General features: G+C 34.3%; 4 protein-coding genes across 4 annotated transcripts in view; 2 read left to right on the forward strand and 2 right to left on the reverse strand.

Moving 5' to 3' along the window:
* Window positions 1–5,956: 5,956 nt before the first annotated feature.
* Window positions 5,957–9,019, reverse strand: LOC132561204 (sodium-dependent glucose transporter 1A-like). The gene is made up of 3 exons (XM_060225935.1): window positions 8,834–9,019; window positions 7,890–8,175; window positions 5,957–7,059 (listed from the first exon to the last, which is right to left on the reverse strand). Exons 1-3 carry the CDS (start codon window positions 9,017–9,019, stop codon window positions 5,957–5,959), a joined length of 1,575 nt encoding a protein of 524 aa, XP_060081918.1.
* Window positions 9,020–14,531: 5,512 nt separating this feature from the next.
* LOC132561205 (microfibril-associated glycoprotein 4-like) lies at window positions 14,532–26,004 on the forward strand. Its single transcript, XM_060225936.1, has 6 exons — window positions 14,532–14,565; window positions 19,159–19,410; window positions 20,672–20,793; window positions 24,853–24,949; window positions 25,090–25,251; window positions 25,757–26,004. Exons 1-6 carry the CDS (start codon window positions 14,532–14,534, stop codon window positions 26,002–26,004), a joined length of 915 nt encoding a protein of 304 aa, XP_060081919.1.
* A 9,418-nt stretch (window positions 26,005–35,422) lies between these two features.
* Window positions 35,423–36,452, reverse strand: LOC132561206 (uncharacterized). Its single transcript, XM_060225937.1, has 2 exons — window positions 36,392–36,452; window positions 35,423–36,006 (listed from the first exon to the last, which is right to left on the reverse strand). The coding sequence occupies exons 1-2, from the start codon at window positions 36,450–36,452 to the stop codon at window positions 35,423–35,425; spliced, it is 645 nt and encodes a 214-aa protein (XP_060081920.1).
* Window positions 36,453–67,125: 30,673 nt separating this feature from the next.
* Window positions 67,126–72,089, forward strand: part of LOC132561212 (ABC transporter G family member 20-like) — a 31,185-nt gene continuing 26,221 nt past the window's right edge. The window contains exons 1-5 of the mRNA XM_060225942.1: window positions 67,126–67,201; window positions 68,974–69,104; window positions 69,870–70,029; window positions 70,511–70,665; window positions 71,703–71,810. Of these exons, the coding sequence (XP_060081925.1) occupies window positions 67,193–67,201; window positions 68,974–69,104; window positions 69,870–70,029; window positions 70,511–70,665; window positions 71,703–71,810 (563 nt within the window). The 5' untranslated portion in view covers window positions 67,126–67,192. The remainder of the gene's footprint in view (window positions 67,202–68,973; window positions 69,105–69,869; window positions 70,030–70,510; window positions 70,666–71,702; window positions 71,811–72,089) is intronic.

A 72,089-nucleotide genomic window follows, 5' to 3' on the forward strand; every position in this document is an offset into this window, starting at 1 on the left:
GTCAACATATTGAGCCCACTTGACAAACTCGTTTTTTCATTATTGAAAATAAGTCATTTACTAAGCTACCTGCTGCTCTCTGATTAAAACTTGCTGAAAGAAAAATTAATGATGCGAATCATCTGTTAGATCATGTTCAAGTTTCATAAACAATACAACAAAAATTTAAAACGAAGTTAATTACTATGATGTTGACAGTGATATAGCCATGTGCTATTGAAAACCGGATGGTTGTTCTCTAAACTTGGTTTGGAACAATTCACAGTGATCTTATCTAATTCTTCAGTCAAATGTGATTGTTGGAAATCATGAAAATAAGGTATGCGTCCTATGGTTTATTATCAAGTCTTTGTATGGATCATTTACAACGTACCAGTTCTGACTAGAAGGAATAATGGTTGTATAATAAGAAAAAGGGGTATTATAAAAACACAAATATTTAGGTCATCTTAACAAAGGATCAGTGTCTATAACCATTATGTTTAGTCTGTCGCTTTGCGTTGTCAGCACCGTGCTGTCCACCTTCCGAACACTTTTTTACGTTCTATACTTGTGAAGTCTCATCACTGGCATTCAGCTTAAATTTGTTTGGTACGATCATGTGTTTGTTCTTACCAAGTGCTGTTTTTTCGTTTGGTCTGAAATAATCCAATACAACATGGTCGGTATGATCGCCATCTTAAAAAAAACAATTAACTTCTCTGATTCCAACGGTGCAATTAAAGTGGAAAGTATCGATAATAAGGAAAACTATCACACATTGTTGCTGTATTTTTGCACCCTCGCTAAAGCTATGATATGTCTAACAAGAAGGTCATTTTGAAATATCATTGCGCAATTATGATTTTCCTTAAAAACACATAGTTCACAAAATAGGATCCAGTGCAACATTTCTAGAAATAACATTGAAATGATTCTGACCAGGAACTGTTACAAATTCTCAGATAACCGACATGACAACCATTATGAAACATTCATGTCTCCGGTTTCACTGGTGATATTTTGCTAAAACTGAGAATGTTAAGAAACTGAAACGAAAAGTTTGCTGTTGTTTGCTACAATACTCAGAATTTGCTAATTGCTTGATATTGCGTCTACTATCAGTACTATTAATTAACTTTATTTATCGATCTTCATAGCCAGATTAACGTTACTTTGTACACGCTGGTAAAATATTAATTGATATAGACACAGAAGTGCGATATTTGAACTAAATGAAAAACGGCGATAAATTATTTTGCAAATTTTTCTTATGTTTACATCTCGTCAGACTATTTTCGACCTTAGTGTACAGAGATTTATAGTACAGCCTAAAACGTTGATCGATTCCGTAATGTCTCGTACACTACGTGCGTCTGTGCTGCAGCCAGTCTTCTACTGACGATAAAAATCTGTTCAGTTTATAATTTATTAGTTGAACTTTTTAATGAAGCAATTTGGGTCATTTTAAAACAATGTAAGTGTTGTAACTACGGTATGTTTGGTAGCTTATTTGATTCATATTAAACAACAAGAAATTACCAACATGAGAACATGAATTAGTCCAAACTCACATTCAATTAATCTGTGGCAAAATATGAGCAATGATGTATGTCTGATGTAAATTTCATGGCCCCAGGGTCTCACAATTCCCCCTGGAGAGGGGTAAAGTTAACAATATTTTATATTGGAAAATCACACTTTTAACATTATTTGCGTTTTTCTTATAACTGGAAGTAGGTCAAATCTGGTTAGAAACATTATCTTAACCTTATCAATATAATGAGATGCACACATTGACCTCGACTGACCCCAACGGGCTGTTGGACGGGATAAAAATGGGTCAAATTCACTGAAATCCAAAAAATCTTCTTAATACCCTGATGATGTAGAACCAAATACTCTTCAGGATGTTAGTGTCTTGTGATATTCTATAAAAACAGAGAAATGGACAAGGGGGGTTGGGGGGGTTGGGGGGGGGGGGGAATGATGGTATAAATATAGTGAATTCGGGAGTTTTCATCGATGAGTTTTGGACAATTGATGATAGCGTGTTTACCCGCGTGTTTACCCATGATTATTATTAAACGAGGAAGGGCAAAATACATTATAGTAAAGGGAAGGTTAAAAGGCTTAGATTTTTGGCATGAAATAGGGCCTTGTGATTTTATTACGGCTACATGATTTAATGGATATAAACTTCCCTTTCCTTCACAACCAGAACCAGATAGATTATTTCTGAACAACAATAGGTCAGTTTTGAAAGAGGAGGAGTTTGTGGTTCAAACTATTAAGATTTTTAGACAGGGGTTTAATGGGAAAATATGATAATGTATTAATGGTTGTAAATCCATTAACTGTTTACGTACAAAAAGAAGAGATTGGTATTAGATTTGAGATTGGTTAATGGGAACAACCTGTGAAATTTGAGGTTGGCTTTGATGTATTTAGAATAGGGATATTTATGTTCGACATGCATTCAGCAAATCATTGTGTGAACATTTATTTATTTTGAGTCAATTAATTATTTCAAATTTAGATTTTTACCCTTTGGTTTATCAAGAGCTCCGTACACTTTTACGAAAATAACAACGCCACTGGTAAATGGAGAGGTGAGGGCTGAGTGTTTTGTGACGGTGGATTTAGGTGTGGTTCTCCTGTCTCTCTCACTCAATTAGCAGCAGATGAGATCAAGGAAAATTGGTTAAAATTTGGTTCTATACCCAAAGTAGAAAACATCGTTGGTTATTAACACAGGAATTGGATGTTTATGTTGATATATATTGCAGTCCGTAGAGTTGAGGAGGCTTTGGTTACAGTAGAAATAACGAGTACAGGTGGTGAAAGTTGCTTGTTTCTTAGAACAGATCATTTCTATGAAGGTAGTAATAGGGAATCTGTCGCAGAATATGATTACATATCTTTCCATGGATGTACAGACAACTTACATTTGGAATTCTTATATCAAATTGTCCAATGAGAGTATCGTGCAATTTCAATTTTGGAAAAAGACTTTAAGTAAACTAGATTTCAGACAATCACGTGACCGTGGTTTATTCCAAGATTGCCTATAGCGATGCTAGCGTTACGAGTTTTGTTGGCTATAAAGGTAATACAGTTGATAGTGTAGCTCGTGGGATGTTGTCTATTAAGGAAAGTTAAAAAAATCGTCTACTTGGAGAGTGTTGGTAGCTGTATTGAGGGTTTTACTTTCGTTCAGGTTGAAATCGTTTTCTGCAACGCTGGAGTGTGCAGTATAGTTTAAGAATGTTCTATAATTAAAGGCGAGTTGTAGGATGTTTATCTAGAAATTTATCTAGTAAGTATTTTTAAAATCAGTTTCAATAGAACTGGAATGGTTACAGAAATCTGAATGACTGAGCTTACTATATATCTCGTATTGTAGACAGATATGATAGGAGTATATCATTCAGTGTGCTATATCTGATTGAAGCCAGATAGATTTGAAGTAGATTGGTTTGTTTTAGTCATAACAATAAGAAAGCTGTGTTTTATCCAAGATAAAGAGAAGAGTGAATTTATAGTTAATTGGGCTGGGAAATTTGGACTGCTCTTTCCGCCCATTTTCTTGATATCTAGAGTGTTAAGACAGATGGTGTGTACGCATGTGTCAGGTGTACTTGTGAAAATGCAACTCGTATGTAATAATTGTACTGTTTAAATACAAAAAAAGTCAATATGTTAAATTGTGGTTTCCTTTATATACTAACACGAAAAAGAAACGCCGGGTACACTAAATATACTACAAATGATTTATTGCTTGGCCTAGAATAATGACACTCGGTCACGTTGAAGTGTTGTTCACGGTCACTAGGTACACGTGTTTAAAATCACACAATACCTGACCTCCGCGCTCCATGCGAGGCACGTGCTAAAATAAAATAAAATAAAAAAGCGTGGCATTCAGCGAAGACATTCATATGGTATCAAATATACATCAGATGATTTCACTCCTGTTTGGAATTCGATTGCTCACATTTCATATGGTGAAGCACACACATTTGTTTAAAAAAAGTCCATGCCGAAATTGCTATTTGAATATTTATGTTGTACAGCTTATTCAGTTCACTAGATCTACCTCCTAATCGTTGAGAACGTGTGTATTGGTGACCTACTTAAAAAGCCCATTTCTTTGCATTATCTGAACATGCGGTAGATTATTGTATACTCACCGATCATGTTCGATTTAAGCCTGAACGGTGATAAAGCGGAAAGTTTTATTGTGAGATTTTCACTGACTGTCTACTGAATAGGTTCATTTCTACAGATATAGTGTTTGACAGAGAAAATACTTGTGTAGAGTAACATGATGTCAATGTTAATGAAACCAGGGATAATATTTTACGTACTGACCAGTATTGATAAGCAGTCGAGTTTTCTAAGTGAGACAAAGACTTGCACATTGTATACAGATAATTAGTTACCTAATTGCCTTATCTATTTTAATATAAAGGTACATCGAACCCTAAATTTAGTCATTGTTAAACCATATACAGAGGTAAGCCTTTTCCTACATTAGCTAATATTTTACTGTTTCTAATTTGCATTATTTGTGTCGGCTATTTGAAAATCCTCTTACGTGATTTTCAAACTTTGAATTCTTACAGACAGTGACGAGTCACAAGCACGGTAAGAAAAGAGTGGAAAATAAAACACAGAAAGAAAGGACAGAAAAAGAGAAACGAAATTACCGAAAAATCACATTCCACACATTAATGTTTAAACAAACAATATTCCACACCTTAATATTTAAACAAACAATATTCCACACCTTAATATTTAAACAAACAATATTCCACACATTAATATTTAAACAAACAATATTCAATACATTTATATTTAAACAAACAATATTCACCACATTAATATTTAAACAAACAATATTCACCACATTAATATTTAAACAAACAATATTCAATACATTTATATTTAAACAAACAATACTCACAACATTAATATTTAAATAAACAATATTCACCACATTAATATTTAAACAAACAATATTCCACACATTAATATTTAAACAAACAATATTCAATACATTTATATTTAAACAAACAATATTCACCACATTAATATTTAAACAAACAATATTCACCACATTAATATTTAAACAAACAATATTCAATACATTTATATTTAAACAAACAATACTCACAACATTAATATTTAAATAAACAATATTCCACACCTTAATATTTAAACAAACAATATTCCACACATTAATATTTAAACAAACAATATTCAATACATTTATATTTAAACAAACAGTATTCACCACATTAATATTTAAACAAACAATATTCAATACATTTATATTTAAACAAACAATATTCACAACATTAATATTTAAATAAACAATATTCAATACATTAATATTTAAACAAACAATATTCACCACATTAATATTTAAACAAACAATAGTCAATACATTAATATTTAAACAAACAATATTCCACACATTAATGTTTAAACGGACATCATTCCGCACATTAATGTTTAAACAAACAATATTCCACACATTAATGTTTTTAAAGCAGACATTATTCAACCTGATTGGTAAGTTTGATTGGATGACACGGTTAACGTTCACCGGAACGACGCTTCACGCTCTCTTCTTTCATTTGTAATAGCATATCAAATTTCCATTTATTTTTTTAACTTCCTGTCACATTTAGCCCAGAACTGCACCGAAAACAATGTATTCTTCAATACAAGAACTTTTTGATTGTTGTAAAAATGTAAAATAAACTAGTGCTGGTTGTATTTAGTAAGTTTCATCTTCGCCAGGTATTATCAAAGAAGATAAAATCGATAAAGCTCGCGTTTGTCTGTTACTTTCAATAAATTACTTGCTAGAATCTAAGAAATATATGAAAAAACATTGGTTGTGTAACGTGTGTTTCCATACTGATATATAATGCAGTTCCTTTCGGCATGTATTTTGTTTGTTGTGTTAAACATTATGATTCACCATTTCTGTTGTGTTTATTTGTGCATTTCCCTCAGAGTTATCTTTTTTACCGTATGTATAGCCGTGTCGTGCTACAATAAACTTTGATATTAACGCGGCCGCAGTGTAAAAAATCACCAACAGCACACTCTCTCCCAGGAGCAGCAACACGTACCAGATATCTCTCAAGTTTTCCATCATACTGCCTAGTATTACGGGATTTATTGCTACTAAAGAGGTTATCACGAAGTAAACGAGCGCAGAAATTTTCCCAGTGACAGGTGTAACAATTTCATCAATCCAGGACAACACACTCGCCAGTATTGCCGACCTTCCGTATCCGAATCCAATAGCACAAATATATATTCCGACAGTTGATGTATGCAGTGTGCTTACGTATAATCCCACGAAGGACAGCATTGTTATTAAAGCATGGACGCCAGTGAGTGTCATAGGGTTGATAAACTGTATTATAACTACAGAAAATAACCGTCCGAACACTACTGAGAAACCGCACACTGATGTCAATACAGCCCCTCGGGATTTCGTCCATTTTAGATAAATCACACAAAATGTGGTCAGAAATCCTACGAACGCTTCCTCGATACTGGAAATCAATGCTGCAATGCAAATCATCATTCCTAATGCTGAAAACTTCAATGCTATCGGAAGTTGTCTGGTTTCGTATTTCTTGGAAATGACACTTAATCCATGTGAAACATTTTGAATTTTCCTCTCAAAGCTTATGTAGAAGGCCATAAAAGCTAAAGAGGTCAAGACACTGAAGATTGTTATAAACATAAAAGATAGGTAAAGTTGGGTATTTCCACGTGTGTGATAGTAAGTCGATTCTGGAATATCCTTGGATATGTTATACTGTTCACTGTCAAAGCAGTCCAATGTCGATGAAGTTGTGTCATTCAATTTACCGACACACAAATGCATATCTGATTGGTTTCCTATGAATTTAGAAGATACCGGATAGGAAAGGAAACCAGCTGCAATAAGTGGACCTACAGCGGAACCTACCGCATACATGAGCATCATTCCCTGCATGTAAGGTCGGCCATCTTTCCCCCACATGCCTTGCAGGTCCCCAACGGTAACTGAAACATCACAATTATTCCATACCAATTTTATTCAATACCTTTTGAATCGTGATCCAACACATATCATTAGCAAAACAAACAGTTTACCAAGAATTCACAAAACACAGGATTTCATCTGCATAAAGACTTACATCTACATAGATGTTCCTGTGATTATAGATAGAATAAGCTTTACGGATCTATTGGGATCTATTTAACCTGAGAATAAATCAGATTTACCAAAGTGTTAATACTACACTATCAGTTACCACAGGACACATGCTTGGTCGTTTCCTAATACCATAACTTTACAAGTGAGTAATACATATATAAATAAATAGACAACAATAAATAAAGGTTCGAACGCATTCGTTTGATGCCAAATGTTGACCAGAGTGATCTTAGCGCCAACATTGTTTGGCCTTTGTTTGCTCTTTGCAAGTAGGACCTATTCTCTCATTTCTATTCTCTTTTTTTTTCATCTTAGTGATAAGAAATTTGAGCATTCAAAATTAAGAAATAGCGATAACAAACTTGCAAAGTCAAAATCAAAGATGGCCACTTGTCGGCCTGTTTGTTCTTAGTTTTTTAATCAGAACAAAATCGAATGGGCACAACTAGAGCAATGGTAATCTACATATGGAATTTAAGAAAGATCCATCCAGAAATTGTAATCGTCTCATTCGACATACTATCCTCTGATAAAGAATAGGAAAAGTGTCGCTCACCATTTTAATGATAAGATATGAATACACACAATTGGGCTTCAATCACAAAATGTCGTCATTGTAATAGCAAAAAGTAGGGATATGAGAAGAAAAAAGAAATAAATATAGGAAAAAAATTACCCGAGTTTGCTACTCCAAGGCTGAACCCAAAAATGGAAAAGACGAATAGCATCAGCCAATAGAACGAACACCAAGGTATTGCTAAGGTTGTGATGGTCAGCAAGACATTCCCTCCTATTACTGTAAAAGTCCTTCTTGCTTTGTAGTAAATGATCCCTCCGACACAGATTCCAACCATGTATCCTGTGAACACTGCCGTTATGAATGCGGAACCCTCCTCTAGACCCACTCTGCTGATTATCTGGAGGTCTATCAGTGAGGGTCCTAATTGGCTTTTGGCAAACCCCTGAAAAAATATCTGTCGGTTTGAATTCAGGCAAAAATACACAATGAATATGTTTGTAATGTGCGAGTTTAAATTTAAAGTGGAAAAATAATGACCTGGCCTGCTTTTACCGTTTCAGTTATGATGTCATGTTTTCATGCATGGGCGAATCCTTGCTTTTATATTAGGATGTTATAAATCAATGTCATTAAAACACAATCCTTAACACTTATTTCGCCATAAAATGTAACATACCTCTGTAATGGACACCTTTCTTTTATAATTTCATACACCGCCACGTTGGCCAATCAAGAGTGATATTACAAAAAAGACGTCTATGTTTAACGTTATGGGATGATACATGCATGTAACATAGAACATGACCAATGAAAAGGCTTGTTTCATAGAGGATTTAATTACATCAAATGGTCAGCGTTGCATCTTTATATGCAAAGCTTGGTCCATCAAAAAAATTAACTAGTTTTATATGTGCAAAATAGCACAAAAATCAAGGCATCGAGTTTCAAAATGGACTTGATGCTTTTCATTGAAAAAACAGTCATGTAAAACCGTTTTAAATAACGTCACATGTGTCACGTCGGTATTAATGACGTCAGTACACAGAATAAAACCATGTGATGCGATAAAAAGTAATAACTCCAGGAGGATTTGTACTTACCATAGTGAACATGGCCAAGTACAAACAAGCAGTTCTAATGATTTTTTCGCGGTATACTTTGTCCTTTTTATATCTGATGACGGGATTTGTAAATGATCCGAAGTGACAGCAGATGCCACAATGATGTACTTCACCAGAATCCATAGATCGGGTATCATTGTTGTTCATAACTTCTTGTACAGGCATAATCGATGCTGTAAAATATAGACTCAAATATACAAATGTCAACAAATATGTCGACAGATGATAGACGAGTATAAAAAGTAAGGCCTCTTTCAGAATGTTTACCTGGCTGCAACCACAATATTTACCAAATATGTAAACAGATCAATGAAGAATATTGAGAACGAGGCTGCAATACCACAATGTTTACCAAATATGTCAACAGATCAATAAAGAATATTGAGAACGAGGCTGCAATACCACAATGTTTACCAAATACGTCAACAGATCAATAAAGAATATTGAGAACGAGGCTGCAATACCACAATGTTTACCAAATATGTCAACAGATAAATTATGAGATTTGAGAACGAGGCTGCAACCACAAAGTTGACCAAATATACGAGCAGATATATAACAAGTATTTAGAGAACAAGATATAGAATGACAATGATTACAAAATACGGATCCGAGAGGTTTCATGTTGCCAGCAAACGATAAAATAAATGATAATGAAAATAAATCCTTAAATGATGTATGGTACTTTCATCGTATTTTTTTTTCATCAAACTCATCAAAGTCATCAAATTGAAGTGAATATCATTTTTTGATTTGTTGATATTTGCAATGAAGTAGAAAAAAAGTATAGAAACAGTTCTACTTATTTTTCTTTTTCATCGTTTTCATTGTATGTTGCGTTAATCACTTTATTTGTGTCATAATACAAAACTTTCAAATCTTCGCTGAATAGCATGGAACAAAACAGATGTATTTCTTTCATTAACCACCAAACTATATTTACTTTTCACTTTATTTGATGGTGTCAAATCTTTGCTCCTTTATTCCATACATGAACAAGCGAATAATAAGAACACCTAGAAAAATCAGACTTTGCAGCATTTGTTTTGTTGTGGTCTACATATTGCAATAGGAAAAAGTCATCGTTATTGCTGTTTACTCTTTCCCCGTTTTGTTTTCTTCATAAGATTCGCGTATCTTTTAAATGCTTTAATTAAGAAATATTTGAAAATAGAAAAAAAAAATAATAATAATAATAAAGACATACTTACTAGATATTGCAACTTGTCTTTATCGTGAGTCCGGAGTGAAAGGTGAGTTGTATCAATGATATTTTTTTTCATATGCAGTCATGGCAGTGAATATCTAATGCATACTCTAAAGATGATAGGGATGGTTCTGTTTATGGTCATACATAAATTAAACGGCCGGGTCAAATAACGTCACAAATATTCTTGATTTTAGTATCATACGTAACAATAGCGTTAGAGAGATATGGTCCAATTTGCTCCATATTTGATAAGGACAACCAGCGGTTAGTTTAAATTTTAAAGTATGAATTGAACAAAATTGCGAATATTCACTAAAAGTTCCAGCTATAGATTTGATGAGACAGGTAAAATGAATATTCATTGAGCATCAATGTTGTCTTGGAAGTCCTTATTTCGTTATTTTTGTCACTGTCAACGATTTGAATTATGCACTAATCACCAGTTCATTCAAACTTTGAGTAACTAAAACCATTATTGAGTCTCTCTCAACCTTTTCTATGGAATTTAAGCAACTTAAGATAGATGTAGCAAATAACATATACACGATAATGGTTTAAAGATTACCTATGTGTACATAACTATTCAACATCTTATTCTGTTTTAATCAAAGGGCATTATGTCGGAAAATGTAATATAAAATCATATATTTTTGAGGGGCTCAATTTTCGTGGTTTCTAAAGAAATATACACAATTGATTAGCTCCTGATAAAGATATAGGGTTAAATACAGTAGAGCCAAAGAATGAACCCAACTGCATCATACATCTGTTTTAAAAATGCTATCTCGTGTTTTCTACAAAATTATAGCTCAATAAGTGTACCTATAATCACTTTAACAATATGTACACATACGGATTCATGGACTGAGCGAAACAACGAATTCAATGAAAATAAATTGCGCACAAAAAATAATGGTTTTATAGTAATTTCAACGCAGAACAATTTTTAAAATTACACTCGATCACGGTTTGGAACTGTACATGTCTACACAGAATGAATTAAAAAGACTTGAAAAGCTGAAAAATGGCGATTATTAGGTGTTAACTGCATTTACTTCTAGAACTAAAGAACTATAAAGTGAAGATAAAGATGCTGTCTCACGTCGCAATACCTGTTGTCACCTTAATACTAAATATTTCTATGGCGATGAATATGTTTTTTTTATTTATAATATTGATATGTTGTGTCAGTCGTGTAGCTGAATGACACTGAAGCATCTACATATATTAAAAATTAGAAACAAAAAATTCAGATTTGTCCACAGGCTTTTAACGCAAACCTATGAGACAAAAAGGAACCAAAGAATATTTACAAATTTTGACATGGAACCTCTTGTTTAAATTTCCTTTCATTCTTTTAGGAACCTTAGGAATTTCTTTTGTTCATATTTTGCACTATTTTTTAAATTAGGGTTTGGATTTTAATTATGGTGGCATGTAGTATTTTCTTTTTTTCGGAGTTTTCTAAGAAATAAAAATAAAAAGGGGGGGGGGGGGGGGGGGATCACACCTTGTATTCTGTAAGGACGACAGTATTTTGCTCTATCGACAACATCCTCCGTGTCAATTTTGGTCCAATTTAAATGAATGATGTCACTTTGGCAACATCGAACACGACGAACAATAACGAAACGACCGGGTATACTAACGGACATTGATCATAACTAACTTTATATTCCATGCCAGTGAAACCACAACATTCCGTTTACTTACAGGGCCCTTTAACAATTTGTAATACTTAATAGGACGTTTGATGAATAAATTAATATTGTCAACTCGTGTCATCTTCTGTTTTATTTTCATGTACATATCGTTGATGTTTTCCTCACGAAGAGAAAAATTAGCCCGATTCTCTAAGGAAGGCAATATCACAATGTGAAGCGCTTGGAATGCCGGCGTGAAGTCAACGTACCATAGAATGGTGATAACCATATAGAGCCTCCGTGTCGGCGAAGGTAGTCCTTAAGACCTTGTGGAGACCGCTCTGAACTATTTACTTAGACAAGGTATCTTTCAGGGATATTTTATCTTTCCAGTGACTTCACCAATATATTAATTTTGCATAAATGCTACTGGTTTAGTACATCCTGGAGCATCTAAAATCGATTGCACGATGTTAAAGGACGCTACACCATAAATTGAAAATGGCCCAATAAAGTGTGTGTCTTCGTTTGATTTCACACTCTAGAAAATGAGTTAAACATATCAAAGCATGAAGACTCTTCACATATTTATAGGTGTAGACACAAACGTGATGTAGTGAAAAAGTGTAAATTATTTACCGAACCCTTTAAGAGACAACACTGTAGTAAACTAGCTCGCTGCATATGCGTTAAGTTGAAGAAGTATATCATGTTCCCAGTACAACATGTTTACATAGTTACATAGTACAATAATTTTATCATTGCACAGAGTAAATTATTATCAATATTATCATTATTATTAAGACTTTGTTAAAGGCCCGTCAACATGTGAAAGGTCATTAGGGCCATAAAACGGCAAAACACAGCGATCCAAAACAGAAATAACATCAAACAAACTAAAAAGTAAGAGCAAAACGCAAAACATCTTAAATGGGTTATTATCACAAAAGATTAAAATGGTACGTCATAGTCTATGATATAGACCAATATCTTCTAGATAACGTAGAATTTTATTAATCTCAATAGTTTAAAAAATGATATGTAGACTTGTAACGACATGTTAAAAATGTCTCGAGTAGACAGAAGGTCAAAGCAGTCCAATAAAAATGTTTAACTGTGAATGGCTCATCACATCCTATGCACTGATGATTATCTTCGTCTTTCAAAATTTATGAATGCGTAAGGTATGTATGATCCATCCAAAGAATGGCAAAGACAACTTCGTCTCGGTGGTTGTCTCTATAGCATGGAGGCCATTCACAGATGATATGGTTTATGGAGTGCATTTAATTATTGATATTGATTCCATTCCGCCTGCCACTGAGCCGTAAAAAGATGTTTGATAAAGGATTTATAACAGAGTCCTACCTGGTTCACTCATATAACAATTAGGCCTCTAGGAATATCATTTGAAAGATAACGTGCGGCGTATTATTCTTGTGGTATTATGAATGGGTCTTTGTTTAGTATAGTTTATCTGTTATAGTTTATCGGTTTACATATATCTGTTACATAGGATTTGCCTGTTATTCAATCCAATTTGACGTTTACATCTTGTCCATCAAAATTGTTGAAATGAAATATATCTGTTATTGTTTATTGTTATTGTTTATTGTTATTGTTTATGTGTTATTTTTCCCCATATATTTATTGTTATTTTATTAAAAGTTTTTATGAAAAAGGTTGAAATCGCCAGCCGAAAGACCAGAATACGTCACTTGTCATGACACACGAACACAGTGAAAAATTAAAATGGTAAACATAAGTACAAACTATAACATGCTTGAACACATAACAGATTAGCTATAACCGATAAACGATAACAGATAAATGTAAACCGATAAACAATAACATATAAATGTAAACCGATAAACAATAACATATAAATGTAAACCGATAAACAATAACAGATAAATGTAAACCGATAAACAATAACATATAAATGTAAACCGATAAACAATAACATATAAATGTAAACCGATCAACAATAACAGATAAATGCAAACCGATAAACAATAACATATAAATGTAAACCGATAAACAATAACATATAAATGTAAACCGATAAACAATAACATATAAATGTAAACCGATAAACAATAACATATAAATGTAAACCGATAAACAATAACAGATAAATGTAAACCGATAAACAATAACATATAAATGTAAACCGATAAACAATAACATATAAATGTAAACCGATAAACAATAACATATAAATGTAAACCGATAAACAATAACAGATAAATGTAAACCGATAAACAATAACATATAAATGTAAACCGATAAACAATAACATATAAATGTAAACCGATAAACAATAACAGATAAATGTAAACCGATAAACAATAACATATAAATGTAAACCGATAAACAATAACAGATAAATGTAAACCGATAAACAATAACATATAACCTATAAACAATTAGCAATAACAGGTAAATCATAACAAACCATAACGGATAGATTTAAACCGAAAAACTATAACAGATAAACTATAGCAAATAACCAAATTAACGATAAACCATAGCAGATAATCTATAATACATTAGATCATACATATTATGTGATTGCTTTGCGGTATCAATATGCTACTTTTAATATCAAGAGATTTTAACTGGCAAATCAAAATTAATAAAATGACGTCAGCATATCCATGCAACGATTCATAATCAAATGGTTTACTCTAAAACGTATATAATCCAATCAATAAGTGCATAGTGTTGTGATGCATTTTCTACTCATGCGCAGTGTTGGAAATGTTTTGATATAACGACACTAGTTATTGTAATATACACAGTTTACCTGGGATTTGTAGATATGGCATGGTTTGTAGCTGCATTGGCATATACAGGTAAGAGTTGCATTTCGGTGATGTTTCATTTATTTCAAATAATATGTACATAGATATAGCGATGTTTCCTGATTTCAGGATACTAAAAATGAGTCTTTTTGAAGTTCTGTTTCTGAACCGCAACATTTGTAGAAACATTTGTTATATATTCATTATTAAAATTACTTTTATTTTTCTTTGTTTGCAAAATAATCGACAGTTCACCGTGATCAATACTGACAACAGCGGCGAATATTTTAGGGTAATACATTTATAAAATGCTGCCGCAATTTTTGAAAATAAGGCTAGTGCACTTCCTCATCAGACATCTTAATCCCCTTTGCGTTTCCCCAGTCGTCCGATAGACTCAAAAATAAGGACTGTTTGCGTAAAGATTTAGGATGAACGTTGAACTTAAACCATTAAACACGCGTCAACATGGCCGATCCAAAAATCCCCATAACAAAATTTATTATTTACTTTCATTGCCATTTGAAGGCATGTAATTTTAAAGAACTATTTCTACAATTCAAATCTTAAGTTTGTACCTGATGATACTTACTTTCTAATGTTTAAATGACTCTACAATGCCTGTGTAATACTCAGGTAAAATGTAATTGTTTACGTCTATATATATCAAGTTCAATACAAACTGACAATTGCTATTGAGTATTCTGTGAAATAAATGAAATGAATCACTTTTCAATTACTACTACAGAAACGTTTCAATGACAGTCTAGTTAAATAAATAGTTAGATCATTTTTTCGGGATGATTAGCATAATTTCCAGCGCTCTTTTAAGTTCTGTAAGAACCTTGGTCAACATCCTATGTTAATGTCAGTTACATAATTTTGTAATATTGAACCCTTTTGGTACTAGTTTGTGGTATTGTCCGGATTCATGAAATGGATTATGATATGTAATTGACTGTGTAATATTCTTTTTGCGGTTAGTTAACCCGTATAAGTAATTTTACGGAAAGAAGGTGAAGGAAAGTCAAAGGTCGAGGACAAGTTTGGACATCTCCATACCCATACTAACATTGTCGTTATGCCATGTCGTTCCTAACTACAAATCAATTCTTGAAAAAAGAAATGGTTGAACTTGAATTTGATATTTACGTCATAATAGTCCATTGTTGTTTTCATGCAACTTTGAATTTTGACCCTCTGACATTGACCTTTTTTAAAATAATAATCACTGTTTTATTCCAACCAACTTTCATTGCTTTATGTATTGCAAATTATCTACAAGGAAGGACATATTTGGTTATTTATCGACATTTCTGCAAAAAAAGCTTACTACATCAGTCCTTCAAATGATTTGTTTCCTACCAAAGTCATAGTTACCATGAAATCACATATTGATCATGAAACGACGGTTTAATAACCTAATATTTCATGAAACCGACCCTATAAGACAAGTTTTTACAATTACCAAGTAGAATGTTTGGTCTGTGACCTTGACCTTCAAAAATATTACTCGTACTGCGGTTACAAGTATTATTCAAAAATTTACATGTGAAGGGTGTATAGAAATGTTGCTCGTATCTCGCAAGGAAATATTTTTCACCGAGAAAATGATGGCTACTGTAAGACGTACCTATAATTTCGTGTTTTGAGGTTTTGCTCACCAATGACCAGATATACCATATCTCTGACGTATTAAAATAATATTATGTTAAAATGAATATCGTTATTAAAAATTAACTGCACAAAACATACTAAATATAACATGACTTATACAAGAAGTATCAAAAGCGATATTCCTTAGCAGTACTATGGTATTTGTAAAGCTGTATGCGTTGTTATTGAAAGCAACAACACAATTTGAATATTATTACAAAACAATTTGATACCAATGATTATGATCAAGAAAACAAAGCATGGCAATTAAAATGTTAAGCAAAGTAATAAAAATATGACTTTGCTCATAGTTGCGGGGTGAAAGTGGTGAACATTTTAAGTTGGTGTTTTACTAATGGAGAACCTTATATTTTATTTAAGCTGGTCACTGTGCAGATCATATATAACAGTATTGATAAGATTAAAGCAGCAAGGCTATCTGAATTTGTAAATTATGAACTCAATCCAATGAACGCATTCAGATTATGCCTTTTGCCACATATTTCCAATAAAAGTGTTCTGAAAATCCTCAAAATACGCCATCCTGTAATACACACTTACAAATGTTCTGTTCCAACAGATATAAAAACAGTCATTTTCACACAGTGAAGTTTTCATACTGATATCGAAAACAAATGAAGAACCTAAATAGGTTAATGTATCATACCTCAAACTGGCACAAACCCATCTACCCAAGCCTGTTGAGAGAATCCAAATATAAGCGATACGATCTTAATACAGATCTAAAAATAGTTTTGTTTTTGGATATTTTTGGCAAAAAAATATTTTTTGAAAATAAACTGGATGAGAATCCTGACTGGACCATAAGAATTACAAGTCAGACATTGTCTGATAGTTTATCGTTGCTGTTGCTTGAAATGTGATATTATCGGTCAAGCTCACTTCCTGACCACTTTGCCACAAGAACTGATATGTACGCAGACATCTTTTAATATTATATGATGGATAATCATCATTTTATATCATCAGTGCAAGTGGGTTTTCATTTTCATCACATGCCATGATCAGGACATCCTTTTTGATGAAAGGCAATTCAACTTGAAGAAAATAAAAATATATCCAGAACTCTAAAATTATTAAAATCGTCTTTTATTGACCGGTTTCAAATTTTTGTATGATTTGATTTCACATGCAATATCCAACATATGACGATTTCATGGGGAATAGGACATGAAATTAACAAATTAGGGTGATTTCATTGAAGATTATACGTGATAGCCAAAATGAGATAACTTCGCATGTTGTAGATGGTTTAGATGTCTGCTCTAATAAGGTCGACCTCAGTTTTATTTATGATAACCATCAGATCATTCAACAAATTGTTGCTTAAAGAGCAACGATATCAGGGAAAATTCGGAGTCAAGCGCCCCTATAACCAATCTAAAATCCGTGTCCTTATTAGGATTTAAATGGTATCCTGCTTATCAAATATCTGGTTGTACCAAGAAATTATTAATTCCAAATAAATGTTAGGGTCTATCTCAGTCACAAAATATCATTTAGATCAATTACACCTAAGGGGTCTATCAGTTTGTGACAGATAACCTTTTCCTAAAGTCAACATTTGACATGGTATATAATACTCAGATATAAACAACTTAAAATTAATGCTAATTGACTTTGACACTGAATCGGCCAGAACTGGAGAGTTGTCTATTAGATGTCGGAAAAGATCATATCAAGTTTTATTTTACACTATCAGACCCTGGACTGATAGGCCTGGACACCTGGAAAACATTTCTTTGCAAATTAATCAACAATCATTTCAGATGAAACTTTTCCATTATATTTTTCACTTTATGAAAGCTGTAGGCTGTAGTATAAACTAGTCTTCCCAACAGAGCAGATTGCTGATGTTTGGAAAATTATTATCAATTATCGGATAAACCTAAGTGAATAGATGATAGTTGATGTAATTGGTTTGTCAATGTTTCATATCAAAATTTCCTTGCAATCTTTCATTCAGATGGTTGGCTGTTATCTTGTCATTTTAATTGTCATTATTGCATAATTTGTTATCAATCAAATTTCTTAATTGGTGGTCCAGATCCAGACGTTTGACGCGGAGAGTCTACATTAAACTACCTAATGCTAAATCTGGGAAACTGCAGCAGCTTTATATAGCTAGCTGTCGATAATGACCACCAACTAGCTGATATGTGTACAGTATTTCAACGTGAGAAACCGGTGACTTGAAGCAATATTAAATTACAAATTTAACATAAGCTTAGACTACGGTACTTTGCTATGCTTACAAGCATTTAGTATCTGAAACATTCTTGATCTTATCAGCGTACACCACATGGAGAGATCGACAAGATCTGACAAGACTGCTTTAGACCAGCCAACGCATCTCTCTACCTGAATTATCTACTTAATGGTGTGTTCATTGTTATGGGTATAGCTTGTGCACCACATGCAATCAAATGCAATAATGCATAGCAACAAACATTGTACTATTAACACATATTTATGAATAATTAACTCATGTGTGCACGTCTGTTTGTTGTGTTGGTGTCTTTGTGAGCATGAGACAGGGTCTGTTCAAAGAAACAGACTTTGGACAAAAGCATTGGAACGACTGTGACATTGCGCTGTCAATAATTGTGCCACATGCGCCTTGTTTAGATGACTATCTTGCAGTTTGCATTTACGTAAAAAAAATCATACCACTGTAAATAAGGAGATCGTAAATATATTGAAGGATAGATTAAAATATTGTGTTTTTATCTTTATCTAGAATTCTGTGATGCATCCTTAAGGCTTTCATTCAGCAGATATCTATTTTTGGAATAGACCGGTATAGGTTTTGGATAGTTTCAATCTGGTCAAAACTAGTCTAAATGGAAACTATTTTTGATAGTTGTTCAGTGGATTCTATTCTGTCAGCTAACTGAAAAAGTTGTTTCTCCAAAAATTACGAACGGCTTTTTAACATTATATTAACTAGTCCAACGTTTGTTTCAGTGTTTGGAGTTGTCCATGGTTCAGAAATCAGCCAGATGATGTGGAACGTGGAGAGAGTCGATGACATCAAACATGCATCAAATAACACCAATGTAGAGACAGTGACTTTTTCACGTACAGAATGTGTTCTGATAGCTCTGAGGTATAATCTGTCAGTGGCCTCGTATGACCAGCCTACGCAGTTGTGTGTTCTCTATAATATCACTAAGCATAGGGAACTGATGAACAAAACGAACGTCCTCCTTGTACGAGGTGAGATAACATCACCGGTTGTATGTATTACTTATTGACAGTTTTATTTAAATCGTGTCCGAGTAATTTGAATACAAGTCCAAATAACAGGTGCCCCGTGAACATAAACACAATTGTAGGCATTTGTTTTACAAATCCAAGCTACGTATCAACTTACATGTTCAAACAGTTACGATGTGATTGTGCACTGTGTGTTTTCTACAGTTTTTGCAAAAAAAAGTTACCTGTAACTGCCTCTTTGTCTCTCTCTAAGTGTCGCAGTTTAAAGACGATATAGGGTCACTGCTTAACATCAGTATGTTTTCCTAATTGCGATGTTATTTTATAGATATGTAGTTGATATTACGAATTGTTGACATGCCATCACACTAATATTTAAGATTTCATTAACATCAACAAAAATAGAAATATAGTATATAAAACTGAGGTGTATTTTCCAGGTTTGTCCCCTTTTTGCTAACATTCTTTCCCGTCCCACTAAAGGACCTATGCTTTCAAAGCCATTCGGAGATCGCTGTTTTCACGGTTCAGAACTGGCACTGACGTCAATATATAAAAGGCTCTTGAATAATCCATGCACCGCATGACTATTTTTTGCGAGACTGTTAACTACTGATTCATTAGTAATGTCCATCCTCTTTGTAACTAAAATTCCTAGAAAATAACATGCAGTTGAATATATCTTACAAATTATGCGATACTATTACATTTAGATTTTAGCATATCGTTTGACTAATATTGATAATTCAAAACCAACTTCAAGGTTTCTACACATATCATCACGGACGATTCTGAGATAGACGAAACACCGATATGTTGTTTTCCAGTTTATTTTGACTCCACAGTATCTAGTTCTATATTTGTATTACAATGTTCTATAATCTTCTGTTTTTGTGCAATACTTTATGGCATTGAAGTATTTCACACGATGTATCTTGCTATCTTTTCATTATTGAATATATGTGTTTGCATTTCATATGGAATTTAATGAAACAAGTCTTTGAAGTTTTTTAAGCTTTGGCGAGATACGTTTACTATCATAATTCTTTAAAAAGGAACATTCTGGCATGTTAAAAGTAAGATTATGGAGGGCAAAGTCAAACAAGCGGGCAACTATATCCCTGAAATGTTTCTAAATTATATCAAATTAATGGCATATTTTCTATATAATATATATTATATTACATTAATGAATTATAATTGATATCAATTTTCCTATTTTGATTTTAAACATCACTCAATGATAATGGAACCAAATCAGAAATCCAAACGTGTGATGACCTTGATCCAGTCAGCATTTCTGGAGTGTACCGTATTGCACCTGTACCAGAGAAGAGTTTTGACGTTTACTGTGACATGGAGAGTGAAGGAGGTCCCTGGACTGTAAGTATAACTTTAACGTGTACTGTGACATGGAGAGTGAAGGAGGTCCCTGGACTGTAAGTATAACTTTGACGTGTACTGTGACATGGAGAGTGAAGGAGGTCCCTGGACTGTAAGACGTGTACTGTGACATGGAGAGTGAAGGAGGTCCCTGGACTGTAAGTATAACTTTGACGTGTACTCTGACGTGTACTGTGACATGGAGAGTGTATAAGGATGGTACTGTGACCCTGAAGGGACTGTAAGTATAACTTTGACGTGTACTGTGACATGGAGTGTGAAGGAGGTCCCTGGACTGTAAGTATAACTTTGACGTGTATTGTGACATGGAGAGGTCCCTGGTGAAGGACGTGTCCCTGGACTGGAAGTGATAGGACTTGTGACGTGTATTGTGACATGGAGAGTGAAGGTGGTCCCTGGACTGTAAGTATAATTGTGATGTGTACTGTGACACGGAGATTAAAGGAGGTCCCTGGACTGTAAGTATAACTTTGACGTGTACTCTGACATGGAGAGTGAAGGAGGTCCCTGGACTGTAAGTATAACTTTAACGTGTACTGTGACATGGAGAGTGAAGGAGGTCCCTGGACTGTAAGTATAACTTTACGTGTACTGTGACATGTAAGTAGACTTGAACGTGTACTGTGACCTGGAGAGTGTAGGAGGTCCCTGGACTGTAAGTATAATACGTGTACTGTGACATGGAGAGTGAAGGAGGTCCCTGGACTGTAAGTATAACTTTAACGTGTACTGTGACATGGAGAGTGAAGGAGGTCCCTGGACTGTAAGTATAACTTTGACGTGTACTGTGACATGGAGAGTGAAGGAGGTCCCTGGACTGTAAGTATAACTTTGACGTGTACTCTGACATGGAGAGTGAAGGAGGTCCCTGGACTGTAAGTATAACTTTGACGTGTACTGTGACATGGAGAGTGAAGGAGGTCCCTGGACTGTAAGTATAACTTTGACGTGTATTGTGACATGGAGAGTGAAGGTGGTCCCTGGACTGTAAGTATAATTGTGATGTGTACTGTGACACGGAGATTAAAGGAGGTCCCTGGACTGTAAGTATAACTTTAACGTGTACTGTGACATGGAGAGTGAAGGAGGTCCCTGGACTGTAAGTATAACTTTAACGTGTACTGTGACATGGAGAGTGAAGGAGGTCCCTGGACTGTAAGTATAACTTTGACGTGTACTGTGACATGGAGAGTGAAGGAGGTCCCTGGACTGTAAGTATAACTTTGACGTGTACTGTGACATGGAGAGTGAAGGAGGTCCCTGGACTGTAAGTATAACTTTGACGTGTACTGTGACATGGAGAGTGAAGGAGGTCCCTGGACTGTAGGTATAACTTTGACGTGTACTCTGACATGGAGAGTGAAGGAGGTCCCTGGACTGTAAGTATAACTTTAACGTGTACTGTGACATGGAGAGTGAAGGAGGTCCCTGGACTGTAAGTATAACTTTAACGTGTACTGTGACATGGAGAGTGAAGGAGGTCCCTGGACTGTAAGTATAACTTTAACGTGTACTGTGACATGGAGAGTGAAGGAGGTCCCTGGACTGTAAGTATAACTTTGACGTGTACTGTGACATGGAGAGTGAAGGAGGTCCCTGGACTGTAAGTATAACTTTGACGTGTACTCTGACATGGAGAGTGAAGGAGGTCCCTGGACTGTAAGTATAACTTTGACGTGTACTCTGACATGGAGAGTGAAGGAGGTCCCTGGACTGTAAGTATAACTTTGACGTGTACTCTGACATGGAGAGTGAAGGAGGTCCCTGGACTGTAAGTATAACTTTTACGTGTACTGTGACATGGAGAGTGAAGGAGGTCCCTGGACTGTAAGTATAACTTTAACGTGTACTGTGACATGGAGAGTGAAGGAGGTCCCTGGACTGTAAGTATAACTTTAACGTGTACTGTGACATCGAGAGTGAAGGAGGTCCCTGGACTGTAAGTATAACTTTAACGTGTACTGTGACATGGAGAGTGAAGGAGGTCCCTGGACTGTAAGTATAACTTTAACGTGTACTGTGACATGGAGAGTGAAGGAGGTCCCTGGACTGTAAGTATAACTTTAACGTGTACTGTGACATGGAGAGTGAAGGAGGTCCCTGGGATGTAAGTATAACTTTAACGTGTACTCTGACATGGAGAGTGAAGGAGGTCCCTGGACTGTAAGTATAACTTTGACGTGTACTGTGACATGGAGAGTGAAGGAGGTCCCTGGACTGTAAGTATAACTTTAACGTGTACTGTGACATGGAGAGTGAAGGAGGTCCCTGGACTGTAAGTATAACTTTAACGTGTACTGTGACATGGAGAGTGAAGGAGGTCCCTGGACTGTAAGTATAACTTTAACGTGTACTGTGACATGGAGAGTGAAGGAGGTCCCTGGACTGTAAGTATAACTTTAACGTGTACTGTGACATGGAGAGTGAAGGAGGTCCCTGGACTGTAAGTATAACTTTGACGTGAACTGTGACATGTAGAGTGAAGGAAGTCCCTGGAATATAAGTATAACTTTGACGTGTACTGTGACATGGAGAATGAAGGAAGTTCCTGGAATGTACATTGACGAATTCTTGCAAGAAATACCGAATCATCTGCGACATGTTAACACCAGACAGACAATGCAGGAATGTTACTGTCCAGAATGGAAAAGTCACAACAGGAAAATTAAAATCATCACGTTATGATACAGCTTATTGGAAAGCTGTTCATGTTTTCATTGTCGTTGCATGGCAATATTCTGTTTCAAGATCTTATCACCAAACCTGACGAACATGTTGTCAACCAGAAACTCGGTCATTTTCATGTTTTGGATACGTGTTCCATATATTTCGCCTTTGATTTAGACGTATTTTATACGGCTCAGTATACTTCACAGCCATACCGCCGTTCACATGTCATGGAGTAGAATGCTATCATAAGAGAACGAAGTCGTTCGTTTCATTTTATGATTGGGTATGGTGGTGTACGTAATGGGAAAATAAAATGTTCTTATAAAATAAACAAGGAAGGTGTTGAAGATTGGCCAAAAGCTCGATCTAGCAATATTAGCCTGACCATTTCTATGAAAAAATGAATTTAAATCATTTAAGTTAGAGGACCATAACCGTATAAAAACATTACATAAAACATGATATAGCTATGTACCTATAACATGTGGTAAACATACATGATATAGCTATGTACCTATAACATGTGGTAAACATACATGATATAGCTATGTACCTATAACATGTGGTAAACATACATGATATTGCTATGTACCTATAACATGTGGTAAACATACATGATATAGCTATGTACCTATAACATGTGGTAAACATACATGATATAGCTATGTACCTATAACATGTGGTAAACATACATGATATAGCTATGTACCTATAACATGTGGTAAACATACATGATATAGCTATGTACCTATAACATGTGGTAAACATACATGATATAGCTATGTACCTATAACATGTGGTAAACATACATGATATAGCTATGTACCTATAACATGTGGTAAACATACATGATATAGCTATGTACCTATAACATGTGGTAAACATACATGATATAGCTATGTACCTATAACATGTGGTAAACATACATGATATAGTTATGTACCTATAACATGTGGTAAACATACATGATATAGCTATGTACCTATAACATGTGGTAAACATACATGATATAGCTATGTACCTATAACATGTGGTAAACATACATGATATAGCTATGTACCTATAACATGTGGTAAACATACATGATATAGCTATGTACCTATAACATGTGGTAAACATACATGATATAGCTATGTACCTATAACATGTGGTAAACATACATGATATAGCTATGTACCTATAACATGTGGTAAACATACATGATATAGCTATGTACCTATAACATGTGGTAAATATACATGATATAGCTATGTACCTATAACATGTGGTAAACATACATGATATAGCTATGTACCTATAACATGTGGTAAACACATTTATCCTATGTGCCAGTTCGTTTAATGTCCTTGTGTTGTTTCATCATCCAAGGTAATCCAAAACCGTGAAAACGACGAAGTCGATTTCTTCCGAGACTGGAATCAGTACAAATACGGGTTCGGAAATCTACACGGCAATTTCTGGTTAGGTAAGTTCAGAAGTTTTTGATAACTCATAACTCTTATCAAATGCCAATTCTTGTCTATGGTTTATTGCTTTTCCAAATCCGGTTTTTAAGGTGTCGATCCTGACAGCCATTAATAGCAATTGGTTTTGTTTATTTGCAAGGGAATGACAATATATATTCACTGACTGAGACCCCGTGTATACTCCGTGTACATCTGGAAACTTTGAATGGGACATTTGGTTATGCTGAATACTCGGAGTTCCAAATATCAAATGAGACCGAAGGCTACAAGATTTCCATTAATGGTTTCAGCGGAAATATTAGTAAGTAAACAAAATGTCGCACCTTTAAAATGAAATCGACAAGTTAACTTTTACTTAACACTTTTCTAAGAGGTCTCTGGTTTGTAGCATATCGTGTGTTCTGGAGAACTATTTTCTTATGTAGTGCATACCCACTAAGGACAGCATTTCCAGAAAACTAAATGGTCTTTACTTGTGATTGGTATAGCAATAGCAAGATTCATGCAGACATGAACAGTCATATTTCATATTCATTGCGTTGACATGGCAACTTTTAAAAGACAATTATACGTGACATTTTAATAAAACAAAAATGATGGTCTATACTTTATCTAATTTAGGCAATTTTTCTGACAAGTTGACTTTTCATGTCAACTGCAATTTGCTCTGTCGGAACGGACTAATGGTCAATGTTCTTAAAGAATACCTCAACCCTATAATCATTCATATATTTGTTACACGACATAGCAAACCTATTGTCCATCATGTGCTGTTTATTTGCATTAACCTAGATTCTTACATGCAGGTGATGCCCTCAAAGTTAATGACGGACAAAAGTTTTCGACAGTTGAGAGAGACCACGACAATAATCCTACAAAGAATTGTGCTGAAGCACGGAAGGGTCCCTGGTGGCATAAAAACTGCACTCGCGCTAACTTAAACGGCTTGTACAACGCAACTAAATGGATATTGTCGGTATATTGGAAAGGTCTATATGGGCAAAATAATCGCATTCAGTTGAGGAAAACCAGGATGATGCTTAAAAGACCGTAAACAAGAAGAAATCCCATGATCGATAATATGGCATGAACCTACTTTTCCAGAAAAACAGTATAAGGTTCAATATGTAAAACCTTTTTAACATTTAGCATGTGTAATAACTAGAATTAATAAAGAAAAGTTTTTTCTCAGAAAAGTTTGCTTTCTTTTTATACTGAAAAACTGCTCAAATAAAGGATCCTACATGAATGTTCGCTTTCTGAGAGATTAAAAACAAACTTTTATCGTGTATTCCCACGATAGTTCATTTTACTGGCAAAACGTCATCGTTTTCACGTGCTTTTCGGCCAGCAGTTAATCGCAAACAAGTATGCCGCCTACGCCGGTGTAAAAGCATAGTGTAAATACATGTAACAAACAAAAGCAGGATATTTTGAAAAATGTCTTTATACAGTATTGAATAAAACAGACAGATGCGACATCGTAGGCATTAATGAAGCTGGTGCACGTCATACAGACAATTTGGTGTGCACCGAAATACTTAAGAAGCCTTGCGATTTCTTATAGTCTCCTAAGTTATAGCATATTATACGCAGTATCTTCTTTCCGCTAGTATATTTACAATTACAAATATTTGAAATACGTTGTATTGTTTTTGTTACAAGATCTCACAAAAAGGATTTTAAAAAAAAACAAACAAGAAAAATATAAATTGGGAATTCCCACTTCCGATACCTTTGTACCAGACTGAACCGACAGAACAGATGACAGAGAGCTGGAGGTCAGTTCAATGTAAATTTGTTGACGGGAAATATTTGCAATTAAGCTACCCTACACAATGTCTAGCAGTCACACGTGCTACACAAAGGAGTGAACAATTCATCACGTAGTCTAAAACACAACTTAAATATTCTTTTTTAATTATTCCATGATTTAAACAATAAACGGCGATAATTCTACCCATCCCATATCATCATCTCATAATTAGATGTCCAAGGATAGTGTTCTGAGGTCTGTTGATAAAAACAACAAAATACAAACAAGTCAACACAATTGTAATAATTTAGTTTAAAGAATTATATTCAGTAACAAAAACCGCTTTGTTATTCTATACTAATGAGGAATATTAACCTTTGAAATCACTCGCATGACGCTTGAACTACCAGATATTACTTCAAGTACAAAAGAGTTCCGATATACAGACCATTAGGAATACTTTCCTTATACAGAAAGATGTATATTATTACACAAATAGAATTAATTAATGGTTAATTAGATCAACAAACACGGACGTATCCAACCATGTTAAGGTGTGTCAATAACAGTGCAGATACACAGTGATAAGAAAGAAATTAAACAATTATGAGACTTTGTTTTAATCGATACGATAATTTATGGTTCGAAGGTGATAGAAATCGCTGTTATTACTTTTTGATATCATGTACCATTTGAATTGTGTATTTTCTACACACAAAAAACCACCTTCAGCGTCATGAATATCGCATCTTCGATAAAACATTGTATTGCACTCTAGTGCAACTTGTCGGTAGTACAGTTCATTATTATTAATCGGAAGATTAGCATGTTCTATAAATGTACCATCAAGACTATTTGTAGTCCGTCAAATGGGAAATTTAAGATAAACATGTTGAAAACCGGATGTAAAAACAAAACATTTCTTCTTTTGTTTATATATAATATAGTAATGACAGAACACTTTATTCCCTTAGTCACTGCATCAATTCTCATAGGAAAAACCAACTCTTGTAAAGATAACTTGATACTTATTTATTGGTAACAAGCATTAGTTCACGACGATAAATCTAAGAGAAAAAGAAAATACAGTAGAACATATGTTTATAAGAATGAAGATTGAGAAAGCAGCGATTTCTCTCTAAAATATTTTACATAACCATGTTTAACGTTTCATTAACCCACCTGCTATGACGTTCAAAGAGTTTATTGCTAATGTCTCGATAAGAAGTTGCAGTAACCCCCTCCCACCCTCAGCCCCACCCCCACCCCCACCCCTAGAACCTAAAAAAATATAAACAATACTTTGATAAATCACCTACGTTTTGCATAGTACCAGACATCACTCTTTATCACTCTTTAACTTATATTTCAAAGCATTCAAATTGCACATTAAGTGTACATCATTACTTTCATTAACAGTAAGCCATTCAAAATAAGTTTCAATATTTACAACCAGACACAGCTTGGCCTCTGTCCCGGGAATCACAATCCATGCATAGTCTTGATACTTGTCAGTTTTATATGATTCTATAAACACTCACATACATGTTGAATCAGTTACAATATCGCACCATTTAATATTTAACAACTCTTCACTTCCCAGGAATCCCGCATACCATATAAAGACAACGTTTTAATGTTTCCTGCCATGTTGAGGAAATTAAATATATCGCTCAACATACCAATAGTTATATAGGTACATTCTTCACTGCAAGCCGAACCATTTTCAGTTTACCAGCCTTTAGAATATTTACCGCTACTACAGAGCCAGTAGGAGATTTAAATCAAATATATCAGGAAACCACGGTAAAAAAAACTGTAAAAAAAACATTAGCCATTGGACTAGGGAATTTGCGGTTTGTATAATGAAAGTCAAATAACTTTATACATGTATAGGTGTTATCGATAACGTGTAGCCTAAAATCATACCGGAGTAATAAAATATTTTTTTCACCTGGAATGTCCACTATTGTTAACTTTGCTTATATTCACAGATCGAGATCACTAAAAAAGTTCCAGTAATTAGGTCAGCTTGTCCGGAGGTGGGGCAATTAATTGATCTCCCCACCGAAACTCTCTAGAAATGTATGTATAAAGGTGAACACAGTTTAACATATTGGCTCTTTTGTATTGAAACTATACAAGTATTACATGCAAGTGGCATCTCCACATAGGTGCAACCAGTACACCTGACGCATGCGTACGCACAATCTGTCGTAACACTCTGGATATCAAGAAAATGGGCTGAACGAAGAGTCCAAATTCCCCAGCCCAATTCAATATAAATTCACTTTTCTCTTTATCGTTAATAAAGCACAGCTTTCCTAGTGTTATGACTTAAACAAACCAATCTATTTCAAAATCAAGTTCTACCCAGATCAGACTCAATGAACCTACCAAATGTGATCTGTTTCATTTACCATTGAATTTGACCAGATTAACATTGCAATGGCGTATGAATAAAATACTAGGTAAGGAGAGAAAACTCCCCAACTTCTACTTGACTCGCAATATACCACAAGTATGAGATTTAAAAACATCAAAAATAAAAATTTAATTCAACAGTTAATAACTGTAACGTTACGTTATAAAAGATGTGAAGCATAATATTTCTTGTTCGCCGCTTCGGTGCCTGTGAAAAAATGGCCGGCACCGCTTCGTTTGCGAACCGGCGCACCACGTCTAGACGCAAAATATATTACATTTTGTTCTTATTTAAGTTTCACTTAATATGAAGTAACCACGCTGAAATATATTTCAACCTGTCACAATAATCTGTCTTCAAATGATAGACTATTTGCTTGTATGACGTAAGACGATATGATGACAGGAAACGAAAGTAGATGAAAATGAAAGGATTGAATTTTGCTTATGTCGATTTCATGGGATGATGAATTCCGTTGGTCTTGAGAAAAATACAACATGAACTTCGCAGTTCATTAATGATATACTCCTATCATCTCTGTCTACATTACGAGATATAATGTCAACTCAGTCATTCAGACTTCTAGGTACATCATTTCAAAAACACAAACTCGATCAATTTCGATCGCGACATCTTACAACTCGCCTTTCATTATAGAACCTTCTTGAACTATACTGCACACTCCCGTGTTGCAGAAAACGACTTTAACCTGAAATCCTATAATTTATCCTTCAACGAAAGTAAAACCCTCAACACAGCTACCAACTCTCTCCCTTGATAGACCACATCCCATGAGTTACACTCTCAACTGTATTATCTTCATAGCCAGCAAAACTCGTGACGCTAGCATCGCTATAGGCTATCTTGGAATAAACCACTGTCACGTGATTGTCTGAAATCTAGTTTACGTAAAATCTGTTTTCAAAATTGAAATTGTACGATACTCTCATTTGACAATTTGATATAAGAATTCCAACTGTAAGTTGTATGTACATCCATGGAAGGGTATGTAGTCATATTCTGCGATAGATTCCCTATTAAATGTACTACCTTCATAGCAGAAACTATCTACTCTACGAAACAAGCAACTTTCACAACCTGTACTCGTTATCTCTACTGTTACCAAAGCCTTTTCAACTCTACGGACTGCAATATATATATCAACTTAAACATTCCAATTCTTGTGTTAGTAACCTACAATGTTTCTCCTTTGGGTATAAAACCAAATTTTAACCAATTGAGTGAGAGAGGCAGGAGAACTACACATAAATCCATCGTCACAGCCCTCACCTCTCCATTTACCAGTGGCTATGTTATTTCCGAAAAAAAATTACGGAGCTGTTGATAAATCAAACGGTAAAAATCTAAATTTGAAATAAACGACCTTTCCATCCATTAACGAAGAAAACTCACGATATTTAATATGGGGACCGTAAATGTTCACACAATGATTTGCTGAATGTATGTCGAATTTGTTCTAAATACATTAAAGTCATCCTCACATTTGACAGGGTGTTTCTATTAACCGATTTCTAATCTAATACCTTCTCTTCTTTTTGTAAATATACAGTTAATGGATTTACAACCAATGGTAAATTATCATATTTTCCCAATAAACCCCTGTCTAAAAATCTTAAATAGCTTGAACCACAAAAAATGTCCTCATTCAAAACTGACCATTTGTTGTTCAGAAATGATCTATCTGATTGTGAAGGAATGGGAGGTTTATATCCATTAAATCCTGTAGCCGTAAAAAAATCACAAGGCCCTATTTCATACCAAAATATAGGCCTTTTAACCTTCCCTTGACTATAATGTATTTTGCCCTTCCTCGTTTAATAATAATCATGGGTAAACACACTATCATCAATTGTCCAAAACTCATCGATGAAAACTCCCGAATTCACTATATTTATTCCATCATTTTTGGCCCCCCAAAATGACCCAAATTGCTTCATTAAAAAGTTCAACTAATAAATTATAAACTGAACAGATTTTTATCGTCAGTAGAAGACTGGCTGCAGCACAGACGCACGTAGTGTACGAGACATTACGGAATCGATCAACGTTTTAGGCTGTACTATAAATCTCTGTACACTAAGGTCGAAAATAGTCTGACGAGATGTAAACATAAGAAAAATTTGCAAAATAATTTATCGCCGTTTTTCATTTAGTTCAAATATCGCACTTCTGTGTCTATATCAATTAATATTTTACCAGCGTGTACAAAGTAACGTTAATCTGGCTATGAAGATCGATAAATAAAGTTAATTAATAGTACTGATAGTAGACGCAATATCAAGCAATTAGCAAATTCTGAGTATTGTAGCAAACAACAGCAAACTTTTCGTTTCACTTTCTTAACATTCTCAGTTTTAGCAAAATATCACCAGTGAAACCGGAGACATGAATGTTTCATAATGGTTGTCATGTCGGTTATCTGAGAATTTGTAACAGTTCCTGGTCAGAATCATTTCAATGTTATTTCTAGAAATGTTGCACTGGATCCTATTTTGTGAACTATGTGTTTTTAAGGAAAATCATAATTGCGCAATGATATTTCAAAATGACCTTCTTGTTAGACTTATCATAGCTTTAGCGAGGGTGCAAAAATATAGCAACAATGTGTGATAGTTTTCCTTATTATCGATACTTTCCACTTTAATTGCACCGTTGGAATCAGAGAAGTTAATTGTTTTTTTAAGATGGCGATCATACCGACCATGTAAGAACAAACACATGATCGTACCAAACAAATTTAAGCTGAATGCCAGTGATGAGACTTCACAAGTATAGAACGTAAAAAAGTGTTCGGAAGGTGGACAGCACGGTGCTGACAACGCAAAGCGACAGACCAAACATAATGGTTATAGACACCCTGATCCTTTGTTAAGATGACCTAAATATTTGTGTTTTTATAATACCCCTTTTTCTTATTATCCAACCATTATTCCTTCTAGTCAGAACTGGTACGTTGTAAATGATCCATACAAAGACTTGATAATAAACCCTAGGAAGCATACCTTATTTTCATGATTTCCAACAATCACATTTGACTGAAGAATTAGATAAGATCACTGTGAATTGTTCCAAACCAAGTATAGAGAACAACCATCCGGTTTTCAATAGCACATGGCTATATCACTGTCAACATCATAGTAATTAACTTTTAAAGATTACAAAAAAAACTTCGTTTTCAATTTTTGTTGTATTGTTTATGAAACTTGAACATGATCTAACAGATGATTCGCATCATTAATTTTTCTTTTAGCAAGTCTTAATCAGAGAGCAGCAGGTAGCTTAGTAAATGACTTATTTTCAATAATAAAAAAACGAGTTTGTCAAGTGGGCTCAATATGTTGACATGTTGATGTTTTCTTGTTATTGTTTCTCTTATAGTGTTCATATTATTATTATTTCTCTAATAGTGTTAACATTATTATTATTATCTCAATCATATCTCAGGAATTCAGGAATGAGATTTGAAAATCGCACAAATTGAATAGTTGCTAATATTGAGAAATCCTGTCCATTAATGGAATATAAATATGGAATTCACTAAAGAAAATATACAAGAGAAAAGAAAACTTTAGATAACAAACATATATGCTTAGTCTAAGCTAATGTCACGATGCAAGTGGACTTATCTCATGAGTGTTTCATTTTGTTAAACATAACATAAGGACTCCTCACCGCCATGATGGTAAGACAATTATTGAAGTATGATGTAGCAATAACTTATATGAATACATCATTTACTTTACATAAACATCACATTAAATCTAAAAAGCGTTTGCGTGTTCATACAAGTTGTATTGAACTATGTATGAATTGTCTTCTTATCCGCTGGTCGATTTCCTGGATAGTGGTCGTAAAGACACACATTAACGATATCAACGTATGAATAATACATAGGGAAATAAATAGGTTTCTGTTGAATATTGTATGAGACAAATTATCATTTTTATTGTGTTATATTGAAATCAAGTCATTTAATCTCAAATGTTATAAATACACGTTGTTTACAATAATCATATTCCGATTTGCCGTTCTGTTGGATAATGTTTCAACGTTAATAGAAAAGAAATGATAGAAATAATAAAAAACAATACAATAAGATTCAAATACATCGATACTAGGGAAAAAACAGAATCCTGTAGACATTTTACCTGAGATAAGTCATAAGAAAATTATCAAAATCACATTCCAGTTACACAGCTAAATAGCATACATAATGACCTTAAAAATTCTATATGACAATCGGCTATATGTTATATGTTTTCAGCACATACTGTATTATAATAGCATACTTTCTCCCTAAAAAATCATCAAATTTGCGCAAACAATGGAAAAACAGTGTAGTTACTAGTTGAGTAACCTAAAAATTTCTTGCTTAGAGTTATTTTTAGATAGCTACCGTTTCATCATAAAAAACGTGTTTGTGAATTACTGGATTTTGGACTTTCTTTTCGCCTACTCCCTAATTTTTGACTGAATATCAAAGCACTGAGAGTGCATGGTCAAATCGTACAACAAACATAACACCATGACCGATAGGCACCCATCTTTATTTTTGATAATTAAAGTTTCCTGCTATTTCAAAATGATATTTTGAATAGATCGTTCTCATATAAGGTGTTACATATGATAGGGTGCTTTAACGATATAAAATGATTTAAAGCAGCCCTTCACTAAACCAAACAAATTATATTAAAACACTCACCCTTAACTCGTTATATAGCATTCACTGATATTTTTTAGTAGCATACATACTCGTCTTTAGATTTTTACATAATAATTTGCATTCTATGTAGACATTATATGCAAAAACACATACCTGAATAGGAATAACAATTATAAAAATGGGCATTTCTTATTTTTGAAATTGATATTTATTTTAAGTAAGTATGACGCCATATGAGCTTATGCTCATATGCATCTGTATTATTAACAGGGTTTCCCATTTATCATATAAAATTGTAAATCTCAACGAAGCAACACGATTGTATTCCTTAATCTAAAAAGATATGCAGGAAAAAACACAATACAAACATATTTATTTGTTTTTTCATCATTTTCATCCAACATGATTGGGCTGATGAGGGCGCCTTGAGGAAAACCAAAAGCAGTTTCCATGTAGTAGCATTGGCAATGTGGTTACAAAATGTTCATAACCTGGTGAATAGAAACTTTTGTACCACCAACCTTGATAATTGAACTAGGTCTCTCCAATGCCCATACAGTCATATCCCTTGCAGCTGTTATAGAAGTATAAAAGAAGTGATGTGAAAATTGAATAATATTAAAATTTTGACCAATCAGAAGTCAGGATTTGGCTGCCAAATTTACAAGTTTAATTGTTTGTGTGTCAAAATCAGAGGTTATGCGGCCATCTTGAATATGGGAAACCCCTAAAAAACTTTGCATGCACAACTACATGTCTTTTGGGTACTTAATGATAAGATACGGAGATAAACAAGAAGCCTTCCCACTGTCTTTTGTTGACTTTGTTAATTAGTCTTTTCAGTACTTTGATATTTAGTACACATTTTAAAGGGCATACAGTAAAAGAATTTTAAAAAGTGGCATATCTAGTGAATTATCAGTGCAGCAATCATATGAGAGAGAGACAGAGAGACAGAGAGACAGAGAGAGACAGAGAGAGAGCTATGAAGCTGTGAAGTTATTTTTGAATGTCAACATTTTTGGGTACTCAAGGTTTATGGAATGTTTATTCTTATTGTAACAATACAATTGAAATATCAATGTGATTTACAAAAAAATGACATGATGAATAGTATGATGTTATACATCATTAGAAAGGATCATTAAGAGGTATTTAACGGTGGAAGCAAAACGTTGATGGAGCTTGCAAACATTATATCTTGAATAAAACACGTACGGTTTCATTTAGGCTCATTTCTTGGTTTAAGCTAAAAAATTTAAAAAAAAATCAGTCATGGGCCACCAAGCAACAACTCCTTTAAGTTAAAACATACAATAGTGATATTTTCAACTTTTTATTGATGTTTAAACATTGATATGTGATAAAAAAAATCTCTGTACAATAACTTATTCGTTTGTTGCAATTCAGTCAATTACTAGTCAATGGTATATGTACATTTATATATATATATATCTGTGCAATTTATTTTTTTTAACCTGTACTTCTTAATGCTACTTGTAATACCAGCAATTGTAATCATTACTGTATGTTGCCAAATAAAATAGCTATTCACCATTTGTAGCCAAATCAGGCCTCTTTCTTGCAGTTTATCAGATATCTTTCGTTTAATCTGCATCATTAGCGAGGTCCTTCCTCTTTCTTGCTGTATACCCAAGTTCTCGTCTTTTGTCAGCAGTATATGCCAAATCACGCCTCTTTCGTGCAGTATATCCGCCACCATGCTTTATGTCTGCATCACTAGCGAGATCCCTCCTCTTTCGTGCAGTATACCAAAGTTCTCGTCTTTTGTCAGCAGTATATGCCAAATCACGTCTCTTTAGAGCAGTGTATCCGATATCTTGCTTTTTGTCTGCGTCACTAGCGAGATCCCTCCTCTTTCGTGCAGTATACCCAAGTTCTCGTCTTTTGTCAGCAGTATATGCCAAATCACGCCTCTTTCGTGCAGTATATCCGCGACCTTGCTTTATGTCTGCATCACTAGCGAGATCCCTTCTCTTTCGAGCTGTATACCCAAGTTCTCGTCTTTTGTCAGCAGTATATGCCAAATCACGCCTCTTTCGTGCAGTATATCCGATATCTTGCTTTTGGTCTGCAATGACATTCACATCCGAGTTATCATATATTCCATGATAAGAAAGAACTTCCTTTGGAGCTGATATGAATGCATCAATGTTTGCATCTGACAGTCCTGGATAAAAAAAACAAACAAATATTTTGACATAAGACAATAAATGCGTGAAATGTGATATATATTTGATAGAAACAATACTTGAACAGCAGCAGATTACAACAAATTGTTGTGTATTATTTTAATCAACGGAAAACAGTTATTGCTGTCGTTCATTTCGATGATAAAATACACTTGAATCTGATTACTAATAGACGCCCATCTTAATACGCGAACGAAACATTTATTTGTTAAACAAGTGTATGTACCATATGTAGGGCTGACATATGATGACATATGCATATACATTAAATACAGTCGTCTAACCCGTCATTAATTAATAGCCATATGTCTGTTTTGTTTACCTCTTGAATGTCATTGTCCTATATGCCTTTTCAGTACTCACCAGTACCGGCCAAACTACCACCAAACAAGCAACACAAAGTTAGAGTAACAAACGCACTCATTCTTGTAAATAGCTCCGTCGAAGAAAATTCTGTAAATTACATAGAAATAATTATCATATCACCTTAATCATGAATAGTTGTATCTATTTTTGTTTTTTGCACATTTATGCAAGTTTACAAATGTTCACCTTAAGCATTATTGGCGTTTGGTGTCATATAATAGGATTTCTCTTGTGAAAAATTTCAAAAGCAAAACAAGAAAAAAGTGTTTATTGATTTACTACATTCTGCATCAAGTTCAAATGTAGACACTACCATAATGATCCCGGAAACAGAGGATAAATTGAGATAATAAAAGTATTTTACCGGGAACAGAAGATAAATTAAGAAAATAATAGTATTAATGATAGATAAATTGAGACAAATTGGAAGCGAATAGAAAGTTGTAAATAGGTAGTCACTATTTATTTCTTGAACTTAGTACATGTAATACTGTTTTATAAAATATGAAAAGCAAAGCAATAAGCTACATTCGTCTTGTCATATTTTATTTCCCTAGTATTTCGGTTTACAATGAACATTACATTATTACATTTTAATCGCAATTTATTTCAATGCCTCACGTTAGGATTCGACCCCGGGACCCCTGACTTACTAATCTGACACTCAACCGATGGAGCTAACGAGAAGCTCTCTCTAGCCGAGCGGTTTATTGCGACTAGTATTTTATATGATTAAATCCTCCCCATCCAGGAAATATCTCGTCCCCGAGTTTCTAGATGTTATAGCGATGCCCGTGAAAGTATTGCTATGTATTGATTTCGAGTCCTTACATGATCCCCAATGTAATATAGGTCATTTTGTAATTCATTGCCTCTGCTAGGATTCGAACCCGGAACCCCTGGCTTACTAGGTATGGCGTTTGACCGATCGAGCAAAAGATAAGTTTTCTCAAACCAAACGGTATATTGCGGCTAGTATCTACCAGATTGTTTTTATTGTTATTTCTACAAAGATGAACTAAATTAATTATTCAAGAACGGTCGACTTAAACAGATATGAAAACGATAATAAGTTCACCATGTTTTTTTCTTATACTTTGTTTTCGCATGGATACCACTGTAAAGTGACAGTGATAAAAGTCTCAGAACATATTATATCAATTATAAACACTTGTTTGTAGCTTGCTCTCAAGTCAGTATATTTCAATGGGGTCATATGACACGTTTTTTAAGACATCGCATTAGCATTTCTGGCAACAAGCACGTCAATCATCCAGATACAGGCAATGACCTATAAAATAAGCACGTAAACACAAGGCTTATATGGCCGTTATTGCTGTCCTGGTGTAGTGCGGCAGAAATTGCTCTATTCAGACAAAATGAAAAGGATGTTACTATTTCCAAATTTCTGGCCCCATCCCTTCCCCACAAGGATATATTTGAAAAATTTGGACAATTCAATCATTCTTACAGATGGCTGTTTAACAATAACAATATTGTATTACTACAATTCTATAGAACCAAATTTGGGCAAATTCTGAGTATTCTTACAAATAAGTAACGATTTCAAAGAATCCCCTACATCCTTTTATGGGTCCGCTCCTCTTGCCTCAAAGGGGATAATTCATACCCATTGCGTTTACAAAATCAATTTCACTTGACCTAAGGATGCCTCAGACCCCCTGTTCTGAAAATCCATTAAATAAGATAGTTTCTAACCTTCAAAACGTACTGGTTTTTACCATTAAATTAAATTGTTTCTCATTATTAAACCACATTGTTTATAATTGCTGAATCATATTGTTTCTAACAAACCATTAAAAATTGTTTCTAACATTTATAACCAACCATTAACTCATTATTTCTAACTATTAAATCACAATGTTTTTAACAATTTAATCAAATTGTTTTATTAAAACATTGTTTCAACCATGAAATCACATTGTTTCTCATTAACCACATTGTTTCTAACCATTTAACGCATTACCAACCATTACAACACATGTTTTTAACACATCACCAAACATTAAATCAAATTGTTTCTAACCAACCATTAAAACATTGTTTCTGATCTACCATGAAATCACATTGTTTCTAACTATTTAACCACATTGTTTCTAACCATTTAACCGCATTGTTTCTTACCAACCATTACAACACATCGTTTCTAACCATTAAATCACATTTTTTCTCACCAAACATTAAATCATATTGTTTCTAACCAACCATTAAATCACATTGTTTTTTACCATTAAACATTATGTTTCTAACCAATAAAACATTGTAAAGAACCATTTAACCACATCGTTTCTAACCATTAAAACATTATTTTTACCATTAAAACACATTGTTTCTAACCCTTTAATCGCATTTGTCAAACCATTAAAACATTATTTTAACCATTGAAACATTGTTTCTAACCATTAAAACATTATTTCTTAACCATTCAAAACATTTTTTCTAACCATTTAACCACAATGATCTTACCATTAAATCACATTGTTTCTAATCATTACACCCCTTATACTCTAATGCATTATTTTTCTACATTCCGTTGAAGATCAAAAACAATATACTACTTTAACATTATCTGCATTCTACCGAAATATCAACATATATTCCACTCATTATGTATACCGTTTTCGTATCAATCGTATTATAACAATATAACTAAAGACACAATATAGTTAAGTATCTCCTCATTACAATTTAACGAATACATATAAAATATTTTAACAAAATATTTCTACTGCTAAGCAATATATTGATATGTTAATGTCCATACCTTTTCTGTTGCCAGGAGATCACCGAAATGTGTCCGCTTTGGTTAAAGGGCTGTATATATAATGTTACGAGTTTGTTGACGGGACACTGGAAAGATTAATGTTAAGATTCTGACTTTACATTAACATTCCATCCGACTTCCACATCAATCAAACAAAATGACGTCATGAATTTAATACCATTACTGCATAGTCAGTTGTTTTCGAGACCAAACTGTTTACGATTTCTATTTAGAACGAGGCTTTTTTCATAATGAACTTAATTTTTGGGATTTGCATGAGGGATAACTGAATTTTGCGATTATTACTTTAAGCGTCATCTTTTTAAGCGAATAGTTTTCGCAATTATGTTTTCATGGTTTAAACTTTCGCGATCACTGCAATGTCCCGCAAAATAGCAAAACAATACCTCGAAAATATCAAGCTATAAGGTAATTCATAAGCAAGTGTAAAAAGGGGAGTGAAGTATTCATGTTGCTATGCATTGATTCTGTTGACCTTAATTCATTCAACACTAATTATCCAGCGCTTTACGCAATATTTTCCTACCACGAGGAACAGTAGTGAAAACCTATTCAAGATAGAACACCGTTTCCTTAATCTACAGTGATAACATGTCGCAATTGATTCTATATCCGATGACTTTCTCGCAATATTGTGATTATCACAAAATAAATCGAAAGTAAGAGATGAAGCTGTGTGTGTTACGAATAAGCAAGTTCATAAAGATCGCAGACAGGTCAATGATCGCTATAACTATCCAACTGGGATCATTGTGTGATAGGAAGCTAAATATGATAAATGTTTTTTGTTTTTCCTAGTGGTTTGGTTGCTGATAATCGTGTTCCTTTCTTGAGAACATGACATTATTTGGATTTACCATGTAACCAGAACATGGCTTCCTCGAAACGTAGACATATAATCCTTGTTATTTTTTGCGAATCTCTTAGTAAATCGTTTTTGATTTCCCCTCGTTTCATTGTTCTGACTCGCCATTTTGTAAGCAAGTCAGTATTTTCATTTAATTTTTATGACAATGACTGAAAAGGTCTACGACATTTGATAAAACTAAGATTATATTAAGTGGAATCGTCAGAAAATAACAGATGAATATCATGAATACTACAGTCGTTGACATTCATGTATACAGATCAGTTTTACGATTTGGATTGACCTCAAAACATCCAACGGACCGTTTAGTGATCTCAAAGACGTCAAAATGGTAAGAAAGCTACGTAACCTTACCTTGGATCCATACATTAAGAACAAAAGGCCCATGAGCCTTCACAGTCGGAAGACTATTCTTTATCGAACATATTGCCGAATTAGTCATAGATTATTTACATAATCAGACTGCTAACAAAATCTCATTAAAATCCGTTCATGTTACCAAATTATCGTGTTCGCAACGTTCAATAAATACAACTGCAATGGATTATAACTCTTCGAAGTTAGATTGGAAAAGTTCTATTTCTAAATTTTGAACATTCTTTGAAAGTATCATAATCTTTAGGCTCTGTTCATAAAACTGATGACACAACCATGCTACGAAATGTGGTTACCATGTTGAAGTTTTTATCAGACTGAAAAATAACATGCCATTGCTTTCTTTTTTGTAACAAATCTTTACATATTTTTTTTTCATTGGCGTGAATTCAACATGAGTAGTGCAAACTATTTGTTCTAGATAAGTCATGTTTGATTTTGGATCAAAGCGAAAATATAAAATTTGTTCAGGACAGCTTCAGAATCACCTCATGCACGTTTGAGGTCATTGCCAGACTTCCCCTTTTGCCCCTACACCCAAATCGGGTCGGGAAGTGTCGCATCAAACATCTGAACTTAAGAAATGTTTTCGCTCTCTCAATGATAATTCAGAACAAATTTTGTTTAAATTCATTCAAGCGTTAAAAAGCAGCATTTTGAAGCAAAATATTGACCAACTTTTCTAATTGAGCAAAAAAGTTTCAGACCGAATATGGTTGAAATTTACCAAGGCATTAAGAAGGAGTATAGTTTTAAAGCAAACTACTGTCAAATTTCCCATTTTGGAGTCCCATTTCCCCAGTAATCGAATCAACTTTCTGAATCCAAGAATTTTTTGCCCATCTCTACTGATGTTACCGACAAAATTTAAACGAAATGGATTTAAGCATTCAATAAAAAGTAGCTTTTAAATCAAAGTATTGTCTAATTCACCCTTTCAGTGCCTCATCCCCAGATCTTAGCGATCAAATCAACTTTCTGAAGCTAAGAAATGATTCCTTGCGTCCAATTATGTTTCAGACTACATTTGGTTGCAATCCGCTCACGCGTTGAACTAGTAGTGTTTTAATGGAGGCATAGAATTCACAATCTTTGGTAAAACAACGCAAGACCCTTCCATCCATGAAGAGCATTTGTGACGCTATCATGTCGATTCTATTTTGAAATTTGGCCATCACTGAGGGTCAATATGAGCATAATACCAAGTGACCATCCGTTGCTAATAATTTTAACCAAACTTAAGTTATTTCATTTGAAATTAAACAAATTCTGCTCACAAATGTTCTTTTCCTATATAAACTATAGGAAGCTTTACATTTCATTGGGAGAGAAGCGATTAATTTAGTTTTAAGAAAGCCCCTTCACGACCCTTCCATCAAGGAAGTTCACTTGATTCAACCATATCTATGTGTGGGAAGATTTTTGAAATTTCAGCTCTTTGGCCCTGCCCATCAGCCCCTGAGGGCCAGTCAGAACCAATGTGTATACCATGAAGATGGTATCCTTTGCTAACAATTCAGACCAAAGATAACTTCTTCTCATGGGTGTTGAGAAGATTTTTGAAATTTGAGTCGCACTCTGGTGTGTGAGGATGCCATAATTTATTTTGTGGTTCATCTTAAGCCAAGGAAGGTCTCTGCACAATTTCATTGAAATTGATTCAGGGGTTTCTTACAAATCTTATTTTGGGAAGACTTGCACCTGATCTCTATTGTAAACTTGATGGCGACTTGTGCAAAATGTTAAAGTCATGTTTTGAAAACATTCAGCCAATGTAGTTTCGCATACGAACCAGCTCCCAAGAAATAAAATAAAGCCTTTCTTGTCAGAAAAACCCAAAGACAAAATCTGGTATCATTTCAGGATTTGTTGCATTTAAACGTTGACGTACTAGATATTACAAAAAAGATTCTACAGCAAATTTGAGTATCAATTGTGCTTACATCTTTGGTGTTGATTGTCAGAAACATGTACGAGAATTTTCAAACAAAAGTAACAATATCAAAATCAGATTTCACTTATTTAATAATCATGTACCATGTAATAACACAATAAGGCACTAACAATGTACTAAAGGACATCGAAACAGCACATATACCACAGGGCTGGTCTAACTACCAGATCCTAGTGCATCATACACAAAGCAAGGCTGTGTGGATATTTCGGTGCTTGTGTAGTGGAGTACATGTTTCAATGTCTTAGGATATCTAATCTTTAAAATTTATTTTCCGAATTTATATGAAAATTGATACTTTCAAAATTCTAAAGAGTATTTCTTTTGGGAATTGAACCCAATGAATGTTTTGGAACCTGCAGGTTGTCTGAAATACTTATTAAATCATAATTTGCTTTCATCTAAAACTCATAAACCATAATTGGTAATTCCACTACAAAATGACATTCAATTTGATAACAATAGGGTTGGTAACATTTCCTTGATATTCAACTTTTTAAATGTAGATTTTCTAAAAAAAAAAAATAAATAAAGAATAACAATATAACAATGAATTATTTCAAACATAAAATCATGGTACATATCATCAAAAAGATATCTGTCTTTCTTTTAAAAAAGACAACACTTTCAAATTACAAATGTAATTTTACAAAATGGTGTCTTTTATTGTATGGATTTAAAACTTGTTTTAATTGAAGCAATACAATTAATGCGTTCCTTCCTACTCAACCTTCTGCCTCCAAAATGAAAGTTCAATATGTCCACAACAAATCCTACAAAATGAAGGAAATCTGACTTTTCCTTTACTCTTAATCACACTGGGAGATTGTATAATCTGCATTTTCTTTCTTTTTTTTTATGTGAATTTCCTTCCAAATATATCATACCAATTTCATACCTTCAGAAACCATACAAAAAAGTAGGATTGCTTCAAATAAAACAAAGTTCTCCTACAAAGTAGTAAATCTTCATAGCCATTCTCAAAAAACAGTGCTACCATACCAACACCCTTGTGTTCAACTGAAGTGTTACAAGTTCAATCCAGAACAAAAAGTTCCAGAAATCATCAACATTTGTACACCCCATTTTATATCCTTATGTCTTATTATAAACCTTTAAGATTCAATCACTCTTTCCTGATCCTGTATTCCAGTACCGTCTGAATCAGGAACAATATTTCAAAAATTCACCTGGAGTTACATTCAATGCAACACTTGGGTTTGGTGGTAGTCACCAGAACAAGGAAAACCATCTGGGAGGACAACAGCAGACGGCCATTGATTGCAACCTGTACAATGATACTCATGCAACAATGGCCGGCTGCTATGCAGATGGAGGCTATCAAAGGTGCCCATACAGAAACCATTGATCACCTTTTGTTTGGGTATATTACCTCACTACATTTCTTTATCTCGGCAATTGGTTCAGGACAAGTATCCACCAATGGTCTGAAAAGAGTACATTTCCATGTAGATTGGAATATACAGTATTTCACATTGAACATACTGCTCTCAGACAGGTATCTGGTAAGAAGTATGTTCAATGTTGTCATAGCTACTAGTGCCAGTTTTTCCCCTTCAAAAGAGTTAAAAAAATACAATAAGTGACGGTTCTAGTTCTTTGCCAGATAACCCTCAAGACCTAAAAGTCTTCGACTTTCTTCAAACAGAAATTACATTGAAGATCACTTCACATGCAATGCCATTACATATTACCTTAAAACAACTATTTTAATATTTGATTTCTTGAAGAGAGGATGGTAAATCTCTGATACAAGACATCCTTTCCTACCCAATGAACACAAATTAGACCGCCCCAGAGTATGATGAGTAGTCTATTTGGTGGCCCATTGAGCAAGGAAAGCTCATTTGGACCAAGCACCATGCCAACAACCCTAATCTGCTAACAAAATTTAGTTCCAAGGCCTAGTTAGTTTCTCAACAGCATTTAAAATTTAATGTTTTGCCAAAAAAAAAAATCTTTTTAGATTACATTGAAAGTACATATTTTGTTCATTGTAACAGTTCTCACTTTGTATGTGATATATATTGGGAGTTCCCCTTATACATCAACCAAATAAGCCCAGGAACTAAACTTCTCATAAAGATGACAAAGTGTCAGAGTTATGGATTCCTCTTAGTAGGATGTTTTTGCTCCTGTCTACATAAACAAACATAACCAGCACATTCTCTGTAACCTCATCTGTACAAATCCTTAGCATTTCCTACATAGTAGCTTGGCAGAGTGTTTGGTCCCTTTAAAAAAAGACAAGCTCAGTCTCACTGAGATCATCTTTTTACATTGTAAAATCTCCCGCTATCAATGAAAAAAAAAAGTACAGAAGTAAATAAAGCTGTGTTGTATATAACAAAAACTTTCTAACATAACTCATACTCCTCAAAATACACATTCAATTCACAGGCACTCGCATAACAATGTTGGAGATCTTACAATAGTTGGTCCCAAGTACTATGACAAACCAGGGAACAGTTTTGTAATGAACTATGAACATAATAACTGGCATCTTTACCTATATCCTGGACAAAAATGGTTTGTCCTAGTACATCTCCACAATTCATCACCTATTTATGAGTTTCTTTGATTTGTCACAGCAGGGGTTTAAAATCACCAAAACAGATTGCACAGTTATAGTACAGTAGCAATAAATAAGATTCAAATACATCAACGGAACAGACCTCGCAATGAACACTGTACCAAGTCATATCAAATGGCACAGCACACACTGAGAAAAGTTCATTACATAATGCTTAGACAAAGACCTACAAATGTGTAGGAGAAAATACCTGCATTGACTAGCCTGTCACTACAAATTCAAAGCCCACAGACTGCATTTCAACATAGGATAAAATCCAGTGTATATAAGGATTAACCCCACAAGCTCTTTCATCTGACATGATAGCGTAAGCTAGTAGGCTTTGCCCACTAGCTAAAAGCAATCTTTCCCTGTAACATTTTACATCTATTTTCACGAACACTTCCATTTGTGCAGATAAAGTAGACACAACCTTTTCAATTTAAAAATGAACAACTTTCAATTGAGTATCAGATCATCATACTGCCTTACAAGACCACAGAACACAGCCAACTATTTTCTGAAACACATTTGTCAGTGCAAAGTTTCATTACTGCATTAAGTGCACCATCAATAGCAAGATATCTGTATATTTTAGTGACATTTTAACCGTATCTAATACAGGCATTGAATTGTTTTTCAAATCAACATGTTAGCTTTGAAACTCTTCAAGTGGACAAAAGACTAATTTTCATCATTCTAACTGTTATGCGTAACAACATTTCTAAATCATGTGCATGGATTTCACTACAGCTTTGTTGCAAGTAATCTTTCAATACAACTGAGCATTATCAAAGACCCTCACCTCCAGTGGTTAGGTTAATACAGGAACTGCTTTTACCTAAAATACTGAATGCACTTTATAGCAATGAATCCTTGGTGTCTTTATTGCGATCAATCGCATCTTCTTTAACCGCTATGTTTGTGGTCTTCATTTGACACTGAAAGGCTGATATGACACTTAAGGTTGTTTCAATATCCCTGCTTACAACGACTCTCCAACCATTGATTGCCCAATTGTCATCTATTTTCCATGTTTCATGCAAACCATATTTAAATTTTAGCTTTGAAAGCATCTCTTCTGTATTCTATTTGTTGAATCAGTGTATGTGAATTGAGTGAACAAAATGGGACCTACTGCAAGAAAACAATAAAAAAAATCAAATTGAATTGAGAAAAAGTCATGATGTAAAACAAATATACAAGTTATTGAAACATTTTGATGAAAAATGAAGCCAGTTCTATATAAATCTGCACTAGCCATCCATCAAAACTAAAGGGTTCAGGTTGAACTAACAGCATTGTCCAAGATTGTGATATTTTCTTATGTACACATAACACTTAACTATTTTTGCTGCATGTCTTCCTACAAATGCTAGGTCAACAGTTGACATTTTTTTTACAAGATGTCCAAATGCTTATATAAACCAAAGACTTGTATCCCAGCTACATCTACTGAAACAAGTCAAATGTCGAACAAGCTATTGTCAATGTCATAAGCTACATATAACTCTAAAAAACAGGTGATAAACTCAAAAACTAGGGACCATTAGAATGTCAAATAAAGGATAAACATTGAACGGTATACTGTCCGACACTTGACAGTTTTAGGATACACTTGTCCGTATCTAATCTTTTCATAACAAGTTAATCACATCTAAACTCCAAATGTTAGCCTCTGTAGACCTTGATTTAAATGTTTTGAAAGTAAATAAAAGCTACTGGAATTTCTTACGACAGTTTATCCTTGATATTGATCAAAAATATTGATTTATACTTTCCTTACCATTTCCTCATTTCTGTCTCCATAACTAAACATTGTTGAAGTTTTGTAAAATGTCAAACGCCACAAAGAATAACCAATCATCATGAAAACCAATCTCTTTTGTTCTTTTCAAATTGTTTTTGAACATTTTATAAATAAACGTTTTCAGTAAATTAATATCTTAACACTCCCCATCCCATCATATTTTCAATACAACTTACCATTCCCCCCCCCCCAAAAAAAACCATAAATCTAAATGAAATAATTACATTAAGTTGCCACACTGCTCCGTTTTAAGTAAGCATGGTTCCGTATTTTGCAATTGACTGGTATTAAAAAATCAGTGATATGAAAAAGATAGTAGACAGAAACATTGTATTCTTCCCAATCAGTTCATAATAGCACACATAAATCCTTAACAATCCACATATTTCTTCATGTACACAAAATACAACTTGCATTAATCACAATTTCTCACAATAAGGAACACAGTTTTATCAGCACACAGCATATCCTCTCTGATCATGTACTTTTTTACCTTCCATGGAACCACAGTATACACATGCACACGTCAAACATATCCCTGCACTTTTTGTCTGAGCACAGAACAATCTCCTTATGAGGAAACTGACCACATTTTTTTTTTTTTTTTTTTTTCATTAATGTATTCTGTGTAGATTTTGTTTTGGCATTTGTATCAAAGGTCAGTTATGGCTAACTAGAACCCACAGTCGGTGCGAGTCACAATGCAATCCTGATCACTTTTTTTGTCCATGGGCAGAATCAGGCAGAGAAGGCGCAGTCCTCCGTGTATGCAAGCTGCCTTTTGAAAATTTAATGCCAGTCTCTATCTGGACTTTTATAGTGCAAGCTAGGAGGTTGTGGGGACGGCAACAAGCAACACTCTCCACAACCCAGTCCTATGACTTCTGGCACTTCACCAGACTTGGTAGATTGTAACACTTGTTTATTTTCCTCCATTGTCCAGCACTACACCAGACTTGGTAGATTATAACACTCATTTTCCTCCATTGTCCAGTCCTGGGTGGAGTAACCTCAAACAACCATAGTTTTTTTATCTCTGACCAAGCATGTTTTACTACAATCACTGAGCCATTTCTTCAAATTTACAAGGCTTAAATCAGAACACAGTTTTTCCTTATGGATCACTCCATTTTGTTAAGTCATTTGGCCAGACTGTTCCTGGAGAAATACACAAAGCACCATCTGCCACAAGACCAATTGTATGCAACAGTTTCCTATAGATTTTACATCAATTGCACTGGCTGTGTCTTTGTCTAGGTCACAAAACAGACGAGCATTCTGTGTTAGAACTGCTTGTTGTATATAATGACTACATCCAGATGACATTGTATAAATATAATTCTGTAGCTATTGGCAATGATTAGGTGTAATGACTACTGTCCAGACCAATGATATATTCTCACACAACATCCAAGGCTTTATCCCAATATATTTTGTTTAGCATTGACCAACCGACCCAAAAGTATACCCTTACTGAAATATATGGGGAATGATTGAATCACTTTGGTTTTTTTTTTATTGGGAATGCTGTTTCCAGAATCTTAGCGTCTTCACTCCTAGACATTGCCTAGTAGTGATTATCTTTGATTTATGCACTGGGCTATACAGTACACATCTTTGCTAACCCCCACCCCTTCCTACTCCCTTCAATTAAATAAAATAATTTCTGTATCTACCAACCCAAATTCTCCATGAATGGGGGTTGGTTAATGCCAAACAAAGAATACCTTAAGGATGGCCAGAACAACACATACATCCCAACCTACCACAGTGTAGTGAATAATTCATTCTCATATTTTCACCATACCTTATGATATATTGTGGTATTCATAGCTTGATTGTATTAATTCAAGTCTGAAATTGTGTCGGCAGATGACCGGAATAATTTTCCCCTTTTGTTTGCATTTCAGTATATCAATGAGAAAATAGCTGCCATATTTTGGAGTTCATGAAAAAAAAGAGAAAGAAAAGGAAAATTGAAAAGGAAAGTATTCCAAGCAGAAGTTCAGGGAAAAAAATATATTAACATGACCAAACATTAGAACCTTAATGATATGAATTTTGAATAGCCCATCAATATAATATAATGACTTACTCTGCTCATTCAAAACTAATAATAAACTTTAGATTTCTTCACTAAAGATTTAAAAGGACAAAAACTGTCTTAAGAGTAATCATACTTGTAGTGTCTTTCTTATCTGATCCAAATGCATACCTTTCCAATGGTGCCTATGCCAACTTGTAGTATATTTCTGTAAATCCATGTAATCCCATTTGTAACATCAGCAGTGCTACGATAAATCTCAAGGCAAATGACAGGAATTAACATATTGAGCCATTATTCTTATTTTCACAAGAAAATCATTTTGTTGATATTTCTATGAAACTGATTCTAATCTTAACTGTGTAGATCTAAAAGATACTTATCTGAGAACGAAAATCATCAAATCAGTTGCAGGCATGTCTAAGTATATCATCTATGTCTGAGAAATAAATAAATAATAAAGATTTTGACATCACTGATGTTGACAAAAAAATAAAATAAATAAAAAAGAGGGAAAAAATGATGAAAAAAATCACTTTCAATTCAATAACAATACTTAGATTACACCATGCTATTTGGAGAGAAAAACGTTCTTCTTAAAAATCTGCAACATTCTCTTGTGAAGTGCTGGCTATAATATAATGCACCAAATTTTGTGGAGAATTTTCCACGAAAAATCTGACTTAATTCTGTTCAAATATTTCTAAAATAAATCTTTGATCTTATTCATCTGTAAACAACATATCTTGATAATATGTACTGTTAATTCATTTTAAAAAATGTTCTTTACACTCACAAAATTGTTTGAAATCTCAAGAAAAAAAAAATGGATATTTCATTTAGTATACAGAAACTAATAGGGAATAGCTTGATTGGAGCATTACAAAACCTTGATTTTAGCAAATTTTGGCACATCATTTCAGTCGAGTAGTTTATGAAAAATATACTGAAGGAAAAAAGTGATTTCACAATTATTTCTTAATACAGCGCTTCCAACTTATTGCCGAATATGAAAAATTCCTGTCAATACTCTGATTTACTATGTTTTCAAGACATTATCTTTGTTCCCTTTTGATTAGGAAGTTTGGTTAGTTCATACCGTAAACAGAATAATTTCTATACTCCGACACATTAATAAAAAAGCAGTCAAAATACCACAAACTTACAATCACAGGTCTCTGTTTCCCTCACTCTCTGCTCCCTTGTACATTCACACTCATGGTTACAATGGTAGTGATGAGTTGGTAGTTGTGGATGGGGTTCTAGATAGCTATATCACCGACAAAATGTTCACTTAGTAAAAACAAATGTCCTATATGGACAAACGTTGATATGATATAACAGGCAGTTAAAGACAGACCTGCCTGAAACTGTACAAAATTCTAACAGTTATTATATATCACCAACATTACGTACATCCTCAGGATTTTGTCTCTATGTCTGACTGGTCAAGTACAGCCAGCAGCAAGCTAATCGGTCTTTAGACAATATGTGCCTTTCAATTTATATTACAGAACATTTTTTTTATTTTCAAACTCAGCTGCAGGATTAAAATTATTCCTTTATCGTCACAATTCAAAATTCTCTTCAATTAAATTAATTTTGATACATCATGACTGATTATCTAACATTAATCTTGCCTTTAGAAATCCTGTTTTTTTTATATCAATTAAATTCTTTCCTCCTCCAACAAGGATTAGCATTTAATAACTTATTTTGATTTTTTTGTCTGAGGTTCATTTCTTCTTTGAATGAAATAATTGTAACCACATTTTCGGTCTAGTAAAGATATTTCCAAACAAAACATTGAGAACATTTCATATAAAAAATTTCCTGGGAGCACTTATTCATCTTGATAAGCAATCCAAAATTTCTGCTGTATAGACATATTGAAATGAGCACTACTCTTTTGGACAAAAATATGATCCTCATTATGCACACAATTATGTATAGATATAAGGAAGGAATCCAGCATGGTTGAGAGGCATTGTTCCTACTTCTGTCTTGTAGGCCACCCTCACATCTGATGTATACTCGTTTGGCAACAATCACTGTACGTCCTCCAATGGTAAGATGAGACTGGTCTAACACCTCTAGAAAGACCTGACTTGCCACAGCAATATTGATCCATTATCGAGAAGCTGACCAGATACTACCAGCTCAAAGTAAAAGTACTAAGTCTTAAACAAATAATTTATCTGCCAGGAATACACTGCTGTCTGTACCACAGTTCAAAGCATGTTTATGACCTGGAGAAATGTTGCTGACGTAACAGATCACTGTCCGCCCTTTGCCCCATGGGAGTTGTGTGGGGCCTCATCTTCATCATCCCTCTCCTGGTGGAACTCTGCCACGTATAAGGATTTGTCTATATTTTTGGGGATTGGTTTGATCTCCGTGCCCAGCTCACTCTCGATTCTGTGTAATGAAAACCTACAAACACATCAAATAACATGTGATCTACTTACAGACTGGAACATTTCAAGAAAATCAAACTATTGTATTTAACAAACACTGCAAAAAACAGAACCAATTTAATAGAACTTCATGAACAATAGTATCAGACGAAGACTCAACTGAAGGAACACTGAGCGGACACCTAGACAATTCATAGATAAACAATACAATTATACAGTGATGGAAAGGAATCCTTCATACCATCATCTGTGCAAAGGGAAACAACAAGCTGTAAATGGGATACATAAATCATCAAATAAGGAGCCATGGAAAGAAAAGCTTTAAATCATCAACAGTGTCAAGAGGGAACCCACATGATATATAACTTTTACATCCAAGATATATAAATGCAGTAAAATGTATAATTAGAAACCAAATTAAAGTGCTACATACCTGTCATCATAAGTAATGAGGTTGATTGCGACTCCGAGGTGGCCATATCGACCAGATCTACCTATCCTGTGGAGATATGTCTCTGAATGTTTGGGGAAATCAAAGTTTATGACAACGTTCACAGCTTGGATGTCAATTCCTCTTGTGAACAAATCTGAAAGTAATATCATATTATAGAATTATTTACTTTTAAGGAGTTATGAAATCAACTGGAACTGAAAATTTTGGCTAACACAAGATTATGTATTGCCTAAATAAGATCAACAGTGGAGACAATATTCCTTTAAAAGTTAAATATCCTTAAAACTTTTTTTGTAAACATTTAAGTGATCAAGATCCTCACTTGACCCTAATTCTAATCTGGAAAAAACATGAGCTACAAAGAGCAGCAAGAATTTTTTATAACTAACATCCATTCTGGGGTACCAAAAATTATTTACTTTTGTTCAATAAAAAAAAAAAAAACCACGCAAACATACCAACATGCTATATATACTTTCACCAAACTTCTTACAATCTGCATTGGTTGCAGTTTAGCATGCAAACTTTATACAAAAGACTTCAGAATAACTACAGGATTCCTGAGAGGTCCCCATGGACTACTATTTGTACAGAGGCCGTGATCTTACCTGAACACACAAGATTCCTACAGAGTCCTTGTCTGAAGTCATGAAACACACGGTTTCTATGTTGCTGGTTCATCTTTGCATGGATGTAGAAACATGAATAGCCAAGTTCTGTGATCTTTTTGGCGAGAAGTTCTACACGATTTGTTGAGTTACAGAAGATGATAGATTGGTTGATTTGTAACTAAAAACAAACAGAACAGCAAATTTAACAGTTGGTTTTAGCGAAGTACTTAAAATCATCTTATCTGCGGTATAAAGAAGGACACTTTGTGTGAAACTCCAGCTTTACCTGGCGCTGGTATAAATATTACCTAATTGTGGAGGTCAACATATGATATGATATACAAGAGGCCTATCAGCCATGACGGTCACCTCAGATAAGCAATATTAAATATAAAGGAGAGTTATCAAATGTCATGAAACAGAAATTGTGGCACTGAATATAGACAGTGTCAATACATGCATTCTATCAAAACTGTCAACATATATTGATCATTCCTACAAAGTTATACAGTCCCTATCCCCCATGAAGAAATGTGAGACTCATTTTGATAATTTAATCAACTTACAATGCTTCCATGCAAAGAGTATTTGATTTTACCATATCTGAGTCTTGAGGAGAAGATTTTTTGAAATTAAAGTCAATTTGACCCACCAAGTTTGAAATATATCCAATGGAAATAAAACAAATTCTGCTAAAAACTTAGTTTTCCTATATTGCCCATTCTACAATACCCAAAGCAAACCCTCTCTTCGACCTGCCTATCTGCAACTGAGGGTCACTCAGGATCAAAATGGGCATACCATAAACCTGTCATCCTTCACCTATAATTCTAACCAAGTTTGAAATATTTTCAATGGAAATATACAAATTACGCTCAAAAATTTAGTTTTCCTTTATAAACTATATTAAACATTACCCCTCCCAAGGGGAAATGTGAGACCCTGGGGCCATGAAATTCAGAGTTTTGGCAAAGCACCTAAAGATGCTTTCATACATGAAGAGTACGTGGGTCTTTGAGAAGAAGATTTTTGAAATATGAGTCAATCTGACCCCTTTTGGCCATGCCCCTCAGGCCCCTGGGGTATGGGGACTGTATAATTCACAATTTTGGTTCATCTTAGACAGGAAAGGTTTCTGCAAAATTTCATTGAAATTGGATCAGGTTTTTGAGAACTTGATAGTGTTAAATTATTTACAGATGCACAATGCCGAATAAGGGTATTAGAATAGGTCACCATAAGACCTTGTCTCAGGTGACTTAAAAATGTAAGTCTGAGCTGATGCAAGTTTGAATTTGTCTTTTTTCAATCAATATTGGAAAAATCTGAGCATTTCCCTGCAAAACTGCAAATTAGGGGCTGCACTGATGACATGTTCTTCATCTGAACCTGCTAAAGGACACTTGCTATTAAGAGTTGATTTCTAATGGAATCAAAAGGAACCAAACGCTAATGGTACGAAGATTTCAACTAAAATCAGAGAACAAAATCAATTGAAATAAATCCATTAATCTACAAATGGCATCATTTTCCTACTTGGTTCACTTACCTTTGAGAACAGTGTATTGAGACAGTGAACCTTCTGTTTCTCTTGAACAAAAGCATAATACTGGGTAACTCCTTTCAATGTTAATTCATCCATCAAATTGATTTCATATGGACTGTCAAGGTGCTTCCTCTGAAAAAAAACTTTATAAATCTAATCAAAAATAGTCTTTTTCACAAAGTTGTGAATTTTGCTCTACTTGAACAAAAATCCGTCTATGTTTGCTACATCAAACAAATATTTCCTACAAAGAATAATAACGGTAATACAATCAATGTGTTATAGATTATGTCATATTAAAAATCAAAATAGAGGACTATTTATGACCTGAAGCCTTCTTTAAATAAATCATCCTACTTCAGAACAAGCATCATCAAAGCCATCAGAAGCAGAACTGAAATGTTGTGTTCATCATATCTGTAGGATTGGCTAAAACGCGTCATAGTTTATCTTTTGATTTTTGTTAAACATGTTCGTATTTTCATCAGTGCAGATTAACCTATAGTTATTTCAAACCAACATGAAAAACAAATACATAAAATTCCTATTCCTAACATATTACAATTTTTTAACAATTATCAATATAGCTTATATTAGGAATACATCAAATTTCTTCTCTATTTCTACACCCAGAATTTGTTAAGGTTGTCTATGTTGGAAAGATAGTCCTAACAAAATGACTTTAAAGCACAGGGCTTAAAGTATTGAAACAGTTTAATGGTCTTGAATAAACCAAAAATGAATGATTCTGTAGCTAGGATATGTTTACAAATTTGTTAGATTACTTCAATCATAGAGAATATTTTATGACATCTGGTTTCTTTTTCCTTAAATAAATCATCCTACATCAGAACAAGCATCATCAAAACCATCAGAAGCAGAACTGAAATGTTGTGTTCATCATATCTGTAGGATTATCTCCCTTACATCAATCACCGTGATTATGATATCGATGTTTTCATCTTCCCCTTGTGGACTGATCATAACTAAGGTTTTCTTATTTATTTTCATAATGCAGTCCAACAGGATGTTGTGTTGTAGTCTAATTATCAACAATATTAACAATACAACTGTATGGTAAGCCTCAGAAATACATAAAACTGTATCTCTGTTTTTTATTCCAGGATTCATAGGATCTTTTTTTTATGTTTGGGAGGAAATTCCAAACAAAGGTGCTTTGATGTTGAAGTGAGAAAATCAAAGATAACTATTGTCTGTATTTATTTCAATCAATTTGTTTTTTAATAAAATTGGAAAAATATTCCTAATATTTTTCTCATTTTTAAAAAGAGAAGAGTTTACCATTGCTACAAAAGACTGAAATAAGACATTTATCAATATCAATGTTTGGAAAATTACTGTATTTATTTCAATCATTTTCATAAGTTCCAATTAGTATATGTTTGTACATTTTCAGAACTTATTAATCATTATGTTGATTATTTTGATCCCATTAATGACATCAGAACAAGAATCATCATTATGTTCAGAAGCAGAACTGAAAATGGTGTATTCATCACAATCAATGGGAGACAAAATCCATCAAGCACATCAAATCTTATGCAGGATAATTCTTAATTTCATTAAATAAAGTAAAAATAAAAACTCAGTGGCTGTACTTAGATATTGGTTGGGAAAATTGGAAATCTGTTTGTTTGTTTTTTTTTTTATATAAAACTTGCAAAAATATTCCTAATATTTTCCTCATTTTTAAAAAGAGAATAGTTTATCATTGCTACAAAAGACTGAAATAAGACATTTATCAATATCAATATTTGGAAAATTACTGTATTTATTTCAATCATTTTCATAAGTTCCAATTAGTATATGTTTGTACATTTTCAGAACCTATTAATCATTATGTTGATTATTTTGATCCCATTAATGACATCAGAACAAGAATCATCATTATGTTCAGAAGCAGAACTGAAAATGGTGTATTCATCACAATCAATGGGAGACAAAATCCATCAAGCACATCAAATCTTATGCAGGGTAATTCTTACTTTCATTAAATAAAGTGAAAAACAAAAATCAGTGGCTTTACTTGGATATTGGTTGGGAAAATTGGATTTTCTTTTTTAATGAAATTGGAAAAATATTCCTAATATTGTTAAAAAGAGAAGAGTTTACAATTGCTACAAAAGACTGAAATAGGACATATATCAATATCAATATTTGGTAAATCACTTTGGTTATGCTAGCCTAATTACGTGGAGACAATGCCTAGTCATAGGTAGAATCACAAAGATGCAAAACTTTAACCTCACATTTAGTTATTGTAATATATATTGTTGTGGGTTTTGGAAAACAAAATTGTGGACACTTGATTTTGTGGATAAACACAGTTTAATAAATCTACTTGTACTCACTTCAATATTTAGTAGAAATATGAATACACAAAATGAGGTACCCATGAAATCATGATAATAAATCCCCTTTGACTAATGATTTTAAAGTATGTCTTATGTGGGGAAACAAAAAAATAACAGAAATTAATGTAGGATTGGTGAAAACTTCTGGCTACCATCAAACTTGCTTGGGGCATAATATGTGTATTATAGAAGTTACAAACAAAGGATGGTGGTATCATATAACACATCTGTACTAATATGTTTAGAAAAGCTAACCGACTACTACTTCAATGTATCAAAAGAGATGTTCCTAGAACCAGTAAATTTCCAACAGACTCAGAACATAAATCATCAATATATTCAGAAGCAGAACTGAAAATGTGGTATTCATCATACTCTGTAGGAAGCTTTGGCCAGAGGAAGCTCACTTTGGATGCACTTCAGAAACCATTACGAGATCATTTAGTAGATAAAGTAATCTGTGTTAAGGTGATAAAGCATTGATCTGGGGAAAAATTGTTATGATGCAAATCAGAAATTATTATAGACTGAGAAATGTGTGTTTTGGCAATTTACGACGTATTTATTATATAGTAAGATATTTTAGGCAATTGAGAATTTAACTTCAGAAATTAAAACTAGAAAATATCTGTAAGACATGAATGCCCCCTCCCCCCATGTGAAATAATAGTGAAAGGTCCGAAAGAGATGATTTTGTTAATTTGTATCTATGTACAACTTAAGTTTCATACTTAAATTGACAAGTTGATTTAATGTACATGAATTTGGAATTTTGTTCTCTGGAAAAAATGAGGGAGTATATTAGTTCCTTATGCCTTAAAACCCACAAGTACCAAATTGTGTAGAAATAACATGATGTTCCTCTTTTTTGAGTTATCTCCCCATGGTGGCCATCTTTTTTTAGAATGCCGAGAAATTCAACACTGCATGGGGTCTTTCCATACTTGATATTTGTATGGAGTTTCAAAGTGATTATAGGTACACTTATTGAGCCATAATTTTGTAGAAAACACGAGATAGCATTTTTAAAACAGATGTATGATACAGTTGGGTTCATTCTGTGGCTCTACTGTATTTAATCCTATATCTTTATCAGGAACTATTCAATTGCGTATATTTCTTTAGAAACCACGAAAATTGAGCCCCTCAAAGATATATGATTTTATATTACATTTTCCGACATAATGCCCTTTGATTAAAACAGAATAAGATGTTGAATAGTTATGTACACATAGGTAATCTTTAAATCATTATCGTGTATGTGTTATTTGCTACATCTATCTTTAGTTGCTTAAATTCCATAGAAAAGGTAGAGAGAGACTCAATAATGGTTTTAGTTACTCAAAGTTTGAATGAACTGGTGACTAGTGCATAATTCAAATCGTTGACAGTGACAAAAATAACGAAATAAGGACTTCCAAGACAACATTGATGCTCAATGAATATTCATTTTACCTGTGTCATCAAATCTATAGCTGGAACTTTTAGTGAATATTCGCAATTTTGTTCAATTCATACTTTAAAATTTAAACTAACCGCTGGTTGTCCTTATCAAATATGGAGCAAATTGGACCATATCTCTCTAACGCTATTGTTACGTATGATACTAAAATCAAGAATATTTGTGACGTTATTTGACCCGGCCGTTTAATTTATGTATGACCATAAACAGAACCATCCCTATCATCTTTAGAGTATGCATTAGATATTCACTGCCATGACTGCATATGAAAAACAAGTATCATTGATACAACTCACCTTTCACTCCGGACTCACGATAAAGACAAGTTGCAATATCTGGTAAGTATGTCTTTATTATTATTTTTTTTTCTATTTTCAAATATTTCTTAATTAAAGCATTTAAAAGATACGCGAATCTTATAAAGAAAACAAAACGGAGAAAGAGTAAACAGCAATAACAATGACTTTTTCCTATTGCAATATGTAGACCTCAACAAAACAAATGCTGCAAAGTCTGATTTTTCTAGGTGTTCTTATTTTTCGCTTGTTCATGTATGGAATAAAGGAGCAAAGATTTGACACCATCAAATAAAGTGAAAAGTAAATATAGTTTGGTGGTTAATGGAAGAAATACATCTGTTTTGTTCCATGCTATTCAGCGAAGATTTGAAAGTTTTGTATTATGACACAAATAAAGTGATTAACGCAACATACAATGAAAACGATGAAAAAGAAAAATAAGTAGAACTATTTCTATACTTTTTTTCTGCTTCATTTCAAATATCAACAAATCAAAAAATGATATTCACTTCAGCTTGATGACTTATAAACGTAAAAAAAAAAAAAAGATGAAAGTACCATATAGCATTTAAGGATTTATTTTCATTATCATTATCTTATCGTTTGCTGGCAACATGAAACCTCTCGGATCCGTATTTTGTAATCATTGTCATTCTATATCTTGTTCTCTAAATACTTGTTATATATCTGTTCGTATATTTGGTCAACTTTGTGGTTGCAGCCTCGTTCTCAAATCTCATAATTAATATATTAATATATATTTGGTGAACATTGTGTGTATTGCAGCCTCGTTCTCAATACTCGTAATTTATCTGTTGACATATTTGGTAAACATTGTGGTATTGCAGCCTCGTTCTCAATATTGTTTATTGATCTGTTGACATATTTGGTAAACATTGTGGTATGGCAGCCTCGTTCTCAATATTCTTTATTGATCTGTTGACATATTTTGTAAACATTGTGGTATTGCAGCCTCGTTCTCAATATTGTTTATTTATCTGTTGACATATTCGGTAAACGTTGAGGTATTGCAGCCTCGTTCTCAATATTTTTTATTGATCTGTTGACATATTTGGTAAACATTGTGGTTGCAGCCAGATAAACATTCTGAAAGAGGCCTTACTTTTTATACTCGTCTATCATCTGTCGACATATTTGTTGACATTTGTATATTTGAGTCTATATTTTACAGCATCGATTATGCCTGGACAAGAAGTTATGAACAACAATGATACCCGATCTATGGATTCTGGTGAAGTACATCATTGTGGCATCTGCTGTCACTTCGGATCATTTACAAATCCCGCCATCAGATATAAAAAGGACAAAGTATACCGCGAAAAAATCATTAGAACTGCTTGTTTGTACTTGGCCATGTTCACTATAGTAAGTACAAATCCTCCTGGAGTAATTACTTTTTATCGCATCACGTGGTTTTATTCTGTGTACTGGCGTCATCAATACCGACGTGACACATGTGACGTTATTTAAAACGGTTTTACCTGACTGTTTTTTCAATGAAAAGCATCAAGTCCATTTTGAAACTCGATGCCTTGATTTTTTGTGCTATTTTGTACATATAAAACTAGTTAATTTTTTTGATGGACCAAACTTTGCATATAAAGATGCAACGCTGACCATTTGATGTAATTAAATCCTCAATGAAACAAGCCTTTTTCATTGGTCATATTTTATGTTACATGCATGTATCATCCCATAACTATAAACATAGACGTCTTTTTGTAATATCACTCTTGATTGGCCAACGTGGCGGTGTATGAAATTATAAAAGAAAGGTGTCCATTACAGAGGTATGTTACATTTTATGGCGAAATAAGTGTTAAGAATTGTGTTTTAATGACATTGATTTATAACATCCTAATATAAAAGCAAGAATTCACCCATGCATGAAAACATGACATCATAACTGAAACGGTAAAAGTAGGCCAGGTCATTATTTTTCCACTTTAAATTTAAACTCGCACATTACAAACATATTCATTGTGAAATGATATTTTTGCCTTAATTCAAACCGACAGATATTTTTTCAGGGGTTTGCCAAAAGCCAATTAGGACCCTCACTGATAGACTTCCAGATCATCAGCAGAGTGGGTCTAGAGGAGGGTTCCGCATTCATAACGGCAGTGTTCACAGGATACATGGTTGGAATCTGTGTCGGAGGGATCATTTACTACAAAGCAAGAAGGACTTTTACAGTAATAGGAGGGAATGTCTTGCTGACCATCACAACCTTAGCAATACCTTGGTGTTCGTTCTATTGGCTGATGCTATTCGTCTTTTCCATTTTTGGGTTCAGCCTTGGAGTAGCAAACTCGGGTAATTTTTTTCCTATATTTATTTCTTTTTTCTTCTCATATCCCTACTTTTTGCTATTACAATGACGACATTTTGTGATTGAAGCCCAATTGTGTGTATTCATATCTTATCATTAAAATGGTGAGCGACACTTTTCCTATTCTTTATCAGAGGATAGTATGTCGAATGAGACGATTACAATTTCTGGATGGATCTTTCTTAAATTCCATATGTAGATTCCCATTGCTCTAGTTTTGCCCATTCGATTTTGTTCTGATAAAAAACTAAGAACAAACAGGCCGACAAGTGGCCATCTTGGATTTTGACTTTGCAAGTTTGTTATCGCTATTTCTTAATTTTGAATGCTCAAATTTCTTATCACTAAGATGAAAAAAAAGAGAATAGAAATGAGAGTATAGGTCCTACTTGCAAAGAGCAAACAAAGGCCAAACAATGTTGGCGCTAAGATCACTCTGGTCAACATTTGGCATCAAACGACTACGGTCGAACCTTTATTTATTGTTGTCTATTTATTTATATATGTATTACTCACTTGTAAAGTTATGGTATTAGGAAACGACCAAGCATGTGTCCTGTTGTAACTGATAGTGTAGTATTAACACTCTGGTAAATTTGATTTATTCTCAGGTTAAATAGATCCCAATAGATCCGTAACGCTTATTATATCTATAATCACAGGAACATCTATGTAGATGTAAGTCTTTATGTAGATTAAATCCTGTGTTTTGTGAATTCTTGGTAAACTGTTTGTTTTGCTAATGATATGTGTTGGATCACGATTCAAAAGGTTATGACTAAAATTGGTATGGAATAATTGTGATGTTTCAGTTACCGTTGGGGACCTGCAAGGCATGTGGGGGAAAGATGGCCGACCTTACATGCAGGGAATGCTGCTCATGTATGCGGTAGGTTCCGCTGTAGGTCCACTTATTGCAGCTGGTTTCCTTTCCTATCCGGTATCTTCTAAATTCATAGGAAACCAATCAGATATGCATTTGTGTGTCGGTAAATTGAATGACACAACTGCATCGACTTTGGACTGCTTTGACAGTGAACAGTATAACATATCCAAGGATATTCCAGAATCGACTTACTATCACACACGTGGAAATACCCAACTTTACCTATCTTTTATGTTTATAACAATCTTCAGTGTCTTAACCTCTTTAGCTTTCATGGCCTTCTATATAAGCTTTGAGAGGAAAATTCAAAACGTTTCACATGGATTAAGTGTCATTTCCAAGAAATACGAAACCAGACAACTTCCGATAGCATTGAAGTTTTCAGCATTAGGAATGATGATTTGCATTGCAGCATTGATTTCCAGTATCGAGGAAGCGTTTGTAGGATTTCTGACTACATTTTGTGTGATTTATCTAAAATGGACGAAATCCCGAGGGGCTGTATTGACATCAGTGTGCGGTTTCTCAGTAGTGGTCGGACGGTTATTTTCTGTAGTTATAATACAGTTTATCAACCCTATGACACTCACTGGCGTCCATGCTTTAATAACAATGCTGTCCTTCGTGGGATTATACGTAAGCACACTGCATACATCAACTGTCGGAATATATATTTGTGCTATTGGATTCGGATACGGAAGGTCGGCAATACTGGCGAGTGTGTTGTCCTGGATTGATGAAATTGTTACACCTGTCACTGGGAAAATTTCTGCGCTCGTTTACTTCGTGATAACCTCTTTAGTAGCAATAAATCCCGTAATACTAGGCAGTATGATGGAAAACTTGAGAGATATCTGGTACGTGTTGCTGCTCCTGGGAGAGAGTGTGCTGTTGGTGATTTTTTACACTGCGGCCGCGTTAATATCAAAGTTTATTGTAGCACGACACGGCTATACATACGGTAAAAAAGATAACTCTGAGGGAAATGCACAAATAAACACAACAGAAATGGTGAATCATAATGTTTAACACAACAAACAAAATACATGCCGAAAGGAACTGCATTAGATATCAGTATGGAAACACACGTTACACAACCAATGTTTTTTTTCATATATTTCTTTGATTCTAGCAAGTAATTTATTGAAAGTAACAGACAAACGCGAGCTTTATCGATTTTATCTTCTTTGATAATACCTGGCGAAGATGGAACTTACTAAATACAACCAGCACTAGTTTATTTTACATTTTTACAACAATCAAAAAGTTCTTGTATTGAAGAATACATTGTTTTCGGTGCAGTTCTGGGCTAAATGTGACAGGAAGTTAAAAAAATAAATGGAAATTTGATATGCTATTACAAATGAAAGAAGAGAGCGTGAAGCGTCGTTCCGCTGAACGTTAACCGTGTCATCCAATCAAACTTACCAATCAGGTTGAATAACGTGCTTTAAAAACATTAATGTGTAACCGTGTCATCCAATCAAACTTACCAATCAGGTTTAAACATTAATGTTGGAATATTGTTTGTTTAAACATTAATGTGCGGAATGATGTCCGTTTAAACATTAATGTGTGGAATATTGTTTGTTTAAACATTAATGTGTGGAATAATGTCCGTTTAAACATTAATGTGTGGAATAATGTCCGTTTAAACATTAATGTGTGGAATAATGTCCGTTTAAACATTAATGTGTGGAATAATGTCCGTTTAAACATTAATGTGTGGAATATTGTTTGTTTAAATATTAAGATGTGGTTTAATATGTGTGTGTGTGTTTAAATAAACATTGTTTGTTTAAATGTGTGGAATGTGATTTTTCGGTAATTTCGTTTCTATTTTTCTGTCCTTTCTTTCTGTGTTTTATTTTCCACTCTTTTCTTACACCGTTGTCATATGACCCGTGCTTGTGACTCGTCACTGTCTGTAAGAATTCAAAGTTTGAAAATCACGTAAGAGGATTTTCAAATGGCCGACACAAATAATGCAAATTAGAAACTGTAAAATATTAGCTAATGTAGGAAAAGGCTTACCTCTGTATATGGTTTAACAATGACTAAATTTAGGGTTCGATGTACCTTTATATTAAAAAAAAATAAGGCAATTAGGTAACTAATTATCTGTATACAATGTGCAAGTCTTTGTCTCAATTAGAAAACTCGGCTGCTTATCAATACTGGTCAGTACGTAAAATATTATCCTTGGTTTCATTAACATTGACATCATGTTACTCTACACAAGTATTTTCTCTGTCAAACACTATATCTGTAGAAATAAACCTATTCAGTAGACAGTCAGTGAAAATCTCACAATAAAACTTTCCGCTTTATCACCGTTCAGGCTTAAATCGAACATGATCGGTGAGTATACAATAATTTACCGCATGTTCAGATAATGCAAAGAAATGGGCTTTTTAAGTAGGTCACCAATACACACGTTCTCAACGATTAGGAGGTAGATCTAGTGAACTGAATAAGCTGTACAACATAAATATTCAAATAGCAATTTCGGCATGGACTTTTTTTAAACAAATGTGTGTGCTTCACCATATGAAATGTGAGCAATCGAATTTCAAACAGGAATGAAATCATCTGATGTATATTTGATACGTAGCACTGGATGCATAAATTACACATGTACTAGACATGTAGAACGTGACAAGACAGACCTAACCTTAGTTCACGAAAAAATGGGGGAAATATCGTATATATTTTATCAACCCCACTGCGCAGCGACGTGAAGAAGTATCTAGATATATTGTTCGTCAGTTGGAGAAGTCATGGTTACGAAGCCTTCGAGAACCATTAAACATGAACTATGATATCGTCCATAAATTATTTTAAAACATAGTTCATCGTTCACTAATAGATTGTATATGATATAAAGAGTTTTGGTGATCTTAATGAACTTATAATAGTGACATCTTTCAATCACTTTAAAGTTTATAACCTTGTCGTGTACAGATTTACATCATAAACTTTCCAAACGGCTAAATGTTATCGATTATGACTTCATACCTTTCAACGGACAAATCATGGCATGTTTTCGCAAATATGATTATGGGTCTGTCATACACACAGATAACAAAGTCAGATTCAATTTTGATAAAAAGGTATTTTTGAGTTTTGAAAGATGCATTCCACTTCTGTAGTAAACAGCATATCATACCTCCGTAACTCATGGTTTGATAATACTACTAGAAGACATTTGAATAATAAATGACTCCTATTCCTATTCTGTCTGGACAAGAAAACCAAACTATAGTATTGCATATTCGGCATTATTTCCACGAAATAAACAGATTCTAACAGACACATTCTCGAATTTCTCTATCCCGCTCTTCTTCACTTCTCAGAATCCATGTATATATTCTATACTATTAGTAATTGTGATCGATATCACCGATATTTATACGAAAGAAATGCGATATTAATGTGTCTAAAATTGATATAATTAACAGATATGTGTTGGTATATGTGTACCATGTACCTGCGCCTTCAAGTTGAGAAGAATATTCCACAGAAAGCAACGAATGACAAGGGGGCAGGATTCACATCGCGGGAAGTGATGAACATTGACAAGTAGAGAGTTTAGGCACGTGGACAGAGTATCACATGTTGCGCTTGCATGGAGAAGGAGCAGATACATGGTCTACATATATACAAAGTATATAGCTCGTGTTTTACACCTTTCTCTCTCTCTCTCTCTCTCTCTCTCTCTCTCTTATATGTTTATAATTCTACATCCTACTACCACCTTGTAAATATAATGTGTGTGTATTAACATGATTGGAAAGGCTTTACATAAGTTGTAATTATTGCGTCCAATCTTACTGATAATTATATGCAATAAAAATATGCTTAAATCAATAAATGCTGTCATCTGATTAATCAGAACGTAACGACTCACTTATGAGCACCCTCGACACTCCAGGGGTTACGATCACTTTTTTTTTCTCTCTGCACCCCTGGAACATGTCATGGCAAAATTGAAGGTTCCTTGTGCGACACTTTGCGGACAGGACGAAAAGACTGGCTTTATCCTTTTAATGTACATCAAACCAATTTCGGTGTCGCACAACGGTAAGTTGTAATGACTTTGAAGTTTGGTGTCGCTTCTTTTTTATTTTACAAAAGAAACGCATATGATTGGTCAGATTTTTCTCTTGGAAATAATCAAATTACTTCGCTGGTGTCTTCGATTTTGCCGTGACATGTTCCAGGGGTGCCGAGAGCGAGAGTGATCGTAACCACTGGAGTGTCGAAGATGACTTACGGGAATCTTGTTTTGTATTTTGACAACTCTTCCAGTAGATCATACTGATTTCAATTGGATATGGCCGAAAATATCTCGGATTTGTTTTATTGATGCTTTACGTCCTATCAACAGTCGGGTGTAATTTAAGAGGTGCCAGGTTTGGGTTGTGGCGAAAAGACTGAGATTCCGAAGAAAACCCACCAGCATTTGTCTACCAGTACGTGACGACTGCTTCGAACCTGCGATCCATATCTCAAGGTGGAGGGTTTGTGATTAAGACGGTTAGACGCCTTAACCGATTTGGCTTACGTCTGCTTATACAAAATGAACCCTCATGCTCCCGTGAAAGTTTTATTTCATAATTGGTTAAAAAAATATCCCTATCGTCTCATCAGAAGTACTTTAAAGATAACCCTCTTCTGTGCCTCAACCCTATGCCCTGATGTGGTCAGACCAACATCTTTATACAAAAATGCGTTTCTTTCGCCTGCGAATGCTTCAGACTTTTTGTACAAAACTCCAACAAATGGTTAAAATAAAAAAAATGAAGAGAATTGTTGGAATTTATTTCTTTGGGCCCTATCCCTCAGGCAATAAGCGCCAAGAAAAGAACTCGCGTTTTTTTTCGCAAAATGGAATCACCTTCCCGCAAGAATGCTTATGGCCAAATTTGGTCAAAAGGATTTCAAATGTTTCTACTAATTCTGCTCTTGTGACCTAGGTGTGACCCCTTCACCCTCGGGTACTTAAGATAACTTTGTACAAAATCGTATCGACATCAATACGAAGTTGACAGATGACGGATATTGGGTAAATGTAACTGTTCATTAGATGAAATTGAACCTTGCCTTTTTTCGTGAATCGTCAATATCTCTTGGTGAAACTGATTTGTTTTACTTGACTTCTGCTATTTAAGCGAGATAAAACGAGGATATGGCGGGAACCAAGGGATTTCCACAAAACAGTAAGTAAATATACATATATATATATATACACACATTTCGGGACAAAGTGTTAAACATATTCTGCTCCGTAGATGATATGTTCAGTGGCGTAGCAAAACATTTTTAAGAGAGTATGCTTTCAAGAGAGGATCCAAGGGCGCAGCCCCGGTTTAGGGGGTCTAGGGGCGCAATAAGGTTAAAAAAGTAGGGCAAATATATCTCAATGGAATTCGAGTGTATGTTTAAGCATACAAGCATACATTATTGTTCCGCCTCTGATGTTCTAATATCACATGTCGAATAAAATAGTGTATAGTTCTCCAAAGGCAAACGGAATTGTGTTGGCCATCAAACACGCATATTTGTAGAAATATGATTAAAAAAACATGACGACAAACAAAACGTCCGTTCAATTTATTTATTCTTTAAACTGCCGTTCTTAACATTCCGTGTTATGTGTTTTCCTTCATTTATCAAAATTTATTCCGTTATATGGAATTCGAGCATTTGAACATCGAATCGACAATGACATATAAGTACTTACCACGAAGGTCGGGAAAGCTGGAAATTACTATCGGGAACTTAAATTACGGATATTACAACCCATACGGTTTTAAGATTAGACATGATAAAACAACATCCTGTAGGCTTAACCGGGTTTATCTGTTTATTCCGGATGTCCTATACACAACAATAACAACAGCAAAAACAATCAGACTGGAGAAAACAAAATTCTCACTGAGATGATCCAGGTCAGTAATTTATTATGGTTCTTGGAGGGTACTTTGCACGGGATCTGCAAACGCAGTGCTACGTAACAATAAACACTAGGCTAGCTTTGTTAGTTCAACAGTTACGTAATCACTTCAATTAAGAGTCAGACTTTACGCTCCGAGTAACGAGGTCATCGTCGTTTTTATGTATAAAAGATCACCATAGACCAGTCCAAGCCAAAATTTAATTAATTCATCTAAAATCAAGATAAATTGACTCATTAAAACATATTGCAAGGCTGCTGAAGGTAGGTTTATGCACGTCCATTGAACTCTAGATCACGAGTTTAAGGTCCAGTTTTAATAGGGAAGTGTAAATATCTAGGACATGATATCTCCCTATTTTATAGTGAGTGACTTAATTAGTAAGTGCGAAGTTTCATTTACGTTTGAGGAAGTAAAGTTAAAGGTCTGAAGGCATTCTGACTTTCAACATTTGAAATACTAGTTTTAGAATTGTTTGACATATAAACTGCTATTACATATATCAACAATGAAGGTAGTGCTATGTTGGCTCTCAGCAAACAAAGCCTATTAAAGTCACAATTTCTCCCCATTTCGGTAAATTCAATTCTATTTTGTTATACCCCTACCCAATATCAGTCATGATGTATAACTCGTTTAGGTGAAAAATGAAAATGTTGGTAGATATTAACAGCCTTCAAGACAAGCTGATTGCCTTCCCAATTCATAAATTACCTTCCCTTATAAGATGTAAATGTCTCTAGGTCCAAAAAAAGATATAATTTTCCCTGTAACATGTTTCAAAAAAATTGGAATAAGCAGCTATAAAGGTAGGTAGGCAAAAATTGATTTTAACAAATAATTTTATAAGGTGTATATTGGAGAGGAATCTTGACTTTCAACAGTACTTCATTGAAAATTGTTATAAAAAGGTTAAAGGTCAGGGCTCTTGATCTGCCAGATTTGGGGCCGGATTCCCAATGCAAAATAGTATCTTTTTTTTTCCTAATTTAGACCCCATGTTTTCCCAATTCTAAGGAAAACACAGCTATTTTTCTCAATTCCAAGGGCCCCAGGCCCCAGTCCCAAAATGGTGTGTGAGAGCCCTGAAGGTAGACAGGAGATATTAGGCTAGGTAGGTATATGCATGGTTATCACAAACAGGAAATATTTTTTGTTTGACTTCATTTAAATCCTTCCATACTATAACAAAAAACAAATGGTGGCACCTGACAACATATACAGTTGAACTTCAATATTTCAAAGTAAGGGAGACTGTTGGAAAACTTTGAGTTATCGAAGTATTTGATTTAAGCGAGATTGAATATTTGTTAAAAAGTTTAGCTGGGACAGAAATACTGTGAATTAAAAGGGGTCTTTGAGTTCAAGAAAATCGAGGTAACAAGGTCAACTGTATCATCACAGTGGTTAAATCACCTAACCATCTTTATCACAAACCCTCTACCTCTGGGGTATGGGATTGAGGCTTACGTTGGGACAGTCTGGTGCTGGCTGCAGGTTTGTGGGTTTCCTCTAAGAACTCTGGCTTGCCTTCACCACCTAAACCACACACATCCTTAAATGGCCCAGTTGTCAATTAATAGAATTTAAAGCAACTGTAAAGTATCATCACATTGACTTAGTAATTCACCTTCATTAAGTAGTAATGCTGCTTCACCCTATTCTCTCCCTTTGTGATAAATAGTTTTATCTCATTTCTATAAAATGTTTGAGCATGTCATTTTTCTACTGTAAACATATTTGTATCAATTTCTTCATCCTGTCAGGTTATGACTGGGCGAGGCACCACTCGGTCACAAGAATATGCTGTCTGGGCAAGGGGATTGTGTAAGCGCTATGGAAAAAAGGAGGACCCGGTTCTCCAAAACCTAGCTGTTACTGTACGGAGGGGAACTATGTAAGTGTTGATATCTAATAGTAGTTACGACTTCAGTGTATATGAAGGTATCATCGAAAGTAAAGTATGTGAATGAAAATAAGGAAAAATCAAGTCTTCTCGTAGATGGTGTTTGTTGAGAATTTGGATAGGAAGGTCAAGGTCCCCATGCAGGTGTTTTATGTTGAGAATGAGGAAAGGCTAACTTTTTCTTGTAAGCTGTGTTTGTTGAGAATATTTAAAGGTAAGTTTGTCTCGATGGCATATATTGAAACCGAGAAAGGTCAAGGTCTTCATGTAAGTGATGCATGTTGAGAATAAGGAAAAGGTTAGGTCTCTAGGAAGTTGCATATACTCTGTGATTTTTGGGATTCATATATTGGAATCCTAGACTTTTTTTAAAACTATCGCATTATAAACAAGAAACTCATGATCTTGGTATTTGTCTATTAGCTTCCATAGGTGAAGACTGTTAATGAATGAATGGCTTTAGCTGTCAAATGAATGACCTTGACCTACTTTTGGTTACAGCTGCCAAATGTGTTCAGATCTTAGAACAAAGTGTTCTGAATAAAGTTTAAGCATGGCAGGATCAGAGGCTATCAAGTTAGTTTAAATGAATAACCTTTTCCCACTTTCATAGTATTACTGTTAAAATGTTTTGAAATGTGTATGGTCACTTTTATCAAAGTTTAAATTGAAATTTTACAGACAGGAGACCTAGCTGTATACAGGATTGAAGGATTGTTGTTTCTAAATGAGTCACCTTATTCATTGTATTTACAGATATGGTTTGCTGGGACCGAGTGGATGTGGGAAGACAACCTTGCTGCGATGTATTGTTGGCAGACTCTCTGTAGATAGTGGTAACCTTGTGGTTCTAGGGGAAAACCAGGGGATAAGAGGACATGGGATACTTGGGCGTCTGGTGGGATACATGCCACAAGTAAGTATGACATGTCTAGACCACTCTGATGTATCTTTCATACCTACAACTTGGTAAGATGAATTACAGTTAAGGTGGGGTTTTTTTGTTTTTTGTTTTTTTTTTGTTTTTTGTTTTTTGTTTTTTTGGTGGAGGGGGGGATTTTCACTATTTTGCGGTACATTAACATGATTGGGAAAATTTAATTCATCAAATAATGAAACAAGTGTGTATGTAATGTACTGTTAAATCCAGATAACAAGATGTTTGATTTGAAGGAATATAATTTTATGGCTTTAAAAGAAAGTTGAGAAAAATTTGACACAGGAAAATAATCAACTTTATGGTATTCCTAGTTTGGCAGTCAGGTGTTCATATCCTGGAATGACACTCATATGTCTCTCTAACTATTACACTTTATGCTGGAAGTTTGATTGACTATTGGGTTAATATATATGATTACAGACATGACATATTTCTATGCTGAGTTTTGTTTTGACAGGAAATGGCCTTGTTCAACAAGATGACCATCAGAGAGACGCTTTTCTACTTTGGTCGTATCCATGGAATGACAAAAGATCAGATAAATGACAGGATTATATTTCTCCTTCAGTTTCTCACTCTTCCTGATCAGGGCAGGATAGTGGATTCACTAAGGTAGTTACATACTATATCAAATAAGCCCCCTCCTCTACACCCTCCCCCACCCCCACCAACCCTGTCTTATAGAAAAAAAGTTACCAGATAGTATTAAAGATTTCAGAGGGATAGTTTGTGATCTAGTTTTAGGTTACTATTTTAGTAATCAGCTAAAATGGAAAAGGGGGCTTATTTATGGGCAGGGAGGACGGGGAGGGGGCTTATTTGTGGGCAGGGAGAAAGAGGAGGTGGGGCTTATTTATGGGCAGGGAGGAAGGGGAGGGGGGGCTTATTTGTGGGCAGGGAGGACGGGGAGGGGGCTTATTTGTGGGCAGGGAGGAAGGGGAGGGGGGCTTAATTATGGGCAAAGAGGAAGAGGAGGGGGACTTATTTATGGGCAGGGAGAAAGAGGAGGTGGGGCTTATTTATGGGCAAGGAGGAAGGGGAGGGGGGCTTATTTGTGGGCAGGGAGGAAGGGGAGGGGGGCTCATTTATGGGCAGGGAGGAAGAAGTGGGGGGCTAAATTGTGGACAAGAAGGAAGAGGAGAGGGTGTTTTTGCAGTTAGATAAGGTTAGTCTCCATGTGTCATTATCTGTCCTTATAAACCCTGCTCCAACATACTCCATGCTTTATCCCGTTCTCTTTGCTCCTTTCCTATTATTCCTCCCAGAATAATCCTCCCATTTTAATGTTCTCTTTTCACTGCTAAGAATATATATCTTTCCCTTTTCTATCGTTGTGTCCTCGGGGAAATCCCCTCTTTATCATGCCAATCTCTTTCTGTGTATCTTTGGTTTCGTTATTTTAGCTTACTATCTTTCTGTTAAGAATGTATTGATAAATTTTACCAGAACATTATGCATGGAGTGTCATGGTAATGACATTATCATATTGTTTTTGTAATCATGAGAATCTTACATTACATGTATGTACACTATATATAAAACATTATTTATATAAAGATTAATTTTATCAAAAGGAATATGTAGATTTTCTGATATTTAAAGTTCCATTTTAAGCTTAAATTTCAATAGTTAGCATTTCTGTTAAACAGTGGAGGACAGAAAAGGCGTGTGTCATTTGCAGTCGCACTTTTACATGAGCCAGAACTTCTGATTCTAGATGAACCAACAGTGGGTGTGGATCCTCTTCTAAGAGAAAGGTAATTATAGAGACAGGCAAAGCACTATTGATACAAGAAATACACTACACAGTTATCTGTTTAAAAGGCTTTCACAGATATTATATTACTTTTTACATTAGAAGTTGTTCTCATGATATCTGTAACAGTTAACAGGTGTTCTCACAACAACATTTATTATGGTAATTGTTCTCATAGACACTGTATTTGTAGTATGAACCTATTAATGTTGTCTTAAACTGTAACCATTGATCTGTTCTTACATAGACTGCTGCAAGTTTCTGTCATGGAGGAGGGGCA

This window comes from Ylistrum balloti, unplaced genomic scaffold (genome assembly GCF_031769215.1).
Source record: "Ylistrum balloti isolate Yb309-2 unplaced genomic scaffold, AGI_CSIRO_Ybal_v1 Utg371178, whole genome shotgun sequence".
NCBI lineage: Eukaryota > Metazoa > Mollusca > Bivalvia > Pectinida > Pectinidae > Ylistrum > Ylistrum balloti.

Coding starts and splice junctions, on each gene's coding strand:
- LOC132561206 (XM_060225937.1), bottom strand. CDS start 36,452: ATGAGTGCGTTTGTTACTCTAACTTTGTGTTGCTTGTTTGGTGGTAGT. Junction 36,007..36,391: donor TGGTAGTTTGGCCGGTACTG/GTGAGTACTGAA, acceptor TTTTTTATCCAG/GACTGTCAGATGCAAACATT.
- LOC132561204 (XM_060225935.1), bottom strand. CDS start 9,019: ATGCCTGTACAAGAAGTTATGAACAACAATGATACCCGATCTATGGAT. Junction 8,176..8,833: donor ACTTGGCCATGTTCACTATG/GTAAGTACAAAT, acceptor ATATTTTTTCAG/GGGTTTGCCAAAAGCCAATT. Junction 7,060..7,889: donor CCTTGGAGTAGCAAACTCGG/GTAATTTTTTTC, acceptor GTGATGTTTCAG/TTACCGTTGGGGACCTGCAA.
- LOC132561205 (XM_060225936.1), top strand. CDS start 14,532: ATGGCATGGTTTGTAGCTGCATTGGCATATACAG. Junction 19,411..20,671: donor GAACGTCCTCCTTGTACGAG/GTGAGATAACAT, acceptor GAACCAAATCAG/AAATCCAAACGTGTGATGAC. Junction 25,252..25,756: donor TGGTTTCAGCGGAAATATTA/GTAAGTAAACAA, acceptor TCTTACATGCAG/GTGATGCCCTCAAAGTTAAT.